This window comes from Schistocerca serialis, chromosome 1 (assembly GCF_023864345.2).
Source record: "Schistocerca serialis cubense isolate TAMUIC-IGC-003099 chromosome 1, iqSchSeri2.2, whole genome shotgun sequence".
In the NCBI taxonomy this organism is placed as follows: Eukaryota; Metazoa; Arthropoda; class Insecta; order Orthoptera; family Acrididae; genus Schistocerca; species Schistocerca serialis.
In genome coordinates, this window is record NC_064638.1 from 998,227,303 (window position 1) to 998,299,391 (window position 72,089).

Sequence of the window (72,089 nt, forward strand, 5' to 3'; positions counted from 1 at the left end):
ACTGCTGTTTTGTGTATGAGAAATCGGTTGGAAACTTTCCTCATGTCAGCACGTTGTAGGTGTCACCACCGGCGCCAACCTTGAGTGAATACTCTGAAAAGCTAATCATTTGCATATCACAGCATCTTCTTCCTGTCGGTTAAATTGCACGTCTGTAGCACGTCATCTTCGTGGTGTAGCTATTTTAATAGCCAGTAGTATATAAACCTGTAGCCAAGTGCCAGTACACCTACGACACAAGGAGGTATGTCGGCATCTGAGTGCTCTCGAACTGGGTAGAATGATTGGTCTCCGGGAGGCAGGTCTGTCGTTTCGTGACATTGCGGCTTATGCAGGGCACGCTGTTTCATCAGATAGGTATATGTGGAGAGAAGAGGGCCGTATACAGCGCCGTCAGTGTACGGGACGACACATTGTGATCACAGCGCCATATGACGGCCATCTTGCCCGTTTGACCGTAACGGACAAAACAGCTTTGTACAAACTGTTGGCGCAACGCTGGAGAACTGCAACGGATTCCTGTGTCGACGGTTCGTCGTCGTCTTCTGCGAACTGGACTGGTGGAATGTGTGCCATTGCGACGGCTTCCACACAGTCCACCGCCGAAAGTGATGTGCTGACTGGTAAAATGTCATGTTTTCTGGTGAGGTCCGCTTCAGTTTATACTACACTGATGGCCGCATACATGTTCACGCCGCCGTGGCGAACGGAATTGGGAAGACTGTATTGTTGAGCAGCACAGCGGACAAACGCCAGGTGTGATGGTTTGGGACGCCATTGCCTAAAACACGATATCTTCCCTCCTACACCTTGAGGGAAATCTGAACAGCCACCGCAATATCAGAGAGGCTTTACAGCCTAAGGCTGTGCTCGTCCTGCACTCTACTTCACACGCCATATTTAAGCAGGACAACATCCGGCAGCAAGTGGCGAGGAGTGTACAAGCCTTCTTCGAAGGACGACGGGTACCATTTCTTCACTGCCCTGCCCGTTCGCCTGACATGTCACCCATCGAACATATCTGGGATATGGTCGGTCGACAACTTGTTCATTCAGGTCCTCTTGCAGCCACGCCTATAAATCACGTAGGAGTATTCCCTAGAAGCATATTCAAATGCTCATTCATTCCATGCCACGAGATCTAGCGGCTCGGATTGCAGCATGTATTGGCACTACTCCATACTTAAAATCCACAATCACAGTAGATGTACAAAGTCCGCCAGAAAATAGTATACTCTCTTTGTCAGGCTCTATCGTGCTATCGATATTGTCGTTCGATTTGAGTTACGAGTGTGTTGTAGTATGGTCTTTGACTCAACAAATGTCAGTACTTTCATCTTAGTATTGGGAATACAAGATGTCTGGAGCACGCTTGACATTCGAGCAACGAAATTGTATTGTGAAGTGGTTTTTCAAATTTGATAATGCCGTTAAAATGCAACGTCAGTGGAGGCGGGAGTTTGAAACAGAACCGCCAACCGGCCTAACAATTAAACCCATCATTGACAAGTTTGAGTTGTGGAATGATTTGTGATATTCACAAAGGAAGATCTGGAAGATAGCGTACAGCTACAAGTCCTGTTTCGTCGGCTCTCATGTTGAAAAAGTTTGTTAATTCTCCACAGAAGACCGCTACACAATGTGCACGAGAAGCGGGGTCAGCAGTACAAGTGTACGAAGAATTCTGAAAGTTGCGCAGTGGAAAGTTTACATTCCACGATTACTGCACGTGATTAATGATGAGGATCCTGATCGCCGAATGCAATTTTGCAAATGGCATAAGCAAATGCTAACGGATGACGAACAGTTTGTGACGAAGGTAGTGAGGAGTGACGAGGCACAATTTAAACTTAATGGAACCGTGAATCGGCATAACAGTGTGTACTGGGCACCGGAAAATCAGCATGTTTATGTGGATAAAGCGGTCAATCTACCAGGGGTTCATGTGTGGTGTGGATTGTCATCTAGGAGCGTAGCAGGACCCTTTTTCTTTGATGCTACTGCCACTGGAGAAGTGTACCTGGAAATGTTACGCATATCTATTTTGTCAGGTACAGGTGCGCCCATGCACCATGGACCTTGCCGTTGGTGGGGAGGCTTGCGTGCCTCAGCGATACAGATAGCCGTACCGTAGGTACAACCACAACGGAGGGGTATCTGTTGAGAGGCCAGACAAACGTGTGGTTCCTGAGGAGGGGCAGCAGCCTTTTCAGTAGTTGCAAGGGCAACAGTCTGGATGATTGACTGATCTGGCCTTGTAACAATAACCAAAACGGCCTTGCTGTGCTGGTACTGCGAACGGCTGAAAGCAAGGGGAAACTACGGCCGTAATTTTTCCCGAGGGCATGCAGCTTTACTGTGTGATTAAATGATAATGGCGTCCTCTTGGGTAAAATATTCCGGAGGTAAAATAGTCCCCCATTCGGATCTCCGGGCGGGGACTAATCAAGAGGATGTCGTTATCAGGAGAAAGAAAACTGGCGTTCTCCGGATCGGAGCGTGGAATGTCAGATCCCTTAATCGGGCAGGTAGGTTAGAAAATTTAAAAAGGGAAATGGATAGGTTAAAGTTAGATATAGTGGGAATTAGTGAAGTTCGGTGGCAGGAGGGACAAGACTTCTGGTCAGGTGACTACAGGGTTATAAACACAAAGTCAAATAGGGGTAATGCAGGAGTAGGTTTAATAATGAATAGGAAAATAGGAATGCAGGTAAGCTACTACAAACAGCATAGTGAACGCATTATTGTGGCCAAGATAGATACGAAGCCCACACCTACTACAGTAGTACAAGTTTATATGCCAACTAGTTCTGCAGATGACGAAGAAATTGAAGAAATGTATGATGAAATAAAAGAAATTATTCAGATAGTGAAGGGAGACGAAAATTTAATAGTCATGGGTGACTGGAATTCGAGTGTAGGAAAAGGGAGAGAAGGAAACGTAGTAGGTGAATATGGATTGGGGCTAAGAAATGAAAGAGGAAGCCGCCTGATAGAATTTTGCACAGAGCACAACTTAATCATAGCTAACACTTGGTTTAAGAATCATGATAGAAGGTTGTATACATGGAAGAACCCTGGAGATACTAAAAGGTATCAGATAGATTATATAATGGTAAGACAGAGATTTAGGAACCAGGTTTTAAATTGTAAGACATTTCCAGGGGCAGATGTGGACTCTGACCACAATCTGTTGGTTATGACCTGTAGATTAAAACTGAAGAAACTGCAAAAAGGTGGGAATTTAAGGAGATGGGACCTGGATAAACTGAAAGAACCAGAGGTTGTACAGAGTGTCAGGGAGAGCATAAGGGAACAATTGAAAGGAATGAGGGAAAGAAATACAGTAGAAGAAGAATGGGTAGCTCTGAGGGATGAAGTAGTGAAGGCAGCAGACGATCAAGTAGGTAAAAAGAAGAGGGTTAGTAGAAATCCTTGGGTAACAGAAGAAATATTGAATTTAATTGATGAAAGGAGAAAATATAAAAATGCAGTAAATGAAGGAGGCAAAAAGGAATACAAACGTCTCAAAAATGAGATCGACAGGAAGTGCAAAATGGCTAAGCAGGGATGGCTAGAGGACAAATGTAAAGATGTAGAGGCTTATCTCACTAGGGGTAAGATAGATATAGCCTACAGGAAAATTAAAGAGACCTTTGGAGATAAGAGAACCACATGTATGAACATCAAGAGCTCAGATGGAAACCCAGTTCTAAGCAAAGAAGGGAAAGCAGAAAGGTGGAAGGAGTATATAGAGGGTCTATACAAGGGCGATGCACTTGAGGACAATATTATGGAAATGGAAGAGGATGTAGATGAAGATGAAATGGGAGATACGATACTGCGTGAAGAGTTTGACAGAGCACTGAAGGACCTGAGTCGAAACAAGGCCCCCGGAGTAGACAAAATTCCATTGGAACTACTGACGGCCTTGGGAGAGCCAGTCCTGACAAAACTCTACCATCTGGTGAGCAAGATGTACGAAACAGGCGAAATACCCTCAGACTTCAAGAAGAATATAATAATTCCAATCCCAAAGAAAGCAGGTGTTGACAGATGTGAAAATTACCGAACCATCAGTTTAATAAGCCACACCTGCAAAGTACTAACACGAATTCTTTACAGACGAATGGAAAAACTAGTAGAAGCCGACCTCGGGGAAGATCAGTTTGGATTCCGTAGAAATACTGGAACACGTGAGGCAATACTGACCTTACGACTTATCTTAGAAGAAAGATTAAGGAAAGGCAAACCTACGTTTCTAGCATTTGTAGACTTAGAGAAAGCTTTTGACAATGTTGACTGGAATACTCTCTTTCAATTTCTAAAGGTGGCAGGGGTAAAATACAGGGAGCGAAAGGCTATTTACAACTTGTACAGAAATCAGATGGCAGTTATAAGAGTTGAGGGACATGAAAGGGAAGCAGTGGTTGGGAAGGGAGTGAGACAGGGTTGTAGCCTCTCCCCAATGTTATTCAATCTCTATATTGAGCAAGCAGTAAAGGAAACAAAAGAAAAATTTGGAGTAGGTATTAAAATCCATGGAGAAGAAATAAAAACTTTGAGGTTCGCCGATGACATTGTAATTCTGTCAGAGACAGCAAAGGACTTGGAAGAGCAGTTGAACGGAATGGATGGTGTCTTGAAGGGAGGATATAAGATGAACATCAACAAAAGCAAAACGAGGATAATGGAATGTAGTCGAGTTAAGTCGGGTGATGCTGAGGGTATTAGATTAGGAAATGAGACACTTAAAGTAGTAAAGGAGTTTTGCTATTTGGGGAGCAAAATAACTGATGATGGTCGAAGTAGAGACGATATAAAATGTAGACTGGCAATGGCAAGGAAAGCGTTTCTCAAGAAGAGAAATTTGTTAACATCGAGTATAGATTTAAGTGTCAGGAAGTTATTTCTGAAAGTATTTGTATGGAGTGTAGCCATGTATGGAAGTGAAACATGGACGGTAAATACTTTGGACAAGAAGAGAATAGAAGCTTCTGAAATGTGGTGCTACAGAAGAATGCTGAAGATTAGATGGGTAGATCACATAACTAATGATGAAGTATTGAATATGATTGGGGAGAAGAGAAGTTTGTGGCACAACTTGACCAGAAGAAGGGATCGGTTGGTAGGACATGTTCTGAGGCATCAAGGGATCACCAATTTAGTATTGGAGGGCAGCGTGGAGGGTAAAAATCATAGGGGGAGACCAAGAGATGAATACACTAAGCAGATTCAGAAGGATGTAGGTTGCAGTAGGTACTGGGAGATGAAGAAGCTTGCACAGGATAGAGTAGCATGGAGAGCTGCATCAAACCAGTCTCAGGACTGAAGACCACAACAACAACAACAACAGGTGCGCTTTACGGAGCTCATGAAGTCTTCTACCAACAGGACGGGGCGCCACCACTCTACCACCTAGCCGTACGAGCTTCCCTGAATGACAGATTTCCGGGCATTGGATTGGACGAAGAGGGCCCATTGAGTTCCCTCCACGGTCGCCAGATCTAACACCTGTGGACTTTTACTTGTGGGGAACCGTGAAACATAACGTCTATCGACGTAAGCCACGCATGCTGAAGGAGACTACAGCGACACGTGCACCAATCTCCACTGTAACACTGACTGACGTAGTTGCGGCTATGGCTTGTCGTTCTGTTATATGCACAGCCGCCAACGGTGAACATTTTGAACATTTAAAGTAACCATGTGCTAAACTGTAGGTTGTAAAACATGTGTGATCAGTTATTAAATGTAAAATAAACACATAAGTAATACTTTTCATTCGTTTGTGTATACATTTTTCTGGTGGACTCTGTACATATCTATAAAGCTAATCATTTCTGTAGTGTCACGTCCGTAATCGATGAAATAAATTTCATTCTGATCACATCTCTCGGTCTTGCTGTTTTACTTCCAAACAATAGGGTTTGAAAGTATTACGTACAAAAGTAAACATAACTATATTGCTCCTATTGTAATCTTGTAATCGGCGCAATGTAGTTATGTTTATGGTTATGCATAATAGATTTATATTTGACACGACGATGTATAGTGATCTTCATGGTAGTGAGAAGTGCATATGCAGTGTGAAGCAACTTGCAACACTGATGGACAATGGTAAAGCATAAGATCCGATGATGACAGCAAAGCTCTTTCGAAACCTGTTATCCAATAAAATAGTTTTGTAGCGATCAGGTAATTATTGTCACCTCAGTGACACTTTATAAGGTGTGTTGGACGGCAGCACTGGATTCCTAAGTTTTTACTTTTGCTGCAATAGCTTCCTCATTTGAGCGTCACCATGCCGTTTTCTGCTACACATAGTCGCAAAGTGGCCAAATATGCAGAAACACTGGAACTCTGCGTTAATAAAACGGCGGTAGATACTTTCAAGCCTAATGAACCACTCTACACAGGAAGGCAACGGCTGTGCAGGGCGGTTTATTGACAGTTTACGACACTCGCTGCCCAGGAGAGTTCTTGCCTTCCTTAATGGCCGCCACACTGGCTGAGGCATGCTTAATGTGAGTCAGACCTCCTGTAACGTGCACAGTGACTGTGAGGCACTTTGTGCTTTGTACATCAGAGCTATTCCTAGCTGATATTCTGTTTGAACATCGACTTGCTGGACGATCTAGAATATTTGGATGGTTTTGTAAGATGGCAAGAACTATGCCCCTTACGTGAAGTCATTAAAGATCACCTAACTCACGTTGAGCGAACAGTAGGGCTGAACAAAAATGACTGACAAGGCACAATGCATCTTGTAGAGGGTATAGTATGGGCGTATTGGAATAATTAATGTCGGGTGATGGTTTTAAAGTAATTCACACCACATGAAAACTTTGTGGAAACGTGTCGATTTACTGGAGGCTAGTTTATCCCAGGGAAGTATTCAGAATAGGCCATGGCCGGCGGGGGAGCGGCGAAGGGAAGCGACAATAGGCAGCATAGGGCGGCTCAAGCTCTGAGAAAGCGGTAACGAGGCACGGCCTCCAGCTGCCTTAAGATGAGTGACAGTGAGTGGGTGGTTGACCCCATGCTGGTGTACTGGGAAGCAGACGGAGAACTTGTATGCCTGTTGATAAATGTCCGTCGTCCAGTTTTCTGTGAAACATGCTAGAAAGCCACACAAAGCTACAGTGGAGCGGTCAACAGAGGCCAAAATATGCGTGTTCGTGACTATAGCAACTTCACGCTGAATTCACGGTCCGCAGAGTCTGAAGTAAATCAGGTGAAGAGCGACACAATGAAATACGCTGGCCTCCGATGGGAATGTAGGACCAAGGAATTTGAAGTACTCTCCTGGGAGTCAGAATTCCGGAAAAATTGGTGTTTGTGTAGACGCTAACCTTGATGGGTGGCCTGAGAGGAGCTAAATAGCAGAAGTTGAGAGGAAGGGAAATTTTGTGGGAATCTGTTCACTTCCCAGAGCAGGCATTGGTCGGCACTGGAAAGTGACACATAATTAACGCGACTTGCGCTTCAATTGGCGTAAGCGATTTTGCTGGAGGGGAAACCGAGGCGAAGAGCGGACTGGGAGAAGTCTTCGTAGAGGTCTTCCATTCCGAGCTTGCCTAGAGTGCGGACGTGGCGTTCTTTACTCAGCTTGCCTGAGAAAGAGTGAGCATCTCTGCAGTTTAGGACTTAACAAATGGAACGATTGAGCTTGGAGATAGGAAGTTTTGGTTCAGCTATGTACTGAGCAAGATAGCTAGGAGTGAATAGATGAGTGCAGCCTTGCAGTACCACGAGGTTGGCTGACGTCCGCGCAACGACACCGCTCCGCCACACTGCATTCGGTGATATTGCGCCCACTACGGCCACTGATTAATTTGTTGGATCACATCGGTAAAGTTCCATGAGGGTTTCATGGGCCATGTATTGTAGAATTCTTCTCGCACTTCGCATTACGCCTGGTCAGTCGATAGGAATTACTTTTGATTTATCGCGCTGTACTCCACGCAAAGGCAATTTTTTACCACTGCCTGTTAGGAGAGTCATGTAATGTGATGATTGAATGTCGTGAGTTAAAATAAATCTGTACTAATCGACTGCATCTGTTTTCAATCAAGTAGTTGAAATCCCAAGTCACTTTCTCAATTAATTTTATGTTCAACATTTGCATCTGGTGTTCAATAGCTGTATATAACATCAATGTGCACCCCTTTTAATTAAAAGGGATCAATTCTGAATCAATTAATGTCAACACTGCCACCGCAGTTCAATCAGGAGTCACAGGGCCTTATTACTTTCTTTGTATTATACGACATTGCGGCAGTTTTGCACTCTCTATTGATCTGTTAGTGAATCTGGGGTGAACATACATCAAAACCAGATAAGTGATGGGTGGGGTGTTACAGTTTATAATGACTAATCTAATGAAGGTCTCTGTAATTTTAAAGCCTCTGCTCATACCTTCTTATTTGATGCATGTTGCACAATTACGAGGGTGAGTCAAATGAAAACCTTAAATTTGTAATAACAAATCGAAATTTCGCGGCGTTATCCTATAAGTTGGTAAGCATGCTACAAACAGCGTGCAGAATGGCCTGTAGGTGGCAGCATAGTGCAGATGCACACTTACCGTCGCAGTATCAGTATAAAGATGGCCACCCTCCTTCGACTTGCACCAGCAAAGAACAGCGTTCTGTTATTCGGTTTTTGCGTAGTGAAGGTGCGAAACCTATTGAAATTCATCGACAAATGAAGGTTCAGTATGGTGATGCAAGTTTGTCACAGCAGCACGTCTACGAATGGAGTAGGAAGTTCGCAAATGGTGTGACTTCAGTGGAAGATCCTCCTCTTCCAGGTCAGGCAGCAGTTCAAGCCATAGTGAAGGAAAACCGCCGAGTGACACCGAATGACATTGCAGCATGTTCACAGATTAGTCATGGGTCAGCACACCACACTGTGTATGATGTGCTCCAGTTTCACAAAGTGTCTGCAAGATGGGTGCCACGGCAGCTGACTCCTGAAATGAGAGAACGACGTGTTGATGCTTGTGAAGAACTTCTTTGGCGCTCTGAACGAGAAGGTGATGGCTTCCTTGCAAGAATCGTTACTGGAGACGAAACCTGGGTTCACTTCCACCAAGCGAAGAGAGCGAGCACGGAATGGCGCCATTCCCGATCACCAAAACCAAAGTAGTTTCGAACATAACCATCAGCATGTCAGGTTATGCTGACTCTCTTTTGGGACGAAAAAGGCGTCATTTTGGAGCATTACGTGCCTAGAGGGACCACTGTCACCAGTGCATCATACACAGATCTCCTAAAAAATCATCTGTGGCCTGCAATCAAATCAAAGCGACGTGGATTGCTGTCAGCAGGTGACCTTTTGCAACATGACAATGCAAGGCCCCACACTGCCCGTACAACAATTGCAACAATCATAGACCTGAATTTTGAGTGTCTTCCTCATCCACCATACTCATCAGACCTTGTCCCAAGTGATTTCCATATGTTTGGACCACTCAGAGACACAATGGGAGGAAAGAAGTTCCGTTCCTATGAAGACGCCACGCGGTGCATGAGTGGTGGCGCGGACTACGAGAAGATTTTTTTTCTAAAGGAATTTATGCGCTTTGTAAGTGCTGGAGGACTTGCATTGAGCGTGGGGGAGATTATGTTGAAAAGTGATACAGCTTTATATCACTTCTGTACCCTTGTACATCTCGAATAAGACTCTGAATGTGGTGTCGTATATAGATGACATGAAATGCACATTTTCGTCCTATTCCTCACATCTGTTATGGAAATTTTATGTAAGACTGATTCTCACTACTGCGCGTTTGATACTAGCGAACCTTGCCACAGTATGCGTATGATGACGATAGTACACTGCTGATAAGTCTTATTTCCAGCCCGGCCGCGGTGGCCGTGCGGTTCTAGGCGCTTCAGTCCGGAACCGCGGGACTGCTACGGTCACAGGTTCGAATCCTGCCTCGGGCATGGATGTGTGTGATGTCCTTAGGTTAATTAGGTTTAAGTAGTTCTAAGTTCTAGGGGACTGATGACCTAATGTTAAGTCCCATAGTGCTCAGAGCCATTTGAACCATTTTTTCTCTTATTTGCAGTACTGGTAAGGCTCCTGGGCCAGGTTGCGTACCAGATGAAACCCCACTGGTCCATACCAGGGCAAACAGAATACTTTTTGGCTGAGCGCATCCTTAACTTTGTTGTTATTGTGGTCTTCAGTCCTGAGACTGGTTTGATGCAGCTCTCCATGCTACTCTATCCTGTGCAAGCTTCTTCATCTCCCAGTACTTACTGCAACCTACATCCTTCTGAATCTGCTTAGTGTATTCATTCATCTATTGGTCTCCCTCTACGATTTTTACCCTCCACGCTGCCCTCCAATGCTAAATTTGTGATCCCTTGATGCCTCAGTGCCTGTCCTACCAACCGGTCCCCTCTTCTTGTCAAGTTGCGCTACAAACTCCTCTTCTCCCCAATTGTGTTCAGTACCTCCTCATTAGTTATGTGATCTACCCATCTAATCTTCAGCATTCTTCTATAGCACCACATTTCGAAAGCTTCTATTCTCTTCTTCTCCCAAATATTTATCGTCCGTGTTTCACTTCCCTACATGGCTACAATCCATACAAATATTTTCAGAAACGACTTCCTGACACTTAAATCTATACTCGATGTTAACAAATTTCTCTTCTTAAGAAACGCTTTCCTTGCCATTGCCTGTCTACATTTATGTCCTCTCTACTTCGAACATCGTCAGTTATTTTGCTCCCCAAATAGCAAAACTCCTTTACTACTTTAAGTGTCTCATTTCCTAATCTAATTCCCTCAGCATCACCCGACTTAATTCGACTACATTCCATTATCCTCGTATTGCTTTTGTTGATGTTCATCTTATATCCTCCTTTCAAGACACTGTCCATTCCATTCAACTGCTCTTCCAAGTCCTTTGCTGTCTCTGACAGAATTACAATGTCATCGGCGAACCTCAAAGTTTTTATTTCTTTTCCATGGATTTTAATACTTACTCCGAATTTTTCTTTTTTTGCTTTACTGCTTGCTCAATATACAGATAGAATAACATCGGGGAGAGGCTACAACCCTGTCTCACTCCCTTTCCAACCACTGCTTCCCTTTCATGTCCCTGGACTCTTGTAACTGCCATCTGGTTTATGTACAAATTGTAAATAGCCTTTCGCTCCCTGTATTTTACCCTTGCCACCTTTAGAATATGAAAGAGAGTATTCCAGTCAACATGGTCAAAAGCTTTCTCTAAGTCTACAAATGCTAGAAACGTAGGTTTGCCTTTCCTTAATCTTCCTTCTAAGATACGCCGTAAGGTCAGTATTGCCTCACGTGTTTCAACATTTCTACGGAATCCAAACTGATCTTCCCCGAGATTGGCTTCTACCAGTTTTTCCATTCGTCTGTAAAGAATTCGCGTTAGTAGTTTGCAGCCGTGGCTTATTAAACTGATAGTTTGGTAATTTTCACATCTGTCAACACCTGCTTTCTTTGGGATTGGAATTATTATATTCTTCTTGAAGTCTGAGGGTATTTCGCTTGTCTCATACATCTTGCTCACTAGGTGGTAGTTTTGTCAGGACTGGCTCTCCCAAGGCCGTCAGTAGTTCTAATGGAATCTTGTCTACTCCTGGGGCCTTGTTTCGACTCAGGTCTTTCAGTGCTCTGTCAAACTCTTCACGCAGTATCGTATCTCCCATTTCATCTTCATCTACATCTTCTTCCATTTCCATAATATTGTCCTCAAGTACATCGTCCTTGTATAGACCCTCTATATACTCCTTCCAACTTTCTGCTTTCCCTTCTTTGCTTAGAACTGGGTTTCCATCTGAGCTCTTGATATTCATACAAGTGGTTCTCTTTTCTCCAAAGGTCTCTTTAATTTTCCTGTAGGCAATATCTATCTTACCCCTAGTGATATGCACCTCTACATCCTTACATTTGTCCTCTAGCCATCCCTGCTTAGCCATTTTGCACTTCCTGTTGATCTCATTTTTGAGACGTTTGTGTTCCTTTTTGCCTGCTTCATTTACTGCATTTTTATATTTTCTCCTTCCTTAACCTTAGGAACTGCAAAATGCTGAGTTAATCACATGACGTATGAGTCTCTATCCTCTTTGGCTGCCTCGAATGATGGAAAGCCAGCGGCAGCACTGTGGACGACGATGATATCGATGCCATCAGAGCTTTCTGCTGCGTTTGTAAGGTAGAGACCCACAATTTCGGCTGTTGCTCAGATTGATAGATCCCACTCAACAAGCTCGTGGGCAGAGTAACGCGCTCCGTATCTCGCAATGACTGCCCCGTACATTCTTTCTGACATTAAATCCATTATTCTTACGAAAGCACGGAAGGCTTGTACCGGCATAATTTACACATTTATTTCTTAATCGGTAAGAGGTGATGAGATGGCTCTAAAATTAAAACGAACATCTTCTAAAATCTGCTAAAGAAATTGTTAACGCTTGATATGCTAACACTTGCTCTTCAGGAGGTGAATTCACGCTTTAACGGGCATGAAGTATGTTAGGAATGCCTGGAACGCGTATTCTTTGAAATACAAAAGTAGGTAGTAATATTCATCTGAGTGGATAGTCAGGAGTGATAGTGGGTATTCAGATACTCCCAGCTTTTCCTAGAGATCATCAAAGATTTGATTTTATTATCTTTGGAAACCTGTAACTCTTCTTTCCATAATACCGGAAGCTATAAATTTACACTGGAAATCACTGCGAAATTCATGACTTATCCTTCTAGCAGAAACTCTATTTAACGTCTTCCTCTCACTTTTATGTACGGAACACAGAGAGAGAGCAATTACTGGTGTTTAATAATACCAAGTACCTGCAGGACTATTATAGAGTCGGTTTTGGCATGATCTTGGTGAAACTGATTCTGACTGTAGAAGGCTACTTAGTTACATATTAGTCGTTTGCTTTCTTAACATATGTAGTTACGTAGTTATTCACTTCATGATACAAGTCTTATCTATTCTCTTACGACGTGGTCGATATCCAATAAACACATGCACAAGATTAGCACAACTTTTTAACGATATACTGAATGAAATGTCATTTCAGATAATTATAGGCAACAGCACTAGTAATCAGAAGACCTTCACCAATGGCCTTGCACAGGGATCAACCCTAGCTTCTCCACTATTCAGCTTGTATATTGCAGCCACTCAGTCCAGGACGTTTGTTTACGCTGATGACTGGGTGACAGCACAAACAAATCGAGGTCACCGAAGATACATTAACAAAAGACGTAAGTAAAATGGGAAATACTTTCGTAAAAGGGGAGTTCAGCTGAACCCTAACAGAACTGATCCCATATGCTTTCATCCGAATAATATCCTAGCCAACCGAGAACTGGGCACATTTTTCGGTGGTAACCGCTTCAGCCATAATAAATATCCATGGTTCCGTGGAATTATACTGACAGAACGCTCTCATTTAAAACAGCGTTTAATAAGGACTGAAGCTAAATAGAGGTCAGGAAATAACATTCTGCAAAAAGTACCTCATACAAAATGGGGTTCAGCAGTTTTTTCCTTACAATCAGGCGCCTTCGGTTCCCTCGGCCTTGTCTATTCAGCGGCAAAGTATTGCAGCCCTGTCTGGACAAACAGCAGCCACTGAAGCTGGTAGATACACAACTAACTCAAAAATGTGGATTGTTACTGACACAATCACGTCCTCTACTATATTCTGGCTATTTCCCTTCTGCCGCATTCCACAACTAACCTGAGAGGAAAGAATAATCTTCTTAGGAAATATAAGAAAATATGCAACAACCAACAATAGCCAATTCACGAGGACATACCTTCTCTCCAGATCAACAGCCTGCGATTCTGATATCTCCCACTCAGAACAGCTAGCAACCTGTCGAACCGTAACTCCAGTCTCCACGAAGCTTGAAGCAAGTGTGATACAATAATACTCCAGCACAGCTCCAGAGCCTTCTCCATGCCAAAAATAAACCATGGGAACTTAATCTGCTCCTGAGGGCATGGAGTAAATTTAGCAGGACCTGGACCAGCCATAGGAGATGCGGTGACTTACTGTACAGAAGAGGGGAAGACCCCCCCCCCCCCCCTGCAGAGTGCACCTGTTGATTTCCAAAATAACCTGTCAGACGCATCGTGGAAGAGTGCCCTCAAAATTCGTACCCTGAAAACCTCTCGGATTTCCTGATGTTACATAAAAAATGTATCTGTAATTTTGTAAACTATGTACATACTGTATTTGTGTTTTTAAGATGGTATGTAATTGCCATACGATTAAAGATAATTAATAGTAACCTTATGATGGTCAGCATTTTTTTATTCTCCAAGGAGCAACCTGTTATGGAAAATTTATCTTTTCCCGAAACCTATACTCGTATATTTCGTCACCTTAATTATTGATATCTTTCCCTACCATATGAAATGGTGGGTCCCATACACGACTGTCACACTCGCCTCTCCTCTCATCCTCTAACTCACGAAGAAACTGCAAGCAATTTCCTTCAGAGATAGATTCCCATATGCCTTGCTTATGGTACTACTGTCTAATCACTCTATTTGATATTCTCTAGGTTTATCCCTTCTATATAAGTGGATGGACCGATTCCTTGCATTCTATGGGCATCAGCTGTGATCATAACTGTAAATGTACCGATCGAAACACAGTCACTCGGAGTTCTACAAACTTCTGCTGTTGGCCATTTGAGAGCCTCAATCTTCGTAACTACCGCGTTGTAGCGTGCCCAAAACACAAAGTGCAGTCAAGCATTAAGCAACGCCAATCATCCTAACTTCGTCGATAGCGTCGGTGACTACGCAAGCCAATGCCTCTCGTTCAGTGTTCTGTGATACCCCCGATCAGTTCCAAAGCAGGAAAGTGCAGAACGGTGTCAGCAGGCTCTCATGACGACAGCTGGGTATCTACCAGGGCGACATTGCCAAGCTACGCGCGCAGGTGGTATCAGACTGAAAATCCTAATCTGAGAAATGAGCAGCATACATTCTTGTTTAAAGCTGGTTATTATAAGAGAAATATCGTGGTAATGCCTCATTAATTGCACTAGTGCACGAAAGATAAACATACTGAATAAATAGGAGCACTGATCAGAACAATGGGCAAGACAAAGTTTACTCACAAGGCATTTGGCATGCACCACTGTCAAATACATGTATTTAAGACACTTTTGAAAACGGATATACAATTTTTTTATAGTGTAACAAAACCTTAAAATGTTATCTACGGCAAAGGCACAGTTTAACAGGAGACATGCTTACCCTTAACTGCGCCACGGTTTGCAGCGGCACAGAATGCTCTTTCAGTGGCCCAAGAGCAGTACTGGCGTTTCGACACCATCCACAAGAAAGAGCTAAGCACTGGCTGATTACAGCAACCCGTATTTCCATGGTATAAATACGAATTTTGGCTCCGTATTACTGCGTTTTGTCATCTTTCACTCACGTGCCTTTCAAAAGTGTGGTCTTCTCCTGTACACGTAACAAAATTTCGGTTTACGAGGAGATATTGGCCATTTACCTCATCTGCTCACCTTTTCTCTTTCCAGTTTCCTCTCTTCACGAACATGATTACTTCTGGACTATATAGAGGTGCGTCACTCGTGAAGAATCTGGATTTAAAGCAGATTTGGATACTCTACAGCCTGGATTCCTATATCTGTTGATGAGTGAACTCCAAATCGACGCGCTGACTTCGCCAGTGAAGCATCACGACTGCAGCTGGGCGTGGCAGTAGCAGGCGGTTTTCCTCACATATCAGTCCGAATTGTTGTCGGATCGTGATTATCGAGCACGCGTTTGCGGAGAACTAATCTAACGATGTATTACTGGAAGGTGCTGATACAATTACTTGGCGTGTTGTAAGAAGTAGAACGTAAATTACTTACTAACGGAAATGAATGGGGAAACTGAACGCAAAAGGAAAGTTGTTACCTTTGGATACGAACATTCGTTAAGCGCCTCTGTAGCCTGGCGCTAACGCATGATAAAGTGAACGTGTTCAACTTGTAAGTCGTCGGTTGGAGACGCAATTAGAACAGCAAGGAGCAGAAAGGTAATGGCAAGCAGATAGTGACTCTATGATCTGCTTTTTAAATCCCATATCCTTCCAAGCTGTGCCAATGAGTGAAAGTTTGTGGCACTTCTGAAAGTTTGTGCCACTAGTAACAGCAATCTATCTATCAGTTCAAGACATTACACTCGGGGTGCAGTTTGCCTGGGTTTCGTATCTCTTCCGTTCATTTTCTGAATCATTTATTATGACACAAACACAATTCGTTGAACGAGTACTCAGCACCAGGCCCGGATCTAGGGTTCAGTTCTGGCGGGGAGGGAGGAGGGGCGTCAGCCTCACTTTTACGAACCGCAGAGGCCTAATATTTTAAAAGTAGTAACAGTATATTATCATTATAGCGTTAAAACGCTTTAGTATTAACACTATATATTATAATATTACCAGTATTGTGTTAAAATATTTTATATGACTTGTTTACATCAGTGCACAGAATATCTCTACAGAATAGCTTCTAAGAAAATGCAATTCAGATAAATACATATGTTCAAAAGTTTGATTTAAGAACTATAATAGCACTAAAGAGAGCTCTAATGAGGATGATCCTGCACCCCTTGCAAAACTGCCAAAATTGCGAAGCCCTCCCTCCTCCTTACACAGAGTTTCCAAATTTTATTACTAGGTTTAAAAAAATGAAGGTCCCGAGTGCGGCACACAGTTTTAATCTGCCAGGAAGTTTCATATCAGCATATACTTCCCTGCAGTGGAAATTTCATTTCGAAATGAAGTATTATTGAAGAATCTTATTTAAATGAAATATATTATAATGAAACAAATTACACACACTAAATGAGATATATCACTGTAGTAAAGAAATTGCAATTTGTAGTGACTTTCTAAAAACATTAAAAGAACAACTAATTCTATATATTACTGCTGCCGGCATCTACTGTACATTACTTTTAATATGACGTACAATGCAGAATAGATTTCATTTGCTCCACGTAAATTAGCAGCAGCGCTTAACTTATTAATTAGAAACAGAAGAAAAAGGACTATATTAAGAGTTTAGGAAATACCTCTTTCCAGGAATTGTGTTGTTATTATAATTTGATGCTTCAGTCTGGAACAGCGCGACCGCTACGGTTGCAGGTTCGAATCCTGCCTCGGGCGTGGATGTGTGTGATGTCCTTAGCTTATTTAGGTTTAAGTAGTTCTAAGTTCTAGGGGACTGATGACCTCAGATGTTAAGTCCCATAGTGCTCAGAGCCATTTGAACTATATAATTCGACTTTTCTTTTCCTTGCTCTGAATGAAGCAAACTCATTGATTAGATCGTTGAAGTCAAGTTTAGCAGCTGTGTATTATTCCATCGACAGGATATCTAAATTGACACTTTCACATATACTCTACCTTAAGCTGGGTCTTTATCACTTTTGATTTACTGAAACCGCGTTCACACAATGTTACAGGCATTAACATTGTCTTAAATATCCCGAAAGCTATTGAAATGTTTGGTGATAAGCATCTCTTAAGTCATATTTTGAAAACAAAAAATTTTCAAAATATGCAAATTGGAAGTTGTGTCAATGTTCTTCATCAGCTTTTTCACCTGGAACTTGGAAGCAGCTACTTCGTTACTTAGCTCCGCTGTATCAGCATCACTGCTTTATTTGACTGACAGGAAATGGTTTGATATATTTGATACCTGTTTTCCAGTTCACTTATTTTTCTATCAAATACTTTGAAATACAACAGGTGAAATGCTTTTTCAGCACAGATCAAATGTAGCTTCCATTCAGCCATTTCTCCAGCCATTCCATTAACTTTTCTCAACCTTTTAACAACAAAACTGCATTGGATGGATATAGAATCACAAATGTTTATGGCTTTGGCTGTGTATTTATGTGCACCCCCCCCCCCCCCTTCGTATCTGCTTAATATTTTTTTTCCAAACGAGATGGCATACTCGATGTTACCTAAAAATATCTAATACATAAGTAGGGCCTACTGCCAGTGGTGTTGCTACTACACCCGAGATTTGCAGCTGATGACCAGTGGCAGAGTTGGCTTTAGATGAACGGAGTGTAGCTGTCTACAGGCGCAATGACTAACGATTCCTATAATACACTACTGTCCATTAAAATTGCTACACCAAGAAGAAATGCAGATGAGAAACGGGTATTCACTGGACAAATATATTATACTAGAACTGAAATGTGATTACATTTTCACGCAATTTGGCTGCATAAATCATGAGAAATCAGTACCGAGAACAACCACTTCTGGCCGTAATAACAGCCTTGATATGCCTGGGCATTGAGTCAAACAGAGCTTGGACGGCGTGTACAGGTGCAGCTGCCCATGCAGCTTCAACACGATAGCACAGTTCATCAAGAGTAGAGACTGGCGTATTGTGACGAGCCAGTTGCTCGGCCACCATTGACCAGACGTTTTCAGTTGGTGAGAGATCTGGAGAATGTGCTGGCCAGGGCAGCAGTCGAACATTTTCTGTATCCAGAAAGACCCATAAAGGACCAGCAAAATGCGGTCGTGCATTATCCTGCTGAAATGTAGGGTTTCGCAGGGATCGAATGAAGGGTAGAGCCACGGGTCGTAACACATCTGAAATGTAACGTCCACTGTTCAAAGTGCCGTCACTGAGAACAAGAGGTGACCGAGACGTGTAACCAATGGCACCCCATACCATCACGCCAGGTGATACGCCAGTATGGCGATGACGAATACACGCTTCCAATGTGCGTTCACCGCGATGTCGCCAAACACGGATGCGACCATCATGATGCTGTAAACAGAACCTAGATTCATCCGAAAAAATGACGTTCTGCCATTCGTGCACCCAGGTCCGACGTTGAGTACACCATCGCAGGCGCTCCTGTTTGTGATGCAACGTCAAGGGTAACCGCAGCCATGGTCTCCGAGCTGATAGTCCACGCTGCTGCAAACGTCGTCGAACTGTTCGTGCAGATGGTTGTTGTCTTGCAAACGTCCCCATCTGTTGACTCAAGGATCGAGACGTGGCTGCACGATCCGTTACAGCCATGCGGATAAGATGCCTGTCATCTCGACTGCTGGTTATACGAGGCCATTGGGCTCCAGCACGGCGTTCCGGATTCCCCTCCTGAATCCACCGATTCCACATTCTGCTAACAGTCATTGGATCTCGACCAACGCGAGCAACAATGTTGCGATACGATACACCGCAATCGCGATAGGCTACAATCTGAGCTATATCAAAGTCGGAAACGTGATGGTACGCATCTCTCCTCCTTACACGAGGCATCACAACTACATTTCAGCAGGCAACGCCGGTCAACTGCTGTTTGTGTATGAGAAATCGGTTGGAAACTTTCCTCATGTCAGCACGTTGTAGGTGTCGCCACCGGCGCCAACCTTGTGTGAATGCTCTGAAAAGCTGATCATTTGCATATGACAGCATCTTCTTCCTGTCGGTTAAATTGCACGTCTATAACACGTCATGTTCGTGGTGTAGCAATTTTAATGGCCAGTAGTGTACTATTAATGAGCCACTCAAATCTTAATCCTGAATCATTTTTACTTACATAGCAGATCGTATCATACGAAACTTCGAAGCAGCAAAAGCACTGGCCGGAGAGGGAAGTAAATTACGAATCCCCTCCCCCTCCACCTTTTCAGCTCGATTCCTTTAACGTCGAGTCTCACGTGAGTCCTTAGTCGCCAGAAATCGGGTAAAATCGGAAGTCTTCGGTGAAGCACCATATCTCCACTAACCTTCGAGATACTGCAATACCTTAGCGAAGTAGCAGCATGAATTCCACTGTTGAACATGAGCGAGCAGTGTAGGGACAACTGTGTGCACTTTTTGCCGCATAGACCATGTTATTTTATAGCATTAAAAGTCTGTTCGATAAAAGAGGTGGTCAGGGGCGCAAGCCCGTGACCGGACTATCGGCCCGACGAGGGGTGGCTGGTCCCTCATCCTGGCCACCCTTAACCGTAGGGTTACGTCCCCGCTACTCACTTTCACAGTAGTCTGAGTGAATTTGGGGCTGTCCTGGAGGGACTGGAACTAGGAGAAATCCCCGCCACGGTGAATGAATACGGGACCTCCAGGGCCGGAGTCTAGAGCTCCATCCAAAGAGATCACCGCGGCCCCATGTCTGTTCGGTAGTCGTCGTTTCTATATGGACAAAATGGACACGGTAGAAGTGACATTGTGACAATTGCGTTGGTTTACATTTGCAGGCCCAGATTTCTTCTCGGCGCAGGAGATATGAACAGCAAGAGTAGAACTCACGTACTTCTCCTGGTTATATCTTAAACTGTCTTTCTTTCTTTCTTTCTCTCTTTTTTTTGGGTCAATTTATGCGCTTCTCTGTGCTTGCGTCCTTGGCTGGGTATATTTCGTCAACTCTTCGGTGTGGCACTGACAATACAATTTCGCACCTTTGACAACTTCATAATTTATATGATATAAAATCTCAGTGGTGGGTACTCATCATTATTACTATTTCACTTAGATCTAAGCTTACGGCCAGAGGAATACACTCTACTGCGGCAATGCGAGGGTGTAAATTCCTCATACTTTCGGGAAAGCCAGTCTTTCCGTTACTTTTTCTTAGTGGAGCATCTTTCCTCTCCTATCTTGCCTTCCATCAACTTCCTGTGGTTTACCGGTTCCACCTGTGGCCTCACGAACCGTCTCAGATGTGTCGCTGGCAGCCTCTTCCTGGCTGGAATGTTTTCTGCAACCAGTCAGGCCGCAAACCAGTCCACGAGGGCACACCCTCAGGAACGTAACTGAAAAGGATCATGTGTTAAACAAAGCTTGTAATGTCTTAGTGCTTGTTGCCATTTTCGAGAATCAGAATACTAGTTAGTAAAATGTTCTCTGGCGAGGAGGGAACGGGGAAGGGCAAGCGGGGCTCAGGATCTCAGCACTCCTGCTCTGATCCGCGTTTGCTCGCCACAGGCAAGCGAGCACGCTGATGGAAACTTGAATAAGAATTCTCGCTGAAAGACTCTTAAAAGTACATTTTTTACAATGGACACCAAAATAGCATCACGATTTTACTGTGTTCAATTGAAGCCACGACTGATTATTTGTTAATCTTAGTGAAAAATGGATGCGTTGCCGAAAAAACTTGGAGCAGCTGCATGTACAGACCTCAGAGACCCGGTTCGAACACGTTCAAATTGTTCAAATGGCTCTGAGCGTTATGGTACTTAACATCTGAGGTCATCAGTCCCCTAGAACTTAGAACTACTTAAACCTAACTATCCTAAGGACATCACACACATCCATGCCCGAGGCAGGATTCGAACCTGCGACCGTAGGAGTCGCGCTGTTCCGGACTGAAGCGCCTACACCGCTCGGTCACCACGGCCGGCTCAATTCCATGTAAAGTTGTTTGTTTCTGTGCTGCATCAGAGATGATGAAGGTGGAACTGAGAACTAGCGCGTCAACGCTTTCATTGCCGATCGGTGTCTTGAAATCACAGAGTATACAATGTTACTCACCGTGAGTGTTTGGTATCTACGTCTGGCCTGTTCAAGTAGATTACTGATCTTTATATACTGAGGAAATAATTATATTTCTTTTCGTTCTGAGCTCGATTATTTCAGTACCTGCTCTGGTCTCAAATCTCGTAGCAAAAGAATGGGTTGAGTTACAGAAACTTATGAGTTGCGACTGACCACAGGATTACCAACAGACAACAGACACTCTCTGGCGGGGCGGAGGGCGTACTTCGTGCTTGGGGGATACCAGCGGTAAGAGGCGTATTTTGCTAACTTTGTGGTACCAACGCCGGATTGGTTACGCCACTGGTGATTTATTGATGAAAAACTAGTCCGCGTTTCAAATCATATATTTTGAAAAATATTTTTTGTCGTCTTAGTGAAAGCTGTCTCGAGAAGACACGTATTTAACAAGCTGTAAAAAGATATATATATTCCATTGCTTCAGAAAGCGCTGAAAGATAGCTCTGCAAAAATCTGAACGTCTGTTTAATAGAAATACCTTCACACAGGTTATAATTTAGATAGGTGAAGAGCTCATGTTTCCTGTCTCAGATCACAGAAGAGAGAAATGATACGATCCAGTGACATCTGGACATGGAGCCTATAAGGTATGTAAGCTGTCCTAGACAATAACGATTCGCTAAACACATCTACGAACCTACGAAAGAGGGAAAATTACCACAACATATGGTACTGTATCATTCTGTAGTATGTGGGTCACAATTAAAAGAACCTTGGGTGGAGAAACCAGAATCCCTAGAATCCTTTACTGAGCAAAGTGTTGAACCTTGCCAGAAACAGAAAACGAATTCAGGTAGCAGATTTTAGACTCACAAGAACCGATCGCATCTAAAATTAAGATATAATACTCAAATTACACAAAAAGAGTATTCCGGAAAAATTTGTTGCACATCAAATGAAAGGCTTACATCATATTGAAAGAATGGCTGATAATTCACTGCTGGCCATTAATATTGAAGCGCCAAGGGGAAAAGAAAAGAAGGAGGCAAGAAAGAAAGGAAGGAAGGAAGATAAGACGTTCCGTCGACAACGAGATCATTAGAGATTGAATACAAGCTCGGATAATGGAAGGATGGGGAAGGAAATCGGCCGTACCCTTTGAAGGAAACATCCCTGCATGGGCCTTAAGCAATTTAGAGAAATCACGGGAAACCTAAATCTGGATGGCCGGACAGGGATTTTAACCCTCATCCTCCGGAATTCAAGCCCAGAAAGGTAACTACTGCATAACCTTCCTCGGTAACACCAAAAAGGATACCAAATAACGAAATTTTACTTATTGTGCGTATATAGTTTGACATTAAGAGCAAACTACGATATTTTTATAGAGGTGGGGGAGGGGGAGGTACATACCGCCTGAGACGTACGATGATTTGTGCTGTTCCGCGAATGGGAGTTCTTTAGGTACGTTAAACACAAAAGGAATATATCATCATCAACTTCGTCCCCATTCTGTACGCTATACGACATTCGAGAGAAGATAACAGTGAAGGATATTAAGTGACTGACGTGATGGGGGCCGTCGTGTCAGCAGCGCAGCGTTCCAGATCTGGTTTAGTGCCGGATGCCAGTACACGAGTGCGGTGCTCGCTGCTTTACTGCCGCCCGGCTCACATTGATTTCCCATCCCAGGCGAAGAGGAACGCGGAAAATTTTTCTCATACTACTCGTTCTGCGTTTCCTCATGTAGGTTTGCTTTCTACGTGGACGTTTTACAAAGCAAGTTAACAGTTACCTAGATTTCTTTTTAAATTTTTGTGTACGTGTGTGGTTGTTTGTTTGTGGCACTAAGTGTGTACTGCAGACAAAAGAGTACAAAGTAGTGCCGCATCTTCTCTTTTTTCTAGTGACGTTCAAGAGCATGATGGTTTATTAATGTTTTGTTTTATCGGTCATTCTTTCAGTGTTGTGTGTACTAAATTATTATGTTTCAGGCCTGGAATTGCGTACATGAAAGTTGAAAAGATTAGAACCTTAACAAAGTAAGTGGGGATAGCTGTCTTTTAATATATGCGTTTGAATAAAGGATTAATACACAGTGTACCACAAAAAAAAAAAAACGAGAATAAAAAACGATGCACCACGACGGACTTATCAGAATGGTACGGAAATCGGTAGATGTGATGTACATATGCAGAGAAACAAATGATTACAATTTCAGAAAAATTGGATTCAAGAGAAAGAACTTCACAAATTGTGCAAGTCAGTAATCGGCCTGGCATTAACTGACAGAGCTGTTGGATGTCCTCCTTTCTCTTGAATAAATCATCCAGTTTTTCTGAAACTGTAACCATTTGTTTGTTTGCACATGTACAGTCGTGGACAAAACGAGCGAGACCCCTCGTCTTTTCGTTATGCTAATCCGCACAGCTTTAAAGTCTGCTACACAGCATAACAGGCAAGGCGACCAAGTGCTACCAACGTACTATGGACAGGCGTGAAATTGAAAAACTATCCGAAATTTGTCAGACTGTTTTCAATCATGTCTAAGACTATATTAATGCTGATTAGTGTGTTAACCACAAAACCTAAATATAAGATATAAATGAAAGAAGAAACGCTAATTAGTATGAACTGTACTAATAAAAACGAAATCAGCTTATCGAGATAACATAACTGTTTTAGTAAGACAAAGTAACCCAGATCGTTACGAATTAGCAAAATATTATGCACATTCGGCCGCGAAATGGTCTGTGTCAACGTTTACACCAGTCATACTGGATTACCGTTGCTGACTTACCATGAAAGTGTGCAAATTTAGCAATACGTGAAGATTCATAACGAAATTCAGTTAAAAATCGTTCAGTGCCACACTTAAGTCAATTCAATTATTTACAGAAGCGGAAAAAGTAGGCAGTAACAAGTATGAAATTCTACAACGCTTTCATATCGACATCCACAGGGCGCCGGCACAGAATAAAGGTAGCAATAAAACGTATTGGGGGCGCGAGAATTTCTTAATATTCCTTTACTGATAGTCTATCTGCCTCCATCGAGATTAGAACCGAAAACAAACCAGACCTCCCCTGCAGTAGCAAACACCTTTCACTACGCTAGCAGACAACCCAGGCAAACAGCCCTCTATTATTACCCCAGACACGAATAAGCCGGCAATTTAGCAATGAAAATGGCAAAATGATCTGCAGTTTCTGTTGCATACAGCTTTCTCGACTGAAAAACATGAATTGTCTACCTTTATGTCACCGTTTATGTGACAGTCATTCGGGATGTTTGTCGAAATAACAGAAAACAGTTATTAGCGAGTAAATTTAGAAGGATAATTCTGCGCTACCCCAGGAAATAAACGGCGTCGTAGCTGCCAAACGTATTCTAAAATATTTAGAATTCGCCATTAGACGTGCCCCAGCCAGAAAACATTCATTAGCCGAAGTGTTCCTTAAGGCAGCTAGCAATGGGAATGCTCGCATGCTAAAACGCAGTGGCATTAATAGTGGGTTATGAATTACCACGTGTATAGGCAAATGGATTTTATTTGCATTCCTGTAAACGTGATTTGGATCGAAAACGTAGCTACGATTAACATGCTGCTGTATCGACTGCAACTGGAACATTTAGAATAAAGAGTAGGGGAAGTTATTATGCGGCCCTTATCTTCAGTAACTGTGGTAGCTATTTTCGTTGTTAGGATTTCGTCACGTAAATCGGCAAAAATGGAACCCTACTAGTCTCACTTTCTTGACCGTCTATCTGTCTACCCAGCCATTAAAACCCGTTTACCTCGAGTACGGGTGGACATAATAAGCGGAAATGTATCGCACCTCCTGCGGTATACGGTCCCTTGGTGGTGTAAAAAAGTGAGTTATGTCAACGAAATCTAAAGATACGTCCGTTTATGTAAAGAAAATTTGTGCGGAAGGTCAAAAAATGGCTCTAAGAACTATGCCACCAGTCTGCTTAGGTCATCAGTCCCCTAGATCTAGAACTACTTCAACCTACCTAACCTAACACATATCCACGCCCGGGGAAGGATTCGAACAGACGGCGCAAGGAGCCGCGCGGTCCGCGATATGACACCGTTGAGAGCACGGCTATCCCGCGCCGGTAAGCTGTTAATATCATCTGGTGTTACTAAAAAGTTATTCACTTCTGGGAGAGATTTTCTGCGCAGTTCATTTGAAAAAGAATAACGAAAATATATTTGATGTTACGAAGAGGAAGGACGCCTAATTCATTTCCCCTTGTCTTTATTCATGATGTCAGATTCGCAAGTTGAGCATAGGTACTTTCTATAACCGCACTTTATATCCAAGTCATAGTCAAAGATATGTGAATACAACACATTGGCTTATACTTGAAGTATTTCGTTTCCCACGAAGTGGTGGCAGACGATGCTGTGGCGTTTTCGAAGCGCGAGTTTCTCTAGTGCTAGCTATCTCAGCACATCATCTGAGCGAACTTGCATAGTATGTTGGTAGCACTTCGTCGCCTTGCCTGTTATGCTGTGTAGCAGACTTTAAAGCTGTGAGGATCAGCATAACGAAAAGGCCAGGGGTCTCGCTCGTTTTGTCCACGACTGTACATCACATCTACCGATTTCCGTCCCATTCGAATATTTCTGGCGGTGGTGCGTCGTTGTTTTTCTTTGTCTTAGAGTGTATCACGTAGCAAAATTTATACAGACACAACGCTAGCAGAATATTGTCGACTCAGTTATGTACCAGGTGTGTGAAACTTACTCAACCAACTGCAATCATGGTGGTGCATCAGTTACAAAGTTGGACTCTTATTCAGGAGGCGCGGGGTTCCTATGTTCTTTAACGTTGTCCGAGGTATTCCTTAAATCAGTTCAGGGAAATTATAGGATCCCTAAACAAAGACAGTGTCTCCTCTTCCATCGTTATATAATCCGAGCAATCCCTAAAGATTGCAGCGTCGAGGGAATTTAATCCCCTGCCCTCCTTAATTCCTGCCCTCACTCCTTCTACTGTTCTACTGGCTAGGAAGAAAGAGGAGCTAGAACTCAACATCTTATCGTCGACGCGGCCACTGCTGGTGCACAAGTTCAGATTCGACACATCGATGGAGGTTGAGCAATGGTAAGAGTCTGGTCTCGTATCTGGAAGAACTGTGGTTCAAATCCTCTTATGACCATCCAGATTTAGATTTTCCGGTTTTTCTAAATCGATTAGGACATATGCCGGTGTGGTTCGTTTGAAAACAGTATTCTCGACTTCTTTCTCCTTTCTTGTCTAATCCGACCTCTTGCTCTATCTAAAATAAGTCCGCCCTTCGGACTGTCGAAGGTCAAGATAGAAAACAAGCTGTGATCATCCTAGAATCTACCGAAGAGAGTTAGCGAAAGCTGTTCCAGAATTATAATGTTCTGAATTCCGGCTGTTCCGTATACAAATCCTTTGTTTTCATCACTGTGTCACCTTGCGTTGTATAGAAAAAAAGAGACAAAACAAGAACCCACAATTGAGCGCTTTGTGGATCTTATGAATTCCCGTTATGCGAAAATGAGAGTGTTGCTCTGGTCAAAAAGTTGATGCTAGAGGATCCCCTCACCATAAATTTTGCCAAGTCAGCTGCTGCACTTTGGATAGACAAGTGACCGCAATATGGAAAGTACACAGAAAAATAAACAGAGAAAATGACATATTAAACAATACATTTCAATCTCCCAGCTTTGTCTGCCATTGAAAGCTAACAATTCTTCGGTCGATATAGCATAAAACTGGTTTCCTTGACAGAGTATTCGGTAATACTGCCACATTATACTAGTACATGCTAGGCACTTCGCCTTGTCAAGTATGAAATATCATCCACCGATCTGTAAAAGCAGAAAGAAAGAAGGACCAACTGTTTTAACGTCCCGTCTACCTAAAGGTCGTAACTGACGGACCACAAGTTCGGATTCTGGAAGGATATCGGTAGTGTACTTTCATTCTGGCACTTGCCTTAAGCGATTTAGGGAAAACTCGGTAAAACTGAATGTAAGTAGTGGGGAAGCGATCTGAGCCACCGTCCTCCTGAATGTGAGTATAGTGTCTTAACCATTGCACCTACTCGCTCGGTGAAAAACCACAAAGAGTATTTCTGCAGAGATTAACCGCGGCATTCCGTCCAATATTCCAATGATTGTCTGACGGTATGGACAAAGCACGCTGAACTCCTTCTGCTGACCGTCTTAGTGTTCAAGGGGAAATTTGTTTCAGGTAGACAGTGGTCTTCTTTATCGCTAATAGGATTGGTCTACTTGTTTCTTTACGCTTCCTTAACGACAGGCAATATCATTGAAATCAGAATGTCACTATGGAAGGGTTGTCGATTTTATTTGATGCATTCTGGGTTCTGATTTGACGACGCACTCTGGTTAAGAGCGAACGTTCTTACCACCCTAATTTCACGCCAACTGTAACTTTGGCCGATTATGTAAGGTGTATCATAATCAACAGCCTAATCTGACACGGGTGACAGTATACAGTAACAGAAGGAACAACTTTGTAGTAAGCTGTGGCCCTGTAGACCATTCGTTTGCAAGTTAGCTAGTTTCCGCCTCTGACTCCAGTATGAAATAACTCTCCTAGTTGGTACTAATGTATTTGAAATATAAATTTTTGTATTAGATCCATATCTAAATGGGCTAAAATATGACCTAAAGCAAATGCTGTTCATGAGTCACCACATCAGCAACGTCCCTCATCGAACGTGTGATTAGGTGTACAAAGGAATCGTCTCATTGGGCGACACACGCTTCCAAGAAAGCTTGATAGACGACGGTACCTTTCGCTTCTCCACTGACATCTTCCAGGATTGCTTGAGGACGCTCCCTTTGCGCAACGTTGAGCAATATCTTACTTGTATGATGTGACACCGGCATGGGCGATTTAAGACGACATACAGCGCGCTGAAATGGTTCAAGATGGGTGGGTCGAGCAGGGCCTGTACCTTGACATCCAGTGTCACTTAGCGTCAGTCCCCTCGATTTTTCTGTCTGGGGCATCTGGAAAGTGAAGTGTACAGCACTACCGTTCAAGAATTGGAGAAAAAAATTGTACAATCTTGTCAACATGTAAGAGATGACCCAGGAGTATTTGATAGAATTATTAACTAACTGCAGAGAAGAGTGCAGTATTGAATACAGATGTGGAGAACGTAACTTGAAACACCTCTTTTAAAAGGTTCAAGTATGCATAAAACTGAAACACATACTGTGCTGAAGTAATATTATATTCGGAACGAACTTTCGCTCTTTGGCGTAATGTCTACTGTTATGAAACTTTCTGGGGGATTAAAATTGTGTCCCAGGCCGGGACTCGGATACAGAACCTTTGCCTTTCGGAAGCAGTGTATTTCTTGTATTTCTTCTCGTTGTAGCCCTGCACACGAGCAGGGCCCAATTAGAAAATTTGTACTAACTCATTTCTATTAACTAGCACAATATTTCATACTGAAATCAGTGTTGGCTCATAATCATACATTTGCACTTATCTTACAAACGGTTAGTTTACAGATTCATATTTACTAGAAAGTTGTTGCTTCTATTATCGCATACTCTCACCAGCGTGACTTTTCGATGTTAATTAGGCACTCTGTATGGCGTGAATAAGTGTCAGACAGAACAGAGATTCGAACCTGAATTCCATCCTGCTCGTGTGCAGTCGCCTTAACCACCAGTTTAGCTGAGCACGCCATTCAGACCCGATTTCCGTAGATTCAGTTACTTACGTGCCAATTATTTGCGAGTAACGTTTGCTGTTACTTTTGAAGCCGCTGATCTACTATCACTGTGGCTTCTCCTGCAGTAGTTTCTCTGTTGTACTTTTTTGGGACGTGAGCTGTCTAAGCTAATGAGGGATCAAGGCAAGCAGACATTAAGGCATTCTTTACATGTTTCGAAGGAGAACAAAGCTGTGTCTCATTATTCTGTTCGTGGCTATGGCAGAGAAAAGATGAGAAAGCAGAGGAGCCTACGGTCCAGCATCTATAAAGATACGAACTGGACATGGACCAGACTCGTCACCTGACGATAACGACTTGTCGAAACGTTGCCGCAGAACGACGCCTTGATTCGGCTGATAACCCAACAAGACTTCACCATGTATTGTGTTATCTCTCATAGAGCACACTTCACATGTATTAAGGGAAAAGAACCCCACCAGCTCCAGATGCCATATCCCAACTCTTGCTTGCCTAAACTTCAAGACAGTCTCTCTGCGCGGCCATCAATTGGGCCTTGTCTCAACAGGCTTCGGTATCATATGTCACAAAATGAATCAGAATACGTGAAACATGAAAAGCAGCACACCGAAAACAAAATTAGTTACCCTCTGGAGACATCACGCTAATACTTTGTAAGAACGCCACTAACCTCGATATGGACTCAATTCAGCAAGGAAAAGAGTACTCAGGTTTTTCCAGCTATATCTTATATAGCTCTAGTTCTGATTATCGATAATATCCAAATGAGTAACACTACAGAATTTTGGGAATCTTGATTACTGGCTTTCACCATCTGTTCTAAATACACAGTCAGATCACAGTAATGTGTCCATCGCCTACGCTCGAAGTCAACGTGCAATAATCACTCACAAATTGCAGGTGGCAGCACCACCAGGCTCCCAGGTAGCTGCTATTTTCCTTGACTTCCGGAAGGCGTTCAATACAGTCCCGCACTGTCGCCTGATAAACAAAGTAAGAGCCTACGGAATATCAGACCAGCTGTGTGGCTGGATTGAAGAGTTTTTAGCAAACAGAACACAGCATGGAGAGACGTCTACAGACGTTAAGGTAACCTCTGGCGTACGACAGGGGAGTGTTATGGGACCACTGCTTTTTTACAATATATATAAATGACCTAGTAGATAGTGTCGGAAGTTCCATGCGGCTTTTCGCGGATGATGCTGTAGCATACAGAGAAGTTGCAGCATTAGAAAATTGCAGCGAAATGCAGGAAGATCTGCAGCGGATAGGCACTTGGTGGCAACTGAGCCTTAACAAATGTAATGTATTGCGAATACATAGAAAGAAGGATCCTTTATTGTATGATTATATGATAGCGGAGCAAACATTGGTAGCAGTTACTTCAGTAAAATATCTGGGAGTTTGCGTGCGGAACGATTTGAAGTGGAATGATCATATAAAATTAATTGTTGGTAAGGCGGGTGCCAGGTTGAGATTCATTGGGAGAGTCCTTAGAAAATGTAGTCCATCAACAAAGGAAGTGGCTTACAAAACACTCGTTCGACCTATACTTGAGTATTGCTCATCAGTGTGGGATCCGTACCAGGTCGGGTTGACAGAGGAGATAGAGAAGATCCAAAGAAGAGCGGCGCTTTTCGTCACAGGGTTATTTGGTAAGCGTAATAGCGGTACGGAGATGTTTAACAAACTCAAGTGGCAGACTCTGCAAGAGAGGCACTCTGCATCGCTGTGTAGCTTGCTCGCCAGGTTTCGAGAGGGTGCGTTTCTGGATGAGGTATCGAATATATTGCTGCCCCATACTTACTTACACCTTCCGAAGAGATCACGAATGTAAAATTAGACAGATTCGAGCGCGCACGGAGGCTTTTCGGCAGTCGTTCTTCCCGCGAACCATACGCGACTGGAACAGGAAAGGGAGGTAATGACAGTGGCACGTAAAGTGCCCTCCGCCAGACACCATTGAGTGGCTTGTGGAGTATAAATGTAGATGTAAATGTAGAAAGTGTGCCGGGCGTTCTGGCTTTCGAGCCAAAGGTGGAAGCATTTCCGAAAGAGATAATTTTGTAAACTGATCGCGTTCCGCCGTGGTTAAAGTATACCGTGCATGGCAAAATGGCGCTATGCAGAACAGGCTGCGGAGTGTGTACGGGTGAATAGACGTGGAACTGTTGAACAACTGACCTCCCAGATGAGTCAAGGGGTACCTGCAGTGTCTCCTCAAAGACCGTTCAGCGAACGTTGGTGCGTGGTGCGTGTGGGCCTCCGCAGAGGGAGCGTTGTTCATGCACCCACGCTGGCTGCTGGTCATCGGCGACGAAGGCTGGAATTTGTAGACAAGTACTGCAACTGGACGCCCACCGAGTGGTGAAAGATGGACTTTTCACATGAATCACGTATTATGCTGCATCGTACAGATGACCTTTGGCGTGTACTTCACGAAATATCTGAATGTTTTCATGGTATTCCGTGGGTGATATTCTAATTCTGGAAGGCAGAATGAATCAACACAAGTATGCATCTATCCTTGGGGACCATATCCACCCCCCCCCCCCCCAACCACCAAATGTACTTTGTTTTTTCTCGGCACGATAGCACCTACCAGTAGGTTCAAATGATTCAAATGGCTCTGAGCACTATGCGACTTAACTTCTGAGGTCATCAGTCGCCTAGAAAGTAGAACTAATTAAACCTAAGGACATCAAAGACATCCATGCCCGAGGCAGGATTCGAACCTGCGACCGTAGCGGTCGCTCGGCTCCAGACTGTAGCGCCTAGAACCGCACGGCTACCAGTAGGACAGTGCGATCTGTCACACAGCTCGTAGTGTATGTTCGTGGTTCGTAGAGCAACTGGATGAGTTTAGCGTAGTCCCTTGGCCACCAAACTCGCCGGATTTGAGCCCAGTCGAGAGTCTATGGCATCAACTCGATCGGGTAGTTCGCGCCGTGGATCCTCAACCGAGAAAATTAGCGCAGTTGGCCACGGAATTGGAGTCTGTATCTTCCAGAATCTCATTAACTCTCTTCCTGCACGTCTAACACAACAAAAAGTGATTATCAGGTTTCTGACAAGTGGTCACATTAATGTGACTGGACGGTGTAGCTGCAGACATTTTCTGTGGCACTAAGATCGGGACATTTATCGGGCCGGTCGAGGTGCGATGGGTTTGCTGAGTGTTCTTCAAACCAGGAACATGTATGTGCAACCCTGTGTGTATGTGCAACCCTGTGTGTATGTGCAACCCTGTGTGTATGTGCAACCCTGTGGACACGGCTGGGAAGACAGGAGTGTCCACAGCATACTCATCACGAGGATGTAGAGGAAAAGACAATATTTAGTTACTGAGAAGGTTGAAATGAACATATGGCTTTATGTTCATGGTAACACGAATGTGTGAGCCCAAGTCGCGGTATGAAAATCACCTCAAAACATCACAGAACCTGAACTGCGCCATCAGCATCAAAGAACCAACTTCCGCCTGAACTATCCTCCGCACGCTGCGCTTTAAATATCTGTTTGGCGATTCACTGCTCTCGACGTCTTTCAACACATTATGAAAATGTATTACTGACACGGCCAGTGCGGGGGCGATCTACAATGTGTGATAAGTGACGAAAACTTCAGAAGCCAAGATCTCTAAAAATAAAAAAATGCCTTTAATTGATGAACGGTTTCAATAGAGCTACTACGTCATCAAAAACATAAGATCAGATGAAAACAGCATAGCTCTGTCGTAACAGGTCATCCAACAAAATGCTTTTCTAGATATTTTAGCTTGTGAAGTTTTCTTCATTTACCATATTGTGAAAAATGGGACAATCATATGCTGTAGGAGCGCACTACACTCCTCCACTTGTAAGGTGGCTATAATTTCGCACCTTACACGTACTCATCCACATACTTTGCCGTGAACTACAACCACAATTAGGTATCATTTGATAGGTTGTACATCGTATATACGCATATTTAAATGAGACTGACATTGTCACATACGCCTTGTAAATAATTGTTTACGCTAACTGTATGAAAGGTGACGGATTGCCTTTATTATCAGAACGGCGTAATGAATGATTGCCTGCAGTAGTAGAGGTTGGAACGTCAGTGGAGATGAAACGCCAGCCACATCTCAAACTCTGGGTGGAAGGCCCGCACAGGTGCTGGTCCTGCTTAAAAACAGGAAGTAGCTAGACGGACGTCGTAACACCTGAGCTCTGGAGCACTATAGAATACCGGCCGGCCGCTATTGTAGCAGGAACTCTGCAAATCTTGGACGCAGGTGAGAGGAACGAAGAAGCGGCACCTTGGAAACCACGTAGGCCGGTTTATTTCCAAGGATTTTTACTCAGAAGCGTGCCATTGTACGAGTATAGGTTTTTCCTCGCAAACTTTCCGCGCTGGACGACAAAAGACTAAAATATGGTTGGTCGGTGTTCGGAAGAATCTGTAGAGAGGGAGAACATTCCGTGATTTTGGGAATATGGTTCGTTTCCGGAATTACGAGGGTGGGGAGCCGAGCCTTGCTGGGAAGCCAGCTGTGGAGAGACGGGGTCTTCCGTTGTGAGCACCCGTGTGTGACGGTCGCTCGGTATCAGCTTTGTTGGTATAGACGGACTTGCTATCTCTGATCTCAGGAGAGTTTATAGTCAAATGGTTCAAATGGCTCTGAGCACTATGGGACTTAACATCTGAGGTAATCAGTCTCCTAGAACTAAGAAGTACTTAAGCCGAACTAACTTAAGGATATCACACATATCCATGCCCGAGACAGGATTCTAACCTGCGACCGTAGCCGTCTCGCGGTTTCAGAATGAAGCGCCTAGAACCGCTCGGCCACACCGGCTGGTCAAGAGTTTATAGTTAGAACAGTTAGGCACTGTACTGTTGCGAACCTATACGATTCTGGACTTCACCTCCGGGTTAGAACCCGCCGTTGAGTATGCAGCGTTCACTAATTGAGAGCACTTCGTCTGCCTATACTTAATGTTGAGACGTTATCTGAACTCCGTCCTTGCGGCTGGGACTTCGCGTTTCTCGTCTGTAGAACACAGAGAGGAGAAGACAGCATTAGGGTATATTAGTCAGAGGACCGCCTTCTGCCATCCTAATGTTTGAAAGAATTTATTTGTGGCTGGAGTTCCTCCTAGTGTTTGGTACGTAGATGGTGTCCGTCATTTCGCGTTAGTGATATTAGACTGCGCAGTCATAATAAGGGGCAGATTTGGGCAATTGATTAATAATTTTAGTTAGAAAATATAGACAACTGTATTTAAAGGGTCGATTTTAATTTGTGATAAACATATATTGAACAACAACGTTTATCACTTAGTAGTATTAATGCCTTCATCATTCATTTATGTTTAGATTGTAATTTATAAGTAAAAAAGAGCGTTAAAAGATTGTAATGACACATTCCGACGCAGAGACATACAATACCTTAAAAGGCTGCGCCAAAGATTAAATTGAGAGGGATGTAGAATATAATCTCTGTAATGTTCATATTGGATTCTCTTTTGTTTCATACTCCTGGAAGGAGTTAAAAGACACTTTCGATTGTTACCTTGCAGAGGATGGACGTAATTGTTGGTGTGTGCGGAAAGGCAGCCATATTGTTAGTATTTATCGTTTGTGCGACGAGCAGAGCAAGTCTTATTGTGTTGTGAATAAAAAGTAGTGAGAAGTATCTAAGTTATACGAGAGTTATTTAAAGCGACGTAGCATTGTATTCCTTGGTTTCTACCGTCTTCGTGAAGTGAACCGATGCCGATTCAGGAAGATACACACGGTCAACAAAGAGAAGAACATCGATGGCGACTAATGAATTAATATTGTGGCAGAAGGACGAATTCTACGTGTAAGGTGGGAACTCTGAATAAATCAACAATGACGTAGAATTCAAAAATGTAATTAATCGGAATTGTAAATTATATTACAGGCAAATTTCACACAGCGCTGATTTTGTCCGCATTCAAGCCGATCAATACGGTCCGTAAAAAAGCCTTTCAAAAATTCTAAATTTACAGTTCCATATCCATAATTTTTTCTCTTTAAAAAAAAAAAAAAAAAAACAATAAATTTAATTTTTTTTATTTATTTCGCCACAAGATCCTAAGATGTGCTTCTGGCGGTAGTCAGACATAGGCAAATCATCATTTTAGCGTTTATTATTTCTGGTTGTGCACATTCATTTGTACAACCGCCTGGAGTAGCATCTTGGAAGTCAATTACTGTTCCGTTGTTTGGCTCATTAAGGGCGTGCAGCATTGTTTGCCGCTATGAGCAGTGGCCTCTTGCGAAGTACTGAATACCAAACGTCCACTACGTGGAATCCCCTTCGCAGTGCTCGCTCGGGAAATGGTGGATGGGGACCTGGATTCACTGACAGCAGCGATTTCTGTCGTGTTTGAAACCGATTGTCAGTAACAAGGTGTGCCACTCCTCTCTCGGTCATGTCGGTTACGATCCCTATACGACCATTGTTCTTACGTCATGTTACGTGGCTGTGAGTCGTGCAACATTACTTGCAGATATGTTCACAGTCCGCGTTAATACAATATACATAGGGCAACTTCATTCACGGTGTTGCTGTCATGGCAACTTCATACACGATAGCTGCTTTCTCTCAATATGTCACATCTCCTCATCGACCCATCTTACTGCCTTGATTCAATACAACCGATTGATACCTACATACCACTTCACCTGAATGATTTACGTCAGCAGTGAAGGACCACATGATTACCTTCGTACCAGTTCCACAACATATAAAGCTTCTCAAATTGAGCAACGTGCTCTCTTAAGGGGGTGACAAGTTTATCGGTATGTTTCCTGTGTGTTTACGTTAACGAGATACACCTGCAACATTTTTCTCATTGAAACAAAGTTAGTGAAGTTTGTCAGTTTCTTCCTATATGTTGGATCTCCTTGATAATATGAATATACGACGCTGATAGGTGATAAATTACATCGACTTTTCGCCCAACATACGAGAGATGAATGACACTTAGGCGGTTTTTTGTTCTACTGATTTTTATTTGTTTGAATTAGTTTTCGACTTATTAGGCCATACAATATACCTACAATATACATAGGGCAACTTCATTCACGGTGTTGCTGTCATGGCAACTTCATACACGACTAACACGACATAACATTTCATACACGACATAACTACTGGCTGTTGTTTACAAGGAGCGTGTGTTCTTACGAACCAAACATTCTGGACTAAGATACAACGCACTTGCGTACGATCTTTAGTTGTGGTATTGTCTTTGGAATTGTCAAACGGGTCTTTTGACTTTTTGTTATGTAAAACTGTTCTTTAACTTAGAAAATCACATTTTATGATTTGTCAGTAGCATGTATGACAAGAATTAGAATTATTTAGAATACACATTATTACAAAATTACAATTTTTTTGTATTTGTTGTGAACAGTTGAACTGGACACTAATTGCTGTTTGTACAACAGCGATGTTTTCTTTGGGGGTTACATTTTGTTATTAGAAAAATTGTGCATTAATATATACCAAATATTACATTGTTAGAGTTGAGTTACAGTTAGGAATGTAAACATGTAGGGGATATTACTTATATTGGGGTGTGAATTTGTTTACTATTGCGACACTTTGTGGTTACTAGCAGGTTTCCTTTATTGTGTAATTGTGTTATTGTTTAAGAGCGGTGAGGTGGTCGGTTGCAATTGGTCATTTGGAACCAGCTGGGGATTTATGGCTAAATGTTTGTTAATTTCAACTGCTTCTAGTAGGCTGAGTTTTCTGCCTTTGCTGGCTATAAGTAACACTTCTGTGTGTGTTAGATATTTGTGTTCTTCTTTGAGCGCATGTTCAGCAAAGGTGGAGTCTGATTTATTTAATCTCCAACTGCGTTCATGTTCAGTCAGCCTTGTTGATATGGCCCAGCCCGTTTGACCAATGTACAGTTTACTCCAGTCCGTGCAGGTTAATTTTCAGACCCCATGGTTGCTTAGTTTATCTGTTTTGTCCTTGCTGTTGAATAGGAGATTAGCTGTTGTGTCCAGTGCAACTGTTCACAACAAATACAAAAAAATTGTAATTTTGTAATAATGTGTATTCTAAATAATTCTGATTCTTGTCATAATGGTACTGATAAATCATAAAATGTGATTTATTAAGTTAAAGAAAAGTTTTACAGAACTAAAAGTCAAAAGACCCGTTTGAGAATACCAAAGACAATACCACAACTGAAGATCATATGTAAGTGTGTTGTATCTTAGTCCAGAATGTTTGGTTCGTAAGAAAACACGCTCCTTGTAAACAATAGCCAGTAGTTATCTGAAGATGGCCTAATAAGCCGAAAACTAGTTCATACAAATAAAAAATCAGTGGAACAAAAAACCACCTAAGTGTTATTCAACTCTCAATATGGAATTGTTCTACCAAGAAGCGACGGAAGAATCCATAAATACGAGGGATGTTCAATAAGTAATACAATACTTTTTTCAGAAAGCAGATTGGTTTTATTCAGGGTTCCTATGCACCGTATTTCTCCCTCACTCTTTTCAACATGACCCCCGTTCTATGCGTCGGTCTTACGCCACCCTACTGAGAGGGCCTGTATGGCACCAGTACTGGTCGACGTCGGAGCCGACGTCATTAACCTTCCCATCATCTGCGTACTGCTTCCCACGGACGACATCGATTATTGGGCCAAACAGATGGCAGTCGGAAAGTGCGAGATTCGGACTGTAGGATGGATGAGGAAGAACAATCTAGTGAAGTTTTGTGAGCTCCTCTGGGATGCGCTGACTTGTGTGACGCTTTGCGTTGTCATGGAGAAGTTCTTTTGCATTTTTGAGGCGACGAACACGCTGAAGTCGTTTCTTCAATTTCCTGGGGGCAGCATAATGCACTTCAGAGTCCCGTAATACCGTCGCCTTGACTTTACCATCTGAGGGTGCGGCTTTGAACTTTTTCTTCGAAGGAGAAGTGATGTGGTGCCACTCCATGGATTGTCCTTTCGTTTCCGCTTCGAAGCGAGAACCCATGTTTCATCGTCTGGGACGATGTTCGACAAAAAATTGTCACCATCAGCCTCGTAGCGCGCAAGCAATTCCGCACACATGGTCCTTCGTTGCTCTTTATTTATGGTCGTCTGTCAGGAGGCGAGGAACCCAGCGGGCAGACTCCTGTGAGTACCCCAACTGGTGGACTTGTTTGTCAGCATTACCAACAGAGACGTCCAGTTGAGAAGCGAGGCCGATCGCTTCGAATGAGAGTTCCAACATTGCAGTGCCGGCCGGCACGCAGGAGATCGGACAAGTTTGCGCGACTTTGTTGCGATGTTGACAGCTGCCTTGCCCAATGACTCATCGTACTTTTGTTCACTGCCAGGTCGCTGTAGACACTCTGCAAGCCTCTGTGGATATCAGTGACGGTCTGGTTTTCCACCAAAAGAAACTCAGTGACAGATCTCTGCTTGGGACGCAGTTCTGTTACAGGCGCCTTTTTAAAAGGCTACCTATAACAGCGTCAGTTATTGGAACTTCATGGAACTACACTACTGGCCATTAAAATTGCTACACCACCAAGATGGCGTGCTACAAACGCGAAATTTAACCGACAGGAAGAAGATGCTGTGATATGCGAAAGATTACCTTTTCGGAGCACTCACACAAGGTTGGCGCCGGTGGCGACACCTACAATGTGCTGACATGAGGAAAGTTTCCCACCGATTCCTCATACACAAACAGCAGTTTACCGGCGTTGCCTGGTGAAACTAGCACTCGAGATGACAGGCATCTTATCCGCGTGGCTGCAACGGATCGTACAGCCACGTCTCGATCCCTGAGTGACAAGACAACAACCATCTGCACGAACAGTTCGACGACGTCTGCGGCAGCATGAACTATCAACTCGGAGACCATGGCTGCGGTTATCCTTGATGCTGCATCACACACAGGAGCGCCTGCGATGGTGTACTCAACGACAAACTTGGGTGCACGAATGGCAAAACGTCATTTTTTCGGATGAATCCAGGTTCTGTTCACAGCATCATGATGGTCGCATCCGTGTTTGGTGACATCGCGTTGAACGCACCGTGTATTAGTCATCGCCATACTGGCGTACCAACCGACGTGATGGTATACGGTGCCATTGGCTACACGTCTCGGTCACCTCTTGTTCGCATTGACGGCACTTTGAACAGTGGACGTTACATTTCAGATGTGTTACGACCCGTGGCTCTGCCCTTCATTCGATCCCCGCGAAACCCTACATTTCGGCAGGATAATGCACGACCGCATGCTGCAGGTCCTGTATGGGCCTTTCTCGATACAGAAAATGTTCGACTGGTGCCCCGGCCAGCACATTCTCCACCAAATGAAAACGTCTGGTCAATGGTGGGTAGCTGTACCTGTACACGCCATCCAAGCTCTGTTTGACTCAATGCCCAGGCGTATCAAGGCCGTTATTAGGCCAGAGGTGGTTGTTCTGGGTACGGATTTCTCAGGATCTATGCACCCAAATTGCGTTAAAATGTAATCACATGTCAGTTTTAGTATAATATATTTGTCCAATGAATACCCGTTTATCATCTGCATTTCTTCTTGGTGTAGCAATTTTAATGGCCAGTATTGTATATGGGCTGCACAATGTCCCACAGCAAATTCTGTATTTTTTCAACCGAATTTGGCTGAGAAAAAAATGTGTTGCGTTTGTTATTTGAGCGCACCTTTAAATTTGCCGTTGTAGCACTCGGTCGCTAAAATTCGGTAGACAGCCTGGGGCAGGAAGTGTGGACTCTGAGGCACCGCTGGACCCAGGGGCTGGGGACCGCCGCCGGCCGACGTGTCGCGCTAGTTACGGCCGGCGCGAGGAGGCGGCGCTGCCGTCACTCGCTGGCCGCGCCACGCGCATGATTTACGCGGCCAGCCGGCGCTGCCGGGATAATTATTTACAGGCGGTGATTTAGGTGGCGGTGACCACAGTGCCATTGCCGCCAGCGCGTGCGCATGCGCGCGGGGCTGCCGGGGACAATAATAATAATTAGAGCCGCCAGCGACGCCACGCGGCCGTATAAATCTCTGCGGCCGGGCTTTACTTTGCTTTTTGGCCGGCCGTGGCACCTGTGCCGCTGCGGCTACACCAGTGCTGCCTGTCCGCTGCTCGAGACCTCAGGCTGCAAACAGGCCGCAGTTCTGTACCTCCCTCTCTTAAAATGACATTGCGGAATAAGGAATAAAGTTTAGCGCCTAACGTCTCATCGCTAACGAAGTCATTAGAGATGTAGTAGAAGTTAAATCGCCCGTGTCCTTTTCACGGAAATCATCCCAGAATGCCCTTAACAGATACAAGAAAACTAAGAAAATTTATATCAGGATGGGCGTACTAGGTATGAACCTCGCTCATCTCGAATACGAGTGCAATATCGTAACGATTCCTCCGAGATTCTCGACAAGGATATTACGTTACTATCTCAGTTAACGAAAAGCACTTTATAGACCCTCCCATTACATCTCCTCCACTACATTACACTCCACCGAGATCATGCAGATCAGCCAGCAGCGATAGAGTCAAAGAGAGAGCGACTTTCTCACTGAGACTGACTGACAAATTTAGACGACACTTCAAGGAGACACTGAGTTGACAAAAGTCATGGGACACCTCATACCGTGTCGGACCCCCTTCGCCCGGCGCAGTGCAGGAACTAGGTGCGGTATGGATTGAACAAGTGGCAGGATGTCCCATGCAGAAATATTAACCCTTGTTGCCACTATAGCTGTCCATGTTTGCGAAAGTGTTGCCGGCGCAGGGTTTTATGCACGAACTGACCTATCGATTGTGTCCCATAAACGTTCGATGGGATTCATGTCGGGTGACGTGCGTGGCCAAATCATTCTGCCAAATTATCCAGAATGTCCTCCAAACCATTGTGCCGTGCCGACATGACATTACTATTTGGGAACATAAAGTCCATGATTGGCTGCAAATGGTCTCCAAGTGACCGAACACAACCATTTCCAGTCAATTATCGGCTCAATTGGACCAAAGCAACCAGTCCATTCCATGTAAACACAGTCCACACCACTATGGAGCCACCACCAGCTTGCACAGTGCCAAGTAGGCAACTTGGGTTCATGGCTTCGTGGGGTCTGCACCACACTCGCACCCTACCATCAGCTTTTACCAACTGAAATCGAGATTCACGTGACCAGGCCATGTTTTCGTGTCGTCTAGGGTCCAACCGTTATGGACACGAGCCCAGGAGATGCGATGCAGGCTGTCATGCTGTTAGCAAAGGCACTCGCGTCAGTCGTCTGCTGCCATCGTCCACTAACGCCGAATTTTGCCGCACTGTCCTAACGGATACGATCGACGTACGTCCCACACTGATTTCTGCAATTATTTCACGCAGTGTTGCTTGTCTGTTAACACTGACGACTCCACGTAAACACCGCTGCTCTCAATAGTTAAGTGAAGGCTGTCGGCTACTGCGTTATCTGTGGTGAGAGGTAATGCTCGAAATTCATTATGCTCGGTACACTCTTGACACCGTGGATCTCTGTATACTGACATTCCTAACGATTTCCGAAGTGGAATGTCCCATGCGTCTAACTCGAACTACCATGCTGTGTTCAAAGTCTGTTAATTCCCGTCGTGCGACCATAGCCACATTGAACACCTGTTCACGCGAATCACCTGAGTACACACGACAGCTCCGCCAACGCACTGCCTTCTTATACCTTGTATACGCAATACTACCGCTATCTGTGTATGTGCTTATCGCTATCCCAGTCAGAGTTTAATTTCGACCGGAACGAGCCGGAACGGCGTCCCAGCATCTCCCAGGGAATTTTTTTGTAACTCACTGGAACAAGCCGACACCGGAGATTTAAAATGGTACACTTGTATAAAATCGCTTGTAACTCTAATTTGCCTCTGTGCTGGCATCAGTGAATGTGACAATGGGTGACCGACGTGATGCACCTGTTGTTTATATTAAATCTTGTGGTTTATTGTTTTGATTTTAGGGAGTTACATTTCAAAAAGCTGAATTTCAGAAGAGTATTTTGTTAAAAATGATCTCTTATTCTAAGTTTCATCTCAAGCTTTCAAAAATTGGAACTTTTGACCTCTATGGCTGCTGCAACGGAGTTGGTAGCTGGGGGGGGGGGGGGGGGGGGGAGGATTTTACAGTTGAAGGGGTGGGTTACGGCACACAAATTTTAGAAATTAAGCACTGGGTAAAGTCCTCAAATTGGGCGTAAAGCTTTCAGAATGCCCACATGGAAAGGACAGTTGTTGTTGGAAAGTCAGAGGTTCGAGTCCCAATTCGGCTGAAAGTTCTCAACGCGTCACCATGACATGCACCATCTCCCAAGGCGGAAATTGATTTGGAAGTCATCCGATCAATTTCTTTAGAAGCGCTGCCAAGTTTTTCACGGACCAGTGAATCATCAGAGCAGCAGTATACATGGGGGATGGGCCATTCCAACAACAGTACATTGGGAAACAGTGTAGAGTCATAAGACTTTATGGAAAAGACTGCCACTCTGTACTTGACCCAATCACTACTGGAGGTCATCCTTTAAGTTTAGGTTATGACTGTACCTTCAGGAACAATTTCTCTAATAGGCACAAGTGTAAGCGTCTTCTCGATACCAGAAGCTTTAATCACTTCGTGTGACTATTTTAATTTGTACAAGTGAAATGGTTACGTCCCCCCCCCCCCCCCGCCCCCCCCAAATACCGCTTTCTTGAGAAGGGCATGTGAATGGAAGAGGGGGAAAGGCAGCATATAAGAGGAAATTGTTAATTAAAATCAGAAATTCCGTACCTTAGACGTAAGTAGCGGAGGTAGCATGATTTTATGCCACCGTAGACCTCAAGTCTGGTTTCCCTCCATGATATTTCTGTTACTTGTCTCCAGATTCATGCAAATCCTTTGCTAAATCCCGATCCTCTTCACAGTAACTCATTTAGAGCGTGGGTATGTGAGAGTGTTGAAGATGATCTGTTGGTATGATGAAGACATTTAACTTGACATCCTGCCTCTAGTTATCTGAGAGATACAGGCTATGTGACGCCACCGTGTTTAGCAATCCTTCTCCTTTTCGATCTCTCTCTCGCTCTCCTTCTCTCTCTCTCTGTCTCTCTCTCTCTCTCACACACACACACACACGCACAACACACAAACACACACATGCACACACGAGCGCGCACACGCGCGCGCAAGTACGCACAATGACATTCTCGAATCCGTCTCCCCCCCCCCCCCTCCCCTCTCCGCCTCCACCACGCACACACACAAACATAACTTTCTGCCATTCCCACTTTTAACTTTACACAGGCGTTAACGATGTTAATACAAATAATGAAATATATAAAATATTTTGATATAATGATTATAAATGGTTTAGTTATCAGAAATATATAAAATACTAAAATGCAAGAAGACTAACTTGTTTACGTTAGTGAATAGTACATTCCCGTAGTGTGACGTTCAAGAAATTGCGGTTGAGAAAAATATAGACTTTGAAAGACGCAAGTCTGAAAATTTGAGAAGTACAGTATCAGGCTAGTGATTTAAGAATTGTAATAGCAAGAAACTCTCATAATTTTCATAACTTCATATTTTTACACTATATAAAATAGTATGCTCTCACAATTATTAGTGTTTCAAAATTTGGAAATGTCTGGTAATGACTATGGGACCAAACTGCTAAGGTCATCGGTCCCTAGGCTTACGCACTACTTAATCGACTTAAACTAACTTAAGCTAAGGACAACACACACACCAATGCTCGAGGAGGATTCAATCATCCGACGGGGTGAGCCGCTCGAACCGTGACAAGATGCCTGAGACGGCACGGCTACCCCGCGCGGCTATTAGTATTTCAGTAAGTACGAAAACGCCATTCTCGTCACTTTTAGTTTTCATGCTACTTTATTCTCAGAAAGTTAGATGTGAATTTGGAAACTGATATACATGAATATCTCCTTCGATTCGCATCTGAACAGGGGGAACACAACCTCAGGACTAAGTTTGTCTCAAGAGTCCCCGTCATAATTGATCCCAGAATTCGAAACAAAAACGCTTGACTGCCCTTACGCGATTGCTGTGGTGTCCTCGCGTACCTAATATGTTTTGAGAAATAATTATCCTACAGTAGCCGGGAGCTCTTCGGGAAAAAGAATTTCGCGACCCTGTTATCTCAGTGAAACAAGGATGGAGTCAGCGACCATTCGACACCAGACGTTCCGATGCCATTGTCCTGAGTGACGTTCAGCCCGTGCGGCCAGTGTGTGCTGCTAGAGGCCTGACAACGCGTGTCCGTGGTTTCACATCAGAACGCTTGAGGAACGTTGCAATGGTGAAACAACTTTCCGTGGAAAACGTCAGTTATGGCAAAATCTGATAGGAAACAATCAATCCAGATAAAATTCTCCTAAGAGTGTCTACAAAGATCAGTAAGTAGTGTCATAGAAAAAAAGAATACAAAAGATTGAAACCACATACTTAGCCTAAAAGAAACAAAATCCGTTCCCTTGTGGAGGACGAATAACGCTTTCGGAGAATGACACAACGTCGAATTCGTCCTATAAGAACGCAGTAGTACTGACGAAAGAAAACGAAATTACTGTGACGATAATGAGTAACATTATGATAAAGATGGTTTGACTACATTGTTAGAAAAACCTAATCAAAGAATCTGAAGGTAGCTCAGCTCCGAGATAGCTCATTTGACATAAATTTTGAAAAAAACAGTGTACAAAATCATCCCTTGTGACACTGTACAGTGAGATCCACATAAACTTGTACTACTTCAACGAGTTAAAACATTAGAAGCAATAGTGGAACACATTTACAAATTCTGGAGATGGTATACACAACTGCGAGATTACATACATACACACATAGAAAGTCTTCACAGCAATGGAGTTGGAAGTGCCTTCCATCAGGATCGATGCACGACTGTACTCGTTTCATCATATTCCTCGACGTTCTGTGAGGCCTATCCTCGCCAGTGTTGTTTATTTTGTATAGTGGCCACGGAGATCTGCAGTTGTCCATGGTCTATCCTTGAACACTCGGCTTTCAAGATTCCCCTGCAAGAAAAAATCCTGAGGGGTGAGGTCAGGTGATTTGGACAGAGGGAGGGAGAAGAGGGGGGGGGGGCACAAATCTTTTAAAATTATTCGGTCGCCATGAATCTGTTTACAAGCTGCGTGGAAGCTTTATAGACTCCGTCTTGTTGGAATAACCTTCTGTAAGTCTGACGTCATCCACTCGCTCCGCAAATATATTGAAGATGTCCATAGAAACTGTAGTGTCTACGGTCGTATCAATGAAAATGAGGCCAACAATCCTGAAAGCTGACACCGCACACCACACTGCAACCTTCTATCACGCAGTAGAGTTTCGAGGACGTATCCAGTTTACACCAGCCCACTATCTGCTGTTTTCTACATCTACATCTCATTTATACTCCGCAAGCCACCCAACGGTGTGTGGCGGAGGGCACTTTACGTGCCACTGTCATTACCTCCCTTTCCTGTTCCAGTCGCGTATGGTACGCGGGAAGAACGACTGTCTGAAAGCCTCCGTGCGCGCTCTAATCTCTCTAATTTTACATTCGTGATCTCCTCGGGAGGTATAAGTAGGGGGAAGCAATATATTTGATACGTCATCCAGAAACGCACCCTCTCGAAACCTGGCGAGCAAGCTACACCGCGATGCAGAGCGCCTCTCTGGCAGAGTCTGCCACTTGAGTTTATTAAACATCTCCGTAACGCTATCACGGTTACCAAATAACCCTGTGACGAAACGCGCCGCTCTTCTTTGGATCTTCTCTATCTCCTCCGTCAGACCGATTTGGTACGGATCCCACACTGATGAGTAATACTCAAGTATAGGTCGAACGAGTGTTTTGTAAGCCACCTCCTTTGGTGATGGACTACATTTTCTAAGCACTCTCCCAATGAATCTCAACCTGGTACCCGCCTTACCAACAATTAATTTTATATGATCATTCCACTTCAAATCCATCCGCACGCATACTCCCAGATATTTTACTGAAGTAACTGCTACCAGTGTTTGCTCCGCTATCATATAATCATACAATAAAGGATCCTTCTTTCTATGTATTCGCAATACATTACATTTGTCTATGTTAAGGGTCAGTTGCCACTCCCTGCACCAAGTGCCTATCCGCTGCAGATCTTCCTGCATTTCGCTACAGTTTTCTAATGCTGCAACTTCTCTGTATACTACAGCATCATCCGCGAAAAGCCGCATGGAACTTCCGACACTATCTACTAGATCATTTATATATATTGTGAAAAGCAATGGTCCCATAACACTCCCCTGTGGCACGCCAGAGGTTACTTTAACGTCTGTAGACGTCTCTCCATTGATAACAACATGCTGTGTTCTGTTTGCTAAAAACTCTTCAATCCAGCCACACAGCTGGTCTGATATTCCGTAGGCTCTTACTTTGTTTATCAGGCGACAGTGCGAAACTGTATCGAACGCCTTCCGGAAGTCAAGAAAAATAGCATCTACCTGGGAGCCTGTATCTAATATTTTCTGGGTCTCATGAACAAATAAAGCGAGTTGGGTCTCACACGATTGCTGTTTCCGGAATCCATGTTGATTCCTACATAGTAGATTCTGGGTTTCCAAAAACGACATGATACTCGAGCAAAAAACATGTTCTAAAATTCTACAACAGATCGACGTCAGAGATATAGGTCTATAGTTTTGCGCATCTGCTCGACGAGCCTTCTTGAAGACTGGGACTATCTGTGCTCTTTTCCCATCATTTGGAACCCTCCGTTCCTCTAGAGACTTGCGGTACACGGCTGTTAGAAGGGGGGCAAGTTCTTTCGCGTACTCTGTGTAGAATCGAATTGGTATCCCGTCAGGTCCAGTGGACTTTCCTCTATTGAGTGATTCCAGTTGCGTTTCTATTCCTTGGACACTTATTTCGATGTCAGCCATTTTTTCGTTTGTGCGAGGATTTAGAGAAGGAACTGCAGTGCGGTCTTCCTCTGTGAAACAGCTTTGGAAGAAGGTGTTTAGTATTTCAGCTTTACGCGTGTCATCCTCTGTTTCAATGCCATCATCATCCCGTAGTGTCTGGATATGCTGTTTCGAGCCACTTACTGATTTAACGTAAGACCAGAACTTCCTAGGATTTTCTGTCAAGTCGGTACATAGAATTTTACTTTCGAATTCACTGAACGCTTCACGCATAGCCCTCCTTACGCTAACTTTGACATCGTTTAGCTTCTGTTTGTCTGAGAGGTTTTGGCTGCGTTTAAACTTGCAGTGGAGCTCTCTTTGCTTTCGCAGTAGTTTCCTAACTTTGTTGTTGTACCACGGTGGGTTTTTCCCGTCCCTCACAGTTTTACTCGGCACGTACCTGTCTAAAACGCATTTTACGATTGCCTTGAACTTTTTCCATAAACACTCAACATTGTCAGTGTCGGAACAGAAATTTTCGTTTTGATCTGTTAGGTAGTTTGAAATCTGCCTTCTATTACTCTTGCTAAACAGATAAACCTACCTCCCTTTTTTTATATTCCTATTAACTTCCATATTCAGGGATGCTGCAACGGCCTTATGATCACTGATTCCCTGTTCTGTACATACAGAGTCGAAAAGTTCGGGTCTGTTTGTTATCAGTAGGTCCAAGATGTTATCTCCACGAGTCGGTTCTCTGTTTAATTGCTCGAGGTAATTTTCGGATAGTGCACTCAGTATAATGTCACTCGATGCTCTGTCCCTACCACCCGTCCTAAACATCTGAGTGTCCCAGTCTATATCTGGTAAATTGAAATCTCCACCTAAGACTATAACATGCTGAGAAAATTTATGTGAAATGTATTCCAAATTTTCTCTCAGTTGTTCTGCCACTAATGCTGCTGAGTCGGGAGGTCGGTAAAAGGAGCCAATTATTAACCTAGTTCGGTTGTTGAGTGTAACCTCCACCCATAATAATTCACAGGAACTATCCACTTCTACTTCACTACAGGATAAACTACTACTAACAGCGACGAACACTCCACCACCGGTTGCATGCAATCTATCCTTTCTAAACACCGTCTGTACCTTTGTAAAAATTTCGGTAGAATTTATCTCTGGCTTAAGCCAGCTTTCTGTACCTATAACGATTTCAGCTTCGGTGCTTTCTATCAGCGCTTGAAGTTCTGGTACTTTACCAACGCAGCTTCGACAGTTGACAATTACAATACCGATTGCTGCTTGTGAGTTATTGTAACATGACAGATGGAACCTACCTAATCTGTAAACCAAGTTAAGAAGAAAATGTCTAGAAGTTGAATAAGAAACCTCTGAAAGCATGTACAGTAACGCATTCTCTTCTCAAGATTTGTTTCTTGCAATGCTTCATGTGCACTCTATACGGTCCCAATGCCGATTTCTTTGCAGCTCTCTGACATGTGCCATTTGAATTGCCTGTCTTTCGGCCCAATCAACGCGAAGATTTCCTTGTAATGTTCTCCAAGCGTCTTCGAACGTTATCACTAACTTCTTCACTCAGTGATAGTATATGTTTACCACCGTCACTGTTTAGTACACCAACTGTCTCCAGCTTCCTTACAGTCGATAAAATTGTCGCCTTTGTTGGAACAATGTACACACTGAATTCTCTCAAGACACCCCGTTGTGTGAACTCCATGTTTCTGCCAGCTAAGAACTGCGAACAGATCATTAATTTGCACCTTATTGTCACGCAGCTCGAACTACACACTCACAGACTTCACAAACCGCGACCGACGAGGCTACGAATGGACTAAACACGAACCGAGCAAGCGCAGCCCTATATCGGACGAACAACCTCGCCACGCGGAAACAACAATCAACGTGCCAACAGCGGGCGGTACTTCTGATTCTCCCAGAGCTACTGAGAACATTAAAACAACTTTCCCGTTTCTATGAGCTTTCGGAGGAAAATTATGACCTACTGTGGTAGTTGAAGTTTATCTGTATCGCCCTGTATGTTAGACGGCCTGATCGTGGAGAGTGGGCGCAATGCCGTGTGACTCCGTCAAAGGAGTGATTGCTGCCTCGAGAGTTTGATAGGGACGCGTGGAGAGTTGAGCCGACGGGAGCGTGCCCGGCTGTCCCAACCAGACGGGTTTAAATGGAGGAGGAATCGTCGGTTTCAGGAACCAGGTATGCTGTTATGAAACTCTTTTAAGGGCTGTTGTTGTGATATACATAAACATCACAAGCACGCTAAGAATGTTGTATTTGCAAATCTTTGTAAATTTATACCAATTTCGCGAGAATTTTAACATCACCATAAAGACAAATAATAGCATATACAGGCGTAAGAGTAAGGTATTAACATGATCGTGTTTTTAAATAGTCTAAATGCATTTCGTGCCATTGTAAAATTATTGTTTCGAAAATTACCGAAATTTAAAAAAAGCCTTAACACGCAAAAACCGACTGCGCCAATGAAATCAGCAGGCAAAAACAATGTCGATTAGCGTGCAACATTTATTCTTTAGACTGTACTCGCATTTTTATGCTATGCCTGTTGTAATTTATAATTAAGTATTTTAAATAGTGGTTTTAAGAGTAAAAATTATGATCGATGTACCGTTTTGAATGACGCGTCAGGGCGCATTCAACGATGATGCTACCATGTTCCTACGATTAATGTATGATCGTAGATTAATAGCATTAAATAATAACTTATGTACAAAGGGCGTTCAAAAAGTTTTGCACAGTCGTCTCTGATTTTTGTTTTTTGCGGGAGGAGAATGAAATTTTTTGTGAACATACTTGGAACATTTAGCTATAAGTTGGTATAGAAAAGTATTTTCTTTTATTTACAGGTGAGCCATAATGAACAACGAAGTAGATGTCAGGTTGCGACAACGGTCGGTGATGGGGCACCTCTTCAAGACCGGCGATGACACCTGCCACATCGATTCACAGGAAGTTGCTCCCTGTTTATGGGGAGGACACAGTGGATCGCAGTAGTATCCAGCGTTGGTTGCAGAGGTTTAAAGAAGGTGATTTCTCTCTACTGGACAATGCACGATTCGGTGGACCATCGACGGCAATGAATGATGTGAATTAAGAGACCATTGATCAAATCATCCAAAATGACAGATGTGTGACGACACGACAGCTTGCTGAAATGACTCTTTTGTCATTGGGTAGTGTGGTATCACTGGTACAGTCACTAGTGTACAGAAAAATCTGTGCGCTTTGGGTGCCTAGATTATTGGCAAGAGAAATAAAAACGATGAAGAAGAATGTGTGCGAGGGTCTCATGAAGACCTTTACTGGTGAGTGGAAACAGTGTTTTGACGGCGTCATTACCCAGAATGAAACATGGTTGTTTTTGTCCGAACCTGAGAGCAAAACCCAATCCATGGAGTGGCGTCATCCGGGTTCCCCTCGGAAGAATAAACCAAGACTTTCACGAACAGCAGGCCGAAAGGTGATGGCCTTCTTCTTCTGGCATCAGGGTGGTGTCATTTTCATTGACTTTTTGGAACCTGGCTCCACAATTAACCGGGACCGTTACTGTTTGCCACTGGACACGCTGCGACGTGCCATCAAGACCCACAGACTACAGCTTCAGGGTCAGCTCATCAGACTACACCATGACAATGCCAAACCCCATACATCCCTTATGACGCAGGAGAAAATCAAGGAAATGGGTTGGAAAATTGTTCCCCATCCTCCCTACATTCCGGACTTGGCTCCGTCTGATTTTTACCTCTTTGGTCGTCTGAAGGCCCACCTGCGCGGTAAAATATTTGATAGTGAGAAAGACCTTATTTCCTCTGTCAAGCGATGGCGAAAAAGTCGATCCCCAAAATTTTAACAAAGTGCATTTACATCATGAAAAGAAAGTTGGCCCGATTTGTCACAGCCGATGGAGGCTACATTGAGTAGGCTCAATATATGGCTAAATGTTCCAAATACGTTTACAAAAAATTTCATTCTCCTCCTGTAAAAAGGAAAAAAAAAATGAGATGACTGTGCAAAACTTTTTGAACGCCCTTTGTACTGATATACTGAGAGAAGCGTGCATTAGCACGTGAAGTAGTAGGAGAACAGTTCAAACCCCTAATGAGAAAGCGGTGTGGAGAGAACAGTTGCAGGGGCGTTGAACTTGCTTTACACTGTAAGAGGTATGAGCGGTGATAAAAGCCATCGATTTCAAACCTAGAATATTCTGCTGCAACAGTTGTCATTGCACTTATTAAGATACTGGTGAATATTTATCAGTGCTTTGAGTATGAACAATTTGCGAATTTTTTACGACATATGAGGTGGACTTGTATTCAGTTGAGGCGTTCCCGAATCGTTGAGCGTAGACTGATTCACTCCACTAAATTTACAGCTGTTTGGAATTGATTCAATGTGATCAAGTACACGAGGTGGCGCAAAAATCTCTATACACTTGAAGAATGTGGGTATCTACGAGTAGATTGGTAGCCTACTACGTACGTCGATATGAATCGTGTGTAGGGCCCTTAAGATGTTAGTGATGTATTCATCGAACGCAGCTGCAAGCATCGGTTGAAGGCAGCAGACGCCACATCTAAGCCAGCTAGGCGCCATAACGGTGCTAAGCAATAGCAGCGTCAAAGATGTCTTTTGATATAGCAGGCAGGCGTGCGAGTACTCGTGTACGTGGCTGGCGTCGATTCCTAAGCTACCTCCGTTGTGTAGGGCTGCAGAGCGTTGCTGAACACCAAAAGTATGTACCGTCTTAATGTGACAGGAAAATAATTTTCGTTAATGTTGGAAATCGATCGCTGCATACGATCTTTGAGCGATACAGTGGATTCTGATAATAAAACACAAGCAGTCAAGAGTTTGTAAAAATAAACTATAGACAGTAGTATGTAAAACTGCGAACACTTGAATAGTTGTCTGGTAACACCGGGGTCGGTTTCCACAATCGTACAACATTGAGCTCTGAATCCAAGTGTGTCAGAGTGCTCCAGGTAGACTTCAAAGCTGTAATAACGAGAAAGGGAGACAATTTGGAGGTAAAAAGAAGTGATGTGTACTGTACTCTGTTGGTAAGCCCGTATCAAGTTGTGAACGTATGTTACATAAGTTAAACAAATGCGTAGTGACTTTAGCGTCCCCTTCATAAGCTTTCGTCAGTAGAAGTAATTTACAGCAGATCACTTGTGCGAAAGAACTTCATTTAAGCTACTGCAAATCTTAACTATTGATACGTCAAATTCAGGGACAAAATTTTACACGCGTACGTGGTCGACCGTAAGACAGAAAAAGGCCAAAGTTTTCGTTGCAAACCAGCGTAACCTCGTCACCCATTCACAACAAAGGTGTTGTTGTTGTGGTCTTCAGTCCTGAGACTGGTTTGATGCAGCTCTCAGTGCTACTCTATCCTGTGCAAGCTTCTTCATCTCGCAGTACCTATTGCAGCCTACATCCTTCTGAATCTGCTTAGTGTATTCATCTCTTGCTCTCCCTCTACGATTTTTACCCTCCACGCTACCCTCCAGTACTAAATTGGTGATCCCTCGATATCTCAGAACATGTCCTACCAACCGATCCCTTCTTCTGTTCAAGTTGTGCCACAAATTCCTTTTCCCCCCAATTCTATTTAATACCTCCTCATTAGTTATGTGATCTATCCATCTAATTTCCAGCATTCTTCTGTAGCACCACATTTCGAAAGCTTCTATTCTCTTCTTGTCTAAACTATTTATCGTTTATGTTTCACTTCCATACATGGCTACACTCCATACAAATAGTTTCAGAAACGACTTCCTGACACTTAAATCTATACTCGATGTTAACAAATTTCTCTTCTTCAGAAACGCTTTCCTTGCCATTGCCAGTCTACATTTTATATCATCTCTGCTTCGACCATCATCAGTTATTTTGCTCCCCAAATAGCAAAACTCCTTTACTACTTTAAGTGTCTCATTTCCTAATCTAATTTCCTCAGCATCACCAGACTTAATTCGAATACATTCCATTATCCTCGTTTTGCTTTTGTTGATGTTCATCTTATACCTTCCTCTCAAGACACTGTCCATTCCGTTCAACTGCTCTTCCAAGTCCTTTGCTGTCTCTGACAGAATTACAATGTCATCGGCGAACCTCAAAGTTTTTATTTCTTCTCCATGGATTTTAATACCTACTCCAATCTTTCCTTTTGTTTCCTTTACTGCTTGCTCAATATACAGATTGAATAGCATCGGGGAGAGACTACAACCTTGTCTCACTCCCTTCCCAACCACTGCTTCCCTTTCATGCCCCTCGACTCTTATAACTGCCATCCGGTTTCTGTACAAATTGTAAATAGCCCTTCGCTCCCTGTATTTTACCCCTGCCACCTTTAGAATTTGAAAGAGAGTATTCCAGTCAACATTGTCAAAAGCTTTCTCTAAGTCTACAAATGCTAGAAACGTAGGTTTGCCTTTCCTTAATCTATTTTCTAAGATAACTCGTAGGGTCAGTATTGTCTCACGTGTTCCAACATTTCTACGGAATCCAAACTGATCTTCCCCGAGGTTGGCTTCTACCAGTTTTTCCATTCGTCTGTAAAGAATTCGCGTTAGTATTTTGCAGCTGTGACTTATTAAACTGATAGTCCGGTAATTTTCACATCTGTCAACACCTGATTTCTTTGGGATTGGAATTATTATATTCGTCTTGAAGTCTGAGGGAATTCCGCCTGTCTCATACATCTTGCTCACCAGATGGTAGAGCTTTGTCAGGACTGGCTCTCCCAAGGCCGTCAGTAGTTCCAATGGAATGTTGTCTACTCCCGGGGCCTTGTTTCGACTCAGGTCTTTCAGTGCTCTGTCAAACTCTTCACGCAGTATCATATCTCCCATTTCATCTTCATCTACATCCTCTTCCATTTCCATAATATTGTCCTCAAGAACATCGCCCCTGTATAGACCCTCTATATACTCCTTCCACCTTTCTGCTTTCCCTTCTTTGCTTAGAACTGGGTTTCCATCTGAGCTCTTGATATTCATGCAAGTGGTTCTCCTTTCTCCAAAGGTCTCTTTAATTTTCTTGTAGGCAGTATCTATCTTACCCCTCGTGAGATAAGCCTCTACATCCTTACATTTGTCCTCTAGCCATCCCTGCTTAGCCATTTTGCACTTCCTGTCGATCTCATTTTTGAGACGTTTGTATTCCTTTTTGGCTGCTTCATTTACTACATTTTTGTATTTTCTCCTTTCATCAAATAAATTTAATATTTCTTGTGTCACCCAAGGATTTCTACTAGCCCTCGTCTTTTTACCTACTTGATCCTCTGCTGCCTTCACTACTTCATCCCTCAAAGCTAACCATTCTTCTTCTACTGTATTTCTTTCCCCATTCCTGTCAATTGTTCCCTTATGCTCTCTCTGAAACTCTGTACAACCTCTGGTTCTTTCAGTTTATCCAGGTCCCATCTCCTTAAATTCCCACCTTTTGCAGTTTCTTCAGTTTTAATCTACCACAACAAAGTATAATGAAAAAAAAAGAACTATATTTTTTTCTGGTATTGAGCTGGTAAATGGAAAAGAATTTTATGTTATCTTCAAGACGTGTTCCCAAAGTTTTACTGTATTTACAAGACTTAGCGTTATACCTCACCTTCTATTTTGACACAGTATGTATCTTCGATGGCCAATGATCGCCCTATAACATGACAAAATGGAGTGTATAGCGGTGCGCAAAACGCCGAGTAGTGATTTAGGGCTACGTTCTACGGATATTTGACAGTACTCGGCAGTTACTGTACTCGGCGTAAAGCAATACACGGCAAATGGTGAAGTCTGAGCCACAAGCTGAAGGTAACTGGCCGAGGCGCCCGTGTGGGAGCAGTGCGCTCTTTGGCGCCTTTTTCCCCCGCAGTACATTGTCGTGTTTATAGCCGGCGCACAATAAACACTTCCCTCGAGCGCCGGAACAAGTTTATGTGACTGTCAATAATTTTACAATTCATTTTTTTGAGAGCGCGGCGGCGGCGTGTCGCTTGCGGTCGCAGTACAGGCGCGACGTGGGCCGGCACAGCACAGCACAGCACACGGCGAGCTGAGGTCGGCTGCCCAACACTTGGCCTCACTTACGGCGATCCCCCCTTTCCAGAACTGGCCACTATAATTCGCGCAAGGCGGGGTTCGCTAAAGTGAGATTCAATTCAAGGACTTTACATTGTTGATGGGCCTTCTGTAGTATTTATGTATGTGGGGTGAGTCGCGTATGACGTAATACGTCTTTTATTTTGTGAACGATTCGGGACATCAGAAAATGATAGTAGGCAGAGGGAAACGTATTTTTATACTCTTTAATTCTTTCCATCATCCTACATACTGAAGCAAATATAATTTTTTAAATTTAAAGATACACTTCTTTAACGGCATTCTAAAGCTCTTGAATAAACGAGTAGTGATCCCATAATCCTTGTTAATGTTAAGAGTTGAAATTTATCGTGTAATTGTTCGGGACATGTTATAAAATTGTAAGGCAAAGAGGCAGGAATCGTCTTTCGTGGGCAAGTTCTGTACCGACCGAGCTATCAAAGCACGTCTGACGACGAGCCCCCGCAGCTACACCTAGCCATCTGTACCTCATATCCCTCTTCTAAACTTCACAGAAGTTCTCTTGGATATCTTGTAGGAGTAGCATTCCTGGAAGAAAGAAAACTGTGGAGACATGTCATAGACCACCAGAAAAACGATAATTTTTTATTTGAACCTTCCTTTAATTATCAACAAACATCGAATTGAAAGAAAACCTTTCATTTCTTCAAGCAAAAATATTTCTGTTAAATATTATTATTTATTTACTTATGTACACTCCTGGAAATGGAAAAAAGAACACATTGACACCGGTGTGTCAGACCCACCATACTTGCTCCGGACACTGCGAGAGGGCTGTACAAGCAATGATCACACGCACGGCACAGCGGACACACCAGGAACCGCGGTGTTGGCCGTCGAATGGCGCTAGCTGCGCAGCATTTGTGCACCGCCGCCGTCAGTGTCAGCCAGTTTGCCGTGGCATACGGAGCTCCATCGCAGTCTTTAACACTGGTAGCATGCCGCGACAGCGTGGACGTGAACCGTATGTGCAGCTCACGGACTTTGAGCGAGGGCGTATAGTGGGCATGCGGGAGGCCGGGTGGACGTACCGCCGAATTGCTCAACACGTGGGGCGTGAGGTCTCCACAGTACATCGATGTTGTCGCCAGTGGTCGGCGGAAGGTGTACGTGCCCGTCGACCTGGGACCGGACCGCAGCGACGCACGGATGCACGCCAAGACCGTAGGATCCTACGCAGTGCCGCAGGGGACCGCACCGCCACTTCCCAGCAAATTAGGGACACTGTTGCTCCTGGGGTATCGGCGAGGACCATTCGCAACCGTCTCCATGAAGCTGGGCTACGGTCCCGCACACCGTTAGGCCGTCTTCCGCTCACGCCCCAACATCGTGCAGCCCGCCTCCAGTGGTGTCGCGACAGGCGTGAATGGAGGGACGAATGGAGACGTGTCGTCTTCAGCGATGAGAGTCGCTTCTGCCTTGGTGCCAATGATGGTCGTATGCGTGTTTGGCGCCGTGCAGGTGAGCGCCACAATCAGGACTGCATACGACCGAGGCACACAGGGCCAACACCCGGCATCATGGTGTGGCGAGCGATCTCCTACATTGGCCGTACACCACTGGTGATCGTCGAGGGGACACTGAATAGTGCACGGTACATCCAAACCGTCATCGAACCCATCGTTCTACCATTCCTAGACCGGCAAGGGAACTTGCTGTTCCAACAGGACAATGCACGTCCGCATGTACCCCGTGCCACCCAACGTGCTCCAGAAGGTGTAAGTCAACTACCCTGGCCAGCAGCCGACCGCGGTGGTCTCGCGGTTCCAGGCGCGCAGTCCGGAACCGCGCGACTGCTACGGTCGCAGGTTCGAATCCTGCCTCGGGCATGGATGTGTGTGATGTCCTTAGGTTAGTTAGGTTTAAGTAGTTCTAAGTTCTAGGGGACTGATGACCACAGCTGTTAAGTCCCATAGTGCTCAGAGCCATTTGAACCAGCCCTGGCCAGCAAGATCTCCGGATCTGTCCCCCATTGAGCATGTTTGGGACTGGATGAAGCGTCGTCTCACGCGGTCTGCACGTCCAGCACGAACGCTGGTCCAACTGAGGCGCCAGGTGGAAATGGCATGGCAAGCCGTTCCACAGGACTACATCCAGCATCTCTACGATCGTCTCCATGGGAGAATAGCAGCCTGCATTGCTGCGAAAGGTGGATATACACTGTACTAGTGCCGACATTGTGCATGCTCTGTTGCCTGTGTCTATGTGCCTGTGGTTCTGTCAGTGTGATCATGTGATGTATCTGACCCCAGGAATGTGTCAATAAAGTTTCCCCTTCCTGGGACAATGAATTCACGGTGTTCTTATTTCAATTTCCAGGAGTGTATTTTGTTATTCTCCACCACATTAATACGTTATAAAGAGGTCACAATTTCATTACGAAGAATTTATTTGTTATGATAATATTAAATTCAAATTCTCGAGATGTTGTAGCTCTATATTTTTATCAAGTCAACCAGTAAATCCACGGCAGCAAAAAACGTATTTCTATTATAGTCCGCTAAAAAGGTTATACAGGGGTTGGACGAAAATATCTAAACACCAAGACAAATGTACTCTCGAACATAAATACAGGTGCTAGCCCAGCATGCAAGTTGCACTGTTGTATTTTAGCAAGAGCGGCACCTGTGCAATATCCTCAATGAGTTGTAAGTGCCATTCGTGGTCAGAACAGTGCGTTGTGTCGGAACTAAGTGAACTGATGCTCGTATGGTGGGTGCTTCAGTAACCAAGTGAGCCGAGTTGTTTGGTATTTCAAGAGGCATCGCATCGAAGATTTATACTGCATATAGGGAAAACAGAAAAACTTCATCTGCTAAGTGTATGTTGAGCGACCGTAAAAGATGGCCGTTGAAGAGGACTGAGCCTAGAAAACAGAGCGCCATAGCTGCAAACCTCATTGCAAAACTGAATGTGGCACTCGTGAACCCCGCTAGCACCAAAACAACAAGAGGGCAGCTCGGGAAGCTGGGAATTGCAGGGTGAACTGTCAGTTCCAAGATACTCATCAGCGAGAAACGCGTAACAGAAAAACGTGGTGCCGAAGCCTTAAAATGTGTAGTATGAAGCAATGGAAGAAAGTAATTAGGTCGAATGAGTCTTGCTTCACACTGTTTCCAACTGATGGCCGAGTTTATGTCCAAAGAGCCGCTCGGGATTAGCCGAGCGGTCTTAGGCGCTGCAGCCATGGACTGTGCGGCTGGTCCCGGCGGAGGTTCGAGTCCTCCCTCTGGCATGGGTGTGTATGTTTGTCCTTAGGATAATTTAGGTTAAGTAGTGTGTAATATTAGGGACTGATGACCTTAGCAGTTAAGTCCCATATGATTTCACACACATTTGAACATTTTTTTATGTCCGAAGAGTGAAACATGGCGGGGGCTTTGGTGATGATTTTGGCAACCATTACGTAGTACTCCATGGGGACCCATAGTTACTCTGCAAGGTCGCATTACTACCTAGCATGTGACCATTTTGGCTGATCAAGTCTATGTTATGGCACAGTGTTTGTTCCCCAACGGTGATACTGTGTTGCAAGTCGACAAGGCCCCTGTTCACACAGTTCGAATCGTCCAGGACTGATTTTGTGAGCCCGAGGAAGAACTGTAGCATCTCCTCTGGCCATCACAGCAACAGATGTCAATATTATTAAGCCTTTATGATCTACTTTGGAGAGAAGACTGCGTGATCGCTATTAGCCTCCATGATCGTTAACTTAACTTGCTACTGTTTTGCAGGAAGAATAGTATAAGATTTCCTTGAAAACCGTACAGGACATGTATTCATTCACTCCGAAATGACTAGAAGTTGTGTTGAATGCAAACGGGTTTCCTACATCGTATTATGCATGGTAATGTGTTGTGTTATTGGTGTTTCCACATTCTTGCCCAACCCCTGTAGCTACACGTAGACTTGCTTGACGTGGTGACAGTAGAACAGAAGAGTGGCAACGTAAAACAAGTAACTAATAACATTCATTAATAATCATAACTGACAACATTATTTACACTACTTGCCATTACATTTTCACGCAATTTGGGTGCATAGATCCTGAGAAACAGAACAACCACCTCTGGCCGTAATAACAGTCTTGATACGCCTGGGCATTGAGTCAAACAGAGCTTGGATGCCGTGTACAGGTACAGATGCCCATGCAACTTCAACACGATAGCACAGTTCATCAAGAGTAGTGACTGGCGTATTGTGACGAGCCAGTTGCTCGGCCACCATTGACCGGACGTTTTCAATTGGTGAGAGATCTGGAGAATGTGCTGACCAGGGCAGCAGTCGAATATTTTCTGTATCGAGAAAGGCCCGTACAGGACCTGCAGCATGCGGTCGTGCATTATCCTGCTGAAATGTAGGGTTTCGCGGGGATCGAATGAAGGGTAGAGCCACGGGTCGTAACACATCTGAAATGTAACGTCCACTGTTCAAAGTGCCGTCAGTGCGAACAAGAGGTGACCGAGACGTGTAGCCAATGGCACCGTATACCATCACGCTGGGTGGTAAGCCAGTATGGCGATGACGAATACACGCTTCCAATGTGCGTTCACCACGATGTCGCCAAACACGGATGCGACCATCATGATGCTGTAAACAGAACCTGGATTCATCCGAAAAAATGACATTTTGCCATTCGTGCACCCAGGTTCGTCGTTGAGTACACAATCGCAGACGCTCCTGTCTGTGATTCAGCACCAAGGGAACCGCAGCCGTGGTCTCCAAGCTGATAGTCCATGCTGCTGCAAACGTCGTCGAACTGTTGGTTCAGATAGTTGTTGTCGTGCAAACGTCCCCATCTGTTGACTCAGGGATCGAGACGTGGCTGCACGATCCGTTACGGCCATGCGGATAAGATGCCTGTCATTTCGACTGCTAGTGATACGAGGCCGTTGGGATCCAGCACGACGTTCCGTATTACCCTCCTGAACCCACCGATTCCATATTCTGCTAACAGTCATTGGATCTCGACCAACGCGAGCAGCAATGTCGCGATACGATAAACCACAATCGCGATAGGCTACGATCCGACCTTTATCAAAGTCGGAAACGTGATGGTACGCATTTCTCCTCCTTACACGAGGCGTCACAACAACGTTTCACCAGGCAACGCCGGTCAACTGCTGTTTGTGTATCAGAAATCGGTTGGAAACTTTCCTCATGTCAGCACGTTGTAGGTGTCGCCACCGGCGCCAGCCTTGTGTGAATGCTCTGAAAAGCTAATCATTTGCATATCACAGCATCTTCTTCTTGTCGGTTAAATTTCGCGTCTATAACACGTCATCTTCGTGGTGTAACAATTTTAATGGCCAGTATTGTATTTTGTTGACGTCGACCCACATAGGGAGAAATGATCATCACAATAAAATAAGGGATATCAGAGCTCGCACGGAAAGATATAGGTGTTCGTTTTTTCCGCGCGCTGTTCGAGATTAGAATAATTGAGCTACTTGAATGTGTCTTGCAGGGTGGCCATGTAGATTTAGATGTAGAAGTATTCGAAACATTGCCCATGGCATGGACTTCTGTAGAGCACGTAGATTAGAGCGATTGTCTCGTCCGTGTGCGTTCCGTGAAACTAGAGATGTTAAAAGTTATCTGACCTATAAACTTATTTTACGCCCAAAACGGTACATTTCCGGATATGGGATCCTTGTCAAAACTTTATCTACCTACCAACCTCTAGAAGCCTTTATAGTCAGTTGATGTAGTGGGAGTATATACGCTGTATTCGATTATGCTTGTATCGATTTAAATACCTCCCCCAACTCCATCTCTCTCTTTTTTTTTAATAACATATACGCGAAACTAACGACATACTACGCTTTCTACAAATTTGAAAACTTCCGATGTTGGTTGGCTGCACGCATTCTCATTTTCTCCTCAATGAAGCAAGTAATTATTTCTTGCGACACTTGCATTATCTTACTGAAGAAACGCTGTCACCAATCTTGGCGTGGACCCTAGCTCAGGACAAAAGAAGCGTATGCGGCCTTCGCGAGCAGGGGGGCCGCAGGTCGGCGGGTGTAGCCTTTGGTGGGACGCGACTGTCTGCAGTAAAGATGGCTGACTTACCGGCCCTCCCGCAGCGCGCGCTGGACGTGGAGAGCGCGTTCGGCGTTCAGCTCTCGCGTAAAACTTCAAAGTGGCTGACCGGCCAATGGAGAGCAGGCGGCGGTACGCCACCGCCGCCGCTTATGTCGCGCCTCGGAGGATGCCCAGTCTGGTTGCTTAACTTATTCTTAAAGATATTGCTCGTGCTGCCGCCTACAAGTGGAATTTGGTTAGGAAGACGTTGACGCCAAGTCCGAGGGCCACCATTTACCTTTGGCATTGGAGATAACGAAGCTTACTACGTAGCCGCTGGATTTACGGAATGCTTCTACAGTCGTGTCGTAACTTCGGACTTTATTTTAAAACGTTCAGTGAGGAACGCCAGCCATTGATCCCCTATTACGATAGTAAATTGTAAATTTTTAGGGCTGAAAATGAATGGTTCATTTTTCCGAAAAACGTTCTTTTTTTAGAAAAAAATCCATTTCTTAAACATAGTCCCCTTTAACATCGATCCACCTTGATTGACGTTTCTCCACTGAGTATCTTCGTCCCCTAACATCGCTCTAAGCTTGTTGATACCAGTGCCTACCAATTTCAATTGTATATTACAGCACTGAGGATGGTCACTAAGTGACCGAAAATCGATTTTGCGGAGAATAAAACAAAAAAATACGACCAATGCTGTTTCGCCTTCCAATTATATCCATTAGCTGGTCGTGGTGCACAGAACACTCCATGGAGTCGCCAATCAATAGAATTTAATTAGTTGAAACTTTCGGTAAATTTGTTAGCTCAATAGCGTTTGGGCGGCATTAAAAAAATATCGCAAATTGCTATAGTTATTCTACTTCAAATTAGCATATCCCGACAGGTGTTTCACATGCCTTTAATCTCCAAACGCATAATACAACATTGTCCATTGTTTCGACATTTTTATCTCCTGGATCAGTTTAGCCATCACGGGAATCAGTATTGTCGAATCCAGCCACTCATTTCATAATGGGTAAAAATGAAGGAGCAGATTCTTTAGAAAGCTCGGGACGTAAAGTTGGCGTGGAACTTGAGAAACTGCATCATGAGTGAGCGATTTGTCTGTAAGGTATGCACGCCACACTTTTAACTTTCTGTCCAACTCATCCTCCCACCCATATCTGTCTCTCGTCTTCCTTCCTACTCCCTCTCTCTTTTCTCCAGTTCCCACTCTCTTTGTCCATTTCCTCCCCCTCTTTGTAATCATATCCTTGTCCTTCTCTCTCCTTCCATCTATCCATTCCTCTCTTCCTTTCCCATCTGCAAACCATTTTTCTACACCTTTCACCTGCCTCATGCATCTCCCCCCTCCCCTCCCCATTCCCTCTGGCCGAAGTGGCCAAGCGGTTCTAGGCGCTACAGTCTGGAACCGCGCGACCGCTACGGTCGTAGGTTCGAATCCTCCCTCGGGCATGGATGTGTGTGATGTCGTTAGGTTAGTTAGGTTTAAGTAGTTCTAAGTTCTAGGGGACTGATGGCCTCAGAAGTTAAGTCCCATAGTGCTCAGAGCCATTTGAACCATTTGAACCCATTCTCTATTTCCTCCTCTCCCTCGCTCTATCCATCCCCTCTTCTATCCATAAAAACCCGTCCCCAACCATGATCACAGCATGTTTAGCCCCTGCAGTGCAGCTCAATAAAGCAGGCCACAACACATCTGTTATGCAGGGCAGACTACACATCAGGGACTTAAAAATAATTTATTTGCCCCCAGCATACAGGCCACCATGCAAAGCAGTGCGATAACGCAGGCTGATACTATTCCAACACGATGCACCTGTCATGCAGGGCAGCCCACATGTCACGGCCTACAAAACTCTCTCTCGCCCCTGACATGCAGGCTGGCCTAATAAAAAAAAAAAAAAAAAAAAAAAAAAAAAAAAAAAAAAAAAAAAAAAAAAAAAAGAAAATGGGTTGGCAGGCCGATATTGTTCCCACAATACATGAATGTTGTACAGCCTATACGCCAGGGACTGAACAACACGTTTTTGCCCATATTTTCACTCCTGTTGGAGCTATAAGGTTATAAATCCCATAGTGCTGATACTCATGAGGCCTGTTGTTTCTGTACCAAATTTGGTTGAAGTCAATCCAGGGTTTTGGGATGCAATCCTGGACATACACACATACATTCTGCTTGATATACATAAAACAGATTTGCTACATCTTAGTGTTCCATACACAAACAGGAGGCTCACTCTCATACTGGTATACAAATTATTTGAAAAAGAATAAGCCCCTTCTCAATGCACAGGTAGTTTGTGGCATAGTCAATAAACTTGCCAGACAAAATATTAATCACCCATTATAAAAGTACACTGGACGTTTTGGAGAGCTGCAGATGATGGAGTGGTACCAGACAATCATGAGACCCTTCACCTCTCATGTAAGTCATGGCAGTCAAGTGGTTCATATGTACCAGTCGATGACTGTATGAAATAAGCACAGTAGGATGAATGGATGTGTGGATACCACATAATGACAGAAAGGAGCTAAAGTGTTTGTATGTGCCCATGACCACACCATGTTCCTGATCAGTTGCTGTAAAAATATCCTAACCAACAAGGACTGGAGATGAGCGTCATGTCTTTCTACTTAACAATCAGTTTCAAATCGGACAGGAATTGCTGCTGTCAGTGAATGCAGGTGTAACTCAACGAGCTTCCGGTCGAACATTGTGATGGAAACAGTATGTGATGGACATTTGGAGTTGAGTACCTCACAAAAGGCCATTGCTCATGAACCAGGATGTTTATTTCAACATTCTGGGCGACCAAGTGTAGCTCTTTCTCCTACATCTTTGTGATGTATATACTGTAAACATTACCACTTTTCAAAATCGCAACATCCCTTTTCATATGGTGCACACATAAATTCCTGATTTTACTAACACTCAGGTAATATTGGCCCTCTAACCCACCCAATCTTAATAGTATATATAGAATATGGGACTGTTTGCAACAGAGATCTGTATTCCCACAATTTGTACAATTTGGCAGTTATACTGTAACTTATCATTAATCAGTGACTTCAGCTGGATGTGGGATACCTTAAGAAACCCGTGGCCCCTCTTCTGCAACGAATTTATGCCACTGTCAGGCCTAAAGCCAGTGTTATGCGCTGATATTTCTTTTTATTGTCAGTAACAAAACATAATATTCCAGGATGCTTCGATAAGACGTTGTATCTTAAGAATATCCAATGCCTTTATTGAGGAATCTCTGCTTCATAGTAAAGGCGCTCTGGGCATAAAAAATATATGTATGATCAATAAAATATAAATGATACTGGTGGGTTCAACTACATAAACCAAGCCTATGATACAGTATTAACTGCACGTGTCTAGACATTTCGGAACTGCGGTTGCTACTTTAATTTTCTTACTTTTGTTTAAGTTGGTCCACTAGTTGAGACATCCAGATTTGAACCTAATAATACATACATCAAAAAAGTTTTGCATCGCCCCAGTTCCAAGAACCCCTGAAGATAGACATTGACTGTGGATATTGTATCACAGACACAGTCCCTTTGACTGTTCAGATGTAGACAATCATGTATAAACAGCGCCTATTAGACGGAGGGGGTCCGACAGCCGATCAGTTCCAGTCATTCCACCAGGAAGGAGGTACACGGCTCGTATTGTCTGCAGTTAACCATGCCTAGATGGTCAGTACTGCTCTTCGATAGCGTCCGCATTGTTACTTTGTGCCAGGAAGGGTTCTCAACAAGGGAAGTGAACCAAAGCGATGTTGTTCGGACACGAACGATATACAGAGAGACAGAAATTGTCGATGACATGCCTCGCCCAGACCGCCCAAAGGCTACTACTGTTGTGGATGACAGCTATCTACGGATTACGGCTCTGAGGAACTCTGACAGCGACGCCACCACCTTGAATAATGCTTTTCGTGCAGCCATAGGACGTCGTGTTAGGACTCAGATTTTGCGCAATAGGCTGTGTGATGCACAACTTCACTCCCGACAACCATGGCGAGGTCCATCTTTGCAACCACGACACCACGCTGCGCAGTACAGATGGGTCCAACAACATGCCGAATGGACCGCTCAGGATTGGCATCACGTTCTCTACACCGCTGAGTGTCGCATATGTCTTCAACCAAACAATCGTCGGAGACTTGTTTGGAGACAACCCAGTCAGGCTGAACGCATTAGACACACTGTCCAGCGAGTGCAGCAAGGTGGAAGTTCCCTGCTATTTTGGGGCGGCATTATGTGGGGCTGACGGACGCCGGTGGTGGTCACGGAAGGCGACGTAACGGCTAAACGATACGTGAATGCCATTCTCCGACCGATAGTGCAGCCACATCGGCAACATATTGGCGAGGCATTCGTCTCCATGGACGACAATTCGGGCCCCCATCGAGCACATCTTGTGAGTGACTTCCTACAAGATAATGACATCGCTCGATCAGAGTGGCCAGCATGTTCTACAGACATGAACTCTATCGAACATGCCTGGGATAGATTGAAAAGGGCTGTTTGTGGACGAAGTGACGCACCAACCAATCTGAGGGGTCTACGCCGAATCGCCGTCGATGAGTGGGAAAATCTGGACCAACAGTGCCTTGATGAAATTGTGGATAGTATGCCACGGCGAATACAGGAATGCATCAGTGCAAGAGGATGGGCTACTGGGTATTAGAGATAGCGGTGTGTACTGCAATCTGGACCACCACCTCTGAAGGTCTCGTTGTATGGTGGTACAACATGCAATGTGTGGTTTTCATGAGCAACAAAAAGTTCGGAAATGATGTTTATGTTGCTCTCTATTCCAGTTTTCTGTACAGGTTCCGGAGCTCTCTGAACCGAGGTGATGCTAAACTTTTTTGATTCGTGTTATACAAAGCCGAAAGGAAAATTTATCTCACTTAAATATTGCAACTTAAAAATTAGAGTATAACATCTACATATATACATGAAAATCTATGTTATTATTAAGCAATGAAATAAGGATTTGATGGAATCGTAACATATAATACAAGGGTTTCTCTTAAGTATTCCATCGAAATGATTTGTTTGTCAAGTATGGTTGGTCTGACTGAACATACACAAAGAAATTATATTCAACAACATAAATTTGCCAACGTAGCAACTCGTAATATTTAACCTTTTATGGGAAATATGTAGTATTACACAGGGCAATGTGATTAAGGATGACATGCATATGTACACAAACTCGCTCATTCGCATAAAAAGAAATAAAAGTGTTCTTCATTACCAGTAACTATTGTATATTCAGCAGAAAAGTCACAGCTGTGACATCGCGAAAAATATATTAAATTACACATCACAAAAACCAAGCAAATTAATCCACATGTGTTTGTATTCGTTTGGTTCAGCTGGTTTATATCTGTTCAGTTATTAGCATAGAACTTAATTTCAGTAGCTCTGAGCAGCAAGTGGCTGAACATACCTGCTGTGCACACAATCTGTCTGTTTCATGAGAAAAATAACCTAAATTTGGAAACCTACACAAATATCGCTTAAGCATTGACGATGTCAGTATTTACTGAAGATTAATAAAAGAATGACCACTCTTCATGAGTAGTATTGGCTGAAAAAATACAAATTACGAAAAATGCAAAAATTCAACCCTCCATTTAGCACAGCTATACTTCACAACTTTTCTTTATTCATTGAAGTCAATTCCACGTGGTGACAAACCGATTCATATACAAAGTACTTCCTACCAAAAACTTAGTAAAATAATATCGCGACCGGCAGCGGTCGCGCGTAAAAGAGCAGCTCATTATTATTCCGCAGAGCCCGCCTTTGTCTCGCAGACTCTGCCGTCACTCCAGCTCTCTCTCACTGATAATAATACATATGTGCACGAAATTACATCTACAGTAATTAGCATGATCTCTCCTTGATTTGCAAAATGCTGAAATAAAGATCATTAGGTGCAAATATCACTCACAAAGTGTGACCATATACCTGAATTCACATAGTGGCCGAAAGGCACTACTGTTCTTACCAGGTCTCAGCGGCAGTACCGTAACCGCTCTCGGCTTTTAAGCAGATATGGGTAGCCCGCAAAGAGAACCACAGTATTCCCGACTGCCTAACTGAGTCTACCTGAACAAGCACCTGCCCTGATGGTAAAGTTATATCTCTCTCCCTTTCCGCCCATGCTACTACTTGTTGACAAGTAGTAGACTACAGCTACTGACTACCGTTATGAAACACAGTTTCACTTACCTCAGTTACGCATGCTGGACTAGATTATAGGAAAATGACAGAGGCTGGACACAACTACACAAATACCAATGTAGCAACTGAGAATACAGACGTCTCACTTCGTTCCTATAGGGTTACCACTTCCGCCCACTGATAGAGAGTAGCCACAAAAAACAGTTATGACTTAAAATCACAGCAAAATACAGGATGGTATAGTTAAGCTTTCTCTACTTGAGCCAGTATAGTCCGAAAACTACTTACCGCGTGGTTGCCCACAATTCCAGGATTGATATTCAGACTGTGGCTGCAGGATTTGCATTGTCAGCAGTGTTAGTGACATGACGTGCGGTTAGTCGCCATTACTGGTACGGCGACGTAGGAGGAACCCGAACCCCAAGGACCAAGGACACGCAGGTTGAACGGCACACGTTACTGTGATCTGCCACACTGACATGTGGTCTCTGCTCTATGGGATAGAGGTCCGTTGGACACAACTGTTTTCATACACGATAGAGCTCCACCCTTACATTACTCAAAGGGTGAAGCGGTTACTGTGTGACACATTTGCAGAAAACTGACTCATTGGTCGATAGTTCAAGCTGTGCAGCAACCAAGATGTCAGGTTTGAGCTGGTGTGATTTCTAGCTCTGGTGTTATCTGAAGGTCAGGATTTATGAACGGGACACTGACACACGTTGGAGGTTGAAGACGAGCGTAACGAAGAAGCTAACCAACATCCCATCTGAGGTGTATCGGACAGCGGTAGAGCAATCTCTGGTGCGTTTCCTGGCTGTCGCGGGTGCAAATGGTCATCACATTGAGCAACAAAATGTTTCCGCTAAGTTTCATTGTTCTACGATGAGCCGTTTGTCATGGTGGCCCTCGCAAACAGCAAAAGTTTAATTACAGCCTTATAGTGTTGAGATGAATCTGAAGGATCCGCTTCAATACTTTATGCTTACACTGTTTTACGATTATGAAATAAAGTTGTCCGAAGAACCGTTGATTAAACTATTAAATTAAATGTTTTCACAGTCGGGAATATGGAAAACCATCAGCTGTTATGATGGGACGACTACGTCGGATCCTCGTCCAGCGCAAGCTTTCATTCCCCCCAGGGGGTCCACAACTCTTTTGCGGATATGTGCGTAATGAGCGCGGAACCCCGAGCAAGTGCAGCTACCTTTCCTTTCCGGGCTGCATTCCTTCCTTTTCCACATCCCTCCCCGTCTCTGATCCTTCCCCCTTCCCCCCACCACTTCCCTTCCCATTCTACCTCTCTTTGGGAGTATATTTTGTGCCTACGTCCGGAGACGGACGCTTGTGACTGTAAGACGTAGTTACTCTTCCTTGCTCTCTCTGCTGGAAAGTCTCTGTCCTCCCTTCGTCCTACTCTTTTCCTTGCCTCTTCTCTTTACCCTCTTCTCCTCTGTAGCGTTTGAGACCTCTCTTCTTTCCTTTTTTTGGTTCCTCCCTTTCTCTTTCTTCCCTCCCTGTGCATGTCTGAAGGCCGACCCACGCGTTCCCACGCGTAGTCGGTGACGGTGTAACGCGTAATTCCACGCCCCATGTAGACAAGTAGGACATGTACGTACCCCTGGCAAAGGCCAGGCCCAGGGAGGGTGATTACCCGAGCTGGTACCTTCCGAACGTGCCGATTGGTCCCTTCGTCTGTTTCTCTGGAGGTGTGACCTGAGGTGTGGACAATCACCTAAGGCGGGAGTGCCCTCAGAGAGGGCCCCCACGAGGAAGGAGCGCGCCATCGGAGACGCCGGTAATCATGGGGAATACTTTCGCAATGGTTTCCTCTACTTCTACAACTTCTGCCCGCAAGAGAAAGCTAGATGAGTTTCAGACTCTTCTTCCATCAGTGCCAAAGTTCCTAGTTGTTTCTTGGACTTCTCCACAGTCAATCATTTCATTATTCAGAAAGGTGTCGATGCAACTCCAGGTTCTGTAAAGTCTTTTTCCTGATTACGAAATGGCACCTTGTTGTTAGAAACAGTCAGTGCCCTCCAGACACAAAAACTGCTGTGAACTACACTGCTACACACATTCCCTGTCGAGGTGGAAGCACACCGTTCTTTAAATTCATCACGCAAGGTGGTTTATAACCGCTCACTCGACGGATTATCCGACGAGGACATTCAAAATTACCTGTCTGACTAGGGCGTAATGGCCGTACATCGAGTCATAAAAAGGGTTGACAAGGACTTGGTACTGACCCATACTCTCCTCTTGGCGTTTGACAAGAGTTCAATTTCCATTGAACATTAAAGTGGGATATGAGATTATTTCAGTTCGCCCTTACATCCACAACCCTACGGGTTGCTATAGATGTCAACGGTTTAATCACACCAGCCAGTCGTGTTCCAATCCGGTCAAATGCGTTACATGTGGCAGGGATGCCCATGAGAGTGATTGTCCATCTTCGTCCCCTCGTTGCATCAGCTGTATGGGCGACCACGCTGCTTTCTCTACATATTGCCCTCTTTTCGAAGATGAAAGAATTATTCAGAAAATCCGAGTGAAGGGAAAGGTGCCTACATTTTCTGCTCGTAAGTTGTTCACCAGTAGAAAGCCCACTGTGCTCCCAGCTGGTAATTAGAGCACTGTCCTTGCATCTCCTCGGCCTACTAAGGAGGTAGCCACGCAAAATTTTGATCTCACCTTTAGCGCCACAGTAGTCAGATCGGTCAGCCCAAAGATCGCCCGTTCAACCTCCCCACTATAACCTGCTCACTCTAAGGCTCACCCTTCATCGGCTCCTACTAAATCACTGGCCCCAAAATCGGACGCCCGGACTTCCAAGACACAGCCTACTCGCGAAGATTTTTTACGTACCCCGACCTCCCAACCATCGATTCCTCCTTCCACTCAACGTTCTGCTTCCAAGAAGGCTCAAAAGGAACACATTTCCTCTCCTTCTCCGCCACGGTGTGTCTCATCTACAGCTCCTCCCAGCGAAAGCCGCCCTCGATCGTCTTCCGTGTCGCTGAGACGCACTGCTGGTGGCCCATCAACCAGCCGATCACTGGCGGCAGGAGCTGCCCCAGAGCAAACTATGGATCAGGATCTTCTACCTTTGGTTGAATGCCATTCCACGCAATCGGCCGCCGGCTCTCAGTGGTCGATGAGTTGACGGCAACCGTGGTGAGATTTTTCCCTTTTCTGTCCGCCCTATGTCAATTATCCATTGGAATATCCGCGGAATTCGCTCCAATTGGGGTGAATTGTCGATCCTCTTACGATTCTACTCCCCAGTCGTTTTCTGTCTTCAGGAAACAAAGCTACATCCCCATGGTCGCTTTGTCTTCCCTCATTTCCAGTTGGTCCGGTTTTATCTTCCCTCTGATGATAACACTCTGGCACACAGAGGACTTATGACTCTTCTCCATGATACTGTCCATTATCGCCCAATCCCCTTAAACAGTTCCTTCCAAGCTGTCACTGTACGTCTTTCCCTTTCTGGATAAACCTTCCCTCTTTGTATCATATACATTCGATCGCCCACACCATTGGCAACAGCCGATCTCTTTCATCTCCTTGGTCAGCTCCCACCCCCCTATTTGCTGGTTGGGGACTTCAATGCCCACCACCAACTTTGGGGATTTCTGCGTCCTTGTCCCCGAGGATCCCTATTGATTAACCAAGCGGATCTTGTCTGCCTCAACACTGGGGAACCTACATTTTTGTCTGCCTCCATGTCAAAACTCTCTCATTTGGACCTTTCGATCGGTACTGATCAGCTAGCTCGGCGTTTGAATGGTTCGCTCCTGCTGATACACACTCGAGTGACCATTTTCCATGTGTCTTTCGATTACAGCCACAACTACCATCTATGCGCCCAAGACGCTGGAAGTTTTCACAAGCCGAATGGACACCTTTCTCCTCTCTAGTGACATTCGATGACCGTCAGTTTCCTAGCATCGACTATCAGGTCACTCATGTTACGGAAGTTATTCTTACAGCCACGGGACGTTCAGTACCTCGCACCTCCGATTTGCCCTGGCGCCTCCCAGTTCCTTGGCGGAACGAGAGGTGCCGTGACGCAATACGCGAGTGGAGACGTGCTCTTCGCGTTTTCCGCCACCGTCCTACGTTGGCCAACTGTATCCGCTATAAGCAATTACGTGCACGATGCCGTTGCATCATCCGCGAAAGCAAGAAGGCAAGCTGGGGCTTCTTTACCAGCTTCTTTAATACCTTCACTCCCTCATCCATAGTTTGGAGTCGAATACGACGGTTATCCGGCATGTCTGGTTTATCCCCGATCTCTGGGCTCACTGTCGCGCATGATAGCTTAGTGGACCCAGTCGCCATTTCTAACTCATTGGGTCAACACTTTGCTGAGATTTCGAGCTCTTCAAATTACCCGCGAGGCTTTCTCCCGAAGAAACGAGCAGCGGAAGTGCAACCTC